Raw genomic sequence first — 69,239 nt, 5'->3', positions numbered from 1 at the left:
ATCTCCTGACACACCATGAGAGTTCACCCTGTGCTTCCTCTAGATGACTGCATAGGGACACACCCTCATCAGTGACAGTGTATTATCAAGATTCAGGTCATGAGTCCTGGCATCAGTGCTTTGAGTTGAATTAAGCCACAGAGAGGCTCTAAAACATCATGCATTTCACTGTCATTTGGGTAGGCTCGCCACCATCCCCTGAAGCTCACATAACCATGGCTATCTGCAGCTGCACCCTACCTGGACTATAGCTGAGGTACCATCGCCCATTCTTTGGCCGTGTAACTTAGTAACTGGTGGGGCAGCCAAACTGAAGCCCTGGATACTCTGTGTTTTCTGGGATCACCTGATAGCATTTTTCCTGAAGAATAAGGCTTTGGGTGCAGCAAGACCTTCTCAGATGACTCCTGTGTATGTGTTCACTGATGGGAAGCCATATTTACGCCTAGTGATGGGAACCAGTTGTACCTGAGGAAGAACCATATGAGTGCCCACTGAAGGGAATTACAATGTGCCAGATAAAGGAACCATGTTTGTGTCCACTGACAGGGAACTAATTACAAGTGCCCACCAAAACGGACTATGTGAGTGCCAACTAATAAGGAAGTACTTCCTTGCCAACCAAGATGAACAATGAGAGCAAATCCCGACAGCAGGTGGCTGGGCTAGGCAGATGCTCTGGGATTTCATATAACTACTTCACACTTTTCTTTTTCCTCAGCACTACCTCTGAGGCTTAGTCTTGTTGCTGCATTTACACCTAAGGATGTTTATAACGTTGGCATTTGTAAAGCCAGTTCTTCGTGTGCTGTTATTGGACACTCTGGATTGTCCATGTGCAGGTGCCACCTTATGCCTTTCCAGATGTTATGCTGCCAGTGTCCCCAAGACACTTGTGTTTCCAGACTCACCAGCTAGCATGGTGGGGACAGGGTGTGCTGATGGCTGCAGATGAAGAGCTATCCTGTAGCACATAACCAAAGAGAGCCAACTGCAGTGGATACTAGCCAAACTCTTTCCAGGTTCTTGCCCCAGTCCCCACAAGGTTTTCTAGTTGGTTCAGTGAAGGGTGTGGTATATGTAACAATACTGAAGCAAAGTACCTGACATGGAGAAAGAGACTCATCAGGCCCTGGAACCATACTAGGGTTCTCCAAGACTGTCATTTGGCCTGTCGCCCAGCTGCTACTCAGCTCTGCATGGCAGGTGGCTATTCCCAGAGGAAACATGCACAGCTTGGGCATACACTTTAGAAACTTCTATGGCTCAAACCTGTCCACAATTTTACACTAATTGAATCTAGTAAAGAAACTATGAGATAAGCAATTAGTAGAAAGAAACCGACCTGTACTTTGTATCTTAAAAGATTTCTTTGTTTACTGAAGTTTTCAACTATATTTTACCTAACATGTGTTTGTTAGAATGTAAACTGGTACACCCTCAGCTGGTAGATGGGTATTGCCTTGAAACTAATGGCATCAGAGCCCTGGGTATATTTCCTGTGAATCCTGAGGAGTGTTCTCACATGGTTAACACATGTGAGAATTCACCACATTAAAGTTGAAGCCCAGTAACTAGATAACTAGAGTAAAGAAACAGAATCATATTCCACTAGTCCCTTAAGAGTCCACTCTCATCCATGCATTTCTAAATGTTCTGCTTAGCAATAACAAACAAACAAACAAACAACAAAAAACCCCAAACATCAGCAGTGGAAGGAGCTGGAGCTTTGTGTTCACCAAAGGAAGACATTCCTGGAAACAACAACAACAACAACAACAACAACAAAACACACAAAAAACCCCATCAAACCAAAGAAACCAGGTCTTTGTCTAAAGTAGGCAAAGTCATAACACAAAGGCAAATTGTAGAAATGTTCCAGATTCAAACTCACCAAAGAGGTACTTTATATAGCACAAGTTCCAGACTAGACTTGATCAAGACATACCAGACTGAGCAAGCTAGAAACTAGTCTGTGGCCGAACCTAAGGTTGCCTGTAGGAAACATATAGTATTAAAACCTACAACTACCAAATAGTTCACAATAAAGTTGTGCGCATATGTAAATGTGGGCAGATGAGAGCAACTATATTTGAGTACATGTAGGAGTATGTGCAAATACATGCAGGAGTATATATATTGAACATCACATGTGTACATGTAAATGTATACTCTCTGGGGTATTAGAAGCTATATTGTAAAGTTTCCACCACTGTGAAATTAATCTCAAACTAAAAGATAATCATAGGCACACATGATGAAGGGATATGGGTAGGTGGGGCATGATGGCTTAGGAAGACTCAGGATAGTGATAAATGGCTTGTAGCGAGGTGTGTGTGTGTGTGTGTGTGTGTGTGTGTGTGGTACATTCTCTGTTCAGTTCCCCAGTGGACAGTGTAGGGTCTCTTTTTGGAGACTAATTTAAACTGATAGAAGAAAACCTGAAGTGGTGGTTGGTAGGAGTAATAAGGATGCTAGGGCAAGGTAGAATATCAGGTTGCTGGACATACTTACTCCCAGGTTCTCTTCCTCTGGTGTCATCTCTGCCCAACAAAATGTTCAGTACCAGTGAAGTTGGTGTGAAGGTTTGAATTTGTCATATAAGAATTTTAGGAATTTCCTTAGTTGAAAAGAAAACTTGTTCAAAACATCCCTTTGCATTTACAATTGCTTGGGTTTGAAAGGACTTTTGTCCTGTTCAGAGAGGCTAGCACTTTTTAAGTGTTTGTGAGGAACAGGCTTGACACTTCAGGCTGTCTAGTTGCACTCCACTCCATTTGGTGTTCAGGCTCGGTCAGTTAACATGGTACTGTCCTAGGAGGCTGGCTAGAAGCCTGGGGCACCTCTGGGCCTGGCCAGGAGGAATACTACTGCTTGGAAAGTCAACTAAGAGTAACTCAGGCTCAAGGGGGAGTGCCTTGTGGTAACCGGCCAGCAGAGGTGGCTGGAGCAGCAGGCTCTGGGTTATTTGGCTACAGTCTTCTCCTGCATATCGGTCCACTTCCTGAGCTTGGGTTCTGGGGCTTCCTGTCTCTTTTGGGGCTTCTGGATCATTCTTCTAATAAAGTTCTCTGCTTGTGGGTGGAAAGATATATGGGTCCCAACACTGTTATTCTTCATAGTCTGGTCTTATGATTTCTAGGTTCTCAATGATAGGCCTACACCAGGAACTGCCTGAGTGCTATGGTCAGGAAAGACGAGTTTAGCTGAGGATAAGCACCCTGATCTCTCCAGAAGTATGTCACTAGTAGTATATTCTGTGTGCTACTGGGAAACAGTGCTCAGATGTACCACTCATTTTGAAAGCATATTGTAAGGCAATACACAACTTTACAGTTTTTATCCACAGAAAATTTACAGCTAAAAATGCAATCTCTGCCAGATGGTAGGCAATTTTGACTCATACAGATGGAAAACCAAGAAAGTGGAGGTTGAGATTGAACTCAGGATCTGGTCAGCTCTGCAAGGGCACATGAGAAGGGCCAGTGCTGGCATCATTGGAGAACAGGAATTCTGATATGGGAATTCATGTCCAGAGAGAATATCTCTCTGAGCAGTGTCTAGGATGCCTTTGAGATATGTTTGGGGGGAAAATGGGAAAGGGCAGAGGAAATAAAGCATCCTGGAAGTTCAGAATTATTTACTACTCAGGGAAATGTAAAAGAAGCATAGTACTTGCTATTTGTAAGGGACATACTTGGATGCTGGTTGTGGCCAATGTGCATAAGTGCTGCATCCTTTCAAAAGCCTTCTATGGAGACAGATGGGATACAAACAGACAACTAGCAAAGATGGAAAAACAAACCAGAGAACAAGTTAGGCCCAGAGAGGGAGGGAGAAGTTAGAGGTCTTAGAAGTTTTTAGTAGGTAGATCTGACTTCAAAACCAAGCATGTGAATTGTAAGCAGACTTAGATGGAAAGACGGTCCTGAGTGCTACCTGCATGTTCAACTGGAGGTATGTCTACACAGGACTCCTACAAGAGTACCTAGAGTGCAAAGTGGATATTAACCTAGAAAACTGGAATACCCAAAACATAATCCACACATCAAATGAGGTACAAGAAGAAAGGAGGAGTGGCCCCTGGTTCTGGAAAGACTCAGTGAAACAGTATTCAGCAAAACCAGAACCGGGAAGTGGGAAGGGGTGGGTGGGAGGACAGGGGAAGAGAAGGGGGCTTACGGGACTTTTGGGGAGTGGGGGGGGCTAGAAAAGGGAAATCATTTGAAATGTAAATAAATTATATCGAATAAAAAAAAAAGAAAAAAAAAGAAAAAAAAAAAAAAGAGTACCTAGAGAAAGCTGCTGGTGTGGGAAGGGGACAAAGATGTGACCAGTCACCTACCCACTGGATCTGGCCCCTAATCTGACTTCTTAGTGTAGGTGTGGACTGTTTTGTAGTAGGGTTTTTCTTCACTAAGTCTGGCCATAGCTCTCAACAAGATGGTCTTCCCTACCATTAGAGAGGCCGGCAGACTGCCGTCATGTCACACTGCCCGCCAGCCTTCCCTCTGAGCCTTCCTTAGAATCATGTGCTCAGCCCACAGCTCTGAGCTACCCTTCCCCTCCTGAGCCATTCTCAGTTGGGTGTTCACGTTCCCCTTGGGGTTTCCGCCAACGTTTAGGGATGTTATCCATCAGAGCCAGCCAGCCTAGCGAGTGGCACTTAAATGGATTGCTGTTCCTCCTCCATACTCAGAACTTCTTTGGCCACTTATTGTTGGCTTTGTTCCCATTATGTAGAGGTGACAGAGACTTATATCTCTACTGAGCCCATAGCTGGGTCATCCTATCCTGTCCTATGTTAAAAGGGCATTGTGTGAGTCCCGATCACTCTCTCTCCTATATACCAGTGAAATACTTCCTATCTTCTGGGCCTGCTTCTTCCCTCCCTTCCTCCCTCCATGCCCCCCCCCCCTATGGGTGTGATAGGATCTTACTATGTAACCTAGACCTCCAAATCTCCCTGCCTCAGACTCCTGAGTATTGGGATTAAGGCATGTGCTACTGAGTTTGATTGGAACAGATTATAAAAAAGGTTTAATTATTTTTATTTTATGTATATAGTATTTTACCTTTATGTATGTAAAGTATGAACCACACACATGTAGTTCCAGTAGAGGCCAGAAGAAGAGGTAGGATTTCTTGGTACTGGAGTTAAAGACTGTTGTAATCCATCATATTGGTGCTGGGAACCAAACTTGGGCCCTCTGCAAGAGCAGCAAGTGCTTTTAACTGAGGCTCTATCTCTCCAGCATCTGTGGCAGATTCTTAATAGGACTATTGCTGCTTGAAACCTGCCATGGACAGACCCAGTCGGGTCTCCTTCCATGGGAGAAGCAGGGTCCCGGTACTCAGGTAGGTAAGGAGTCGGCTGAGTGACAGACAGACACAACACACCAAAAAGTGGCTTGAATCTGCTGCAGTTTTACTTCTGTAAACATATCAGATATATACAGGTGATTTTAGGAACTACTTTTTGATTTCATGCCAGGTTACATCAGGTGATGATCAGATGGGGGGGTTACATATTACAACTTAACTCTAAACTAAAAAGCACAGAGCAGGAAATATTTTTGGGGAAACTTTTGGTACCCAGACAGTGGTTAACTCAGACTTGAGGTCATCTATTCTTAGAATTCTGCCAAACTATAGTCTGAGCAAATTTGCTGTAGCTAGTAAATTTTATTAATATTTTATGGCCAGTCAGGCCAATGGAGAATTGTTATCCTGAGCCTTTGTGGAATTTCCCTATTTACTAAAGAAGCCCACCAACACCCTCTAAATAATGCTTCCTATCATATATTATAATTATTTGAATTTCCAGACTATTCTCCTTAATAGACACCATCCTGGTCTTTCCCTACCAGCTGTTAAACTTTTATCCTTTTACTATCCACTATATCTGGATTTTTCACAAACAACTCTTCCTGTTATAACTGATTTATTACATCTCCAAATATCTCATTCTCCTTCCACTTTACTCTCTGAGTAAAGCTTGGAAAAATGGGGGATCTTGTGTTGAACAGTTCATGATCTTCTCTGATCCACATCTGGTATTACCTGGTGCTGGTCATTAGGTTCATTGGCATTAGTCTTTGTAGGCCCTGGAATGATCACACTATCAGGAATGTTTCCTGGAACATCCCCTGGGCCCTTGATCTATCAAGATCTGGCCAGGTTGCATTATGTTAACTATTATCATAAAAATCAAGAAAGACAAGGCACAGAACCCAAATCCACAGAATTTGATCAATGCACTGGAACAGCTTGCAGAAGCAGGATGCCAGGGACCTCTGGGAGGCTAAGTTCCAAGGAACACACACCTCAGGTCTGAAAGCACGACTTTCGCCATGTCACATAGACTCCACCGGAGTTGGTGTGGCAGTAACCTGTGGGAGTTTAGCTATGCCTCCTGCACTCTTGGTAACTTGTTCTCATATGTGCAACGCTACTCAATGTGGTTATGGAAGACAGGCTATTAAGGTGCTATCTTGTAATAAAGGCTATATAAGGAGTCATGGTGGTACACACATCCTGGGCTACACAGCAAGATCCTGTTTCAAATAACAAACAAGGGGTGGGGATGTGGAGTGTGAACTCAAGGAGAAGGAGGACAATGAAGAAAAGAAGACAAGACAGTTATATTGGGTAAGGGTGAAATATTCACTGAATCAACTGAGTGTGCTAATGGTTAAGGAGATTAGATATGAGAAACAATGCCATTATAAGGCTGATTACCTAGTAAATAAGAATCCAGTGTAGAGTAATCTAAGGTTGTTGGGACTCTGTTCCATCTCTGAATGTTAAGTTACAGCCTTTAAGGCTCACTGTCCTGCTGTTGCACATAGAACACTCCTAAGATACCCTCTAGCTTTTAGGAACACACAGTTGCTCCCAGTGTGTCTCCCTGGTGTCATTAATAAACTTGGTTCAATTGGATTTTCAGGGTACAAACACTGGTGAGGAACTGGGGAACCTCTGCATATGACCTCATCATTTTCCTCTTTGTGAGTTTCTTCAGTTGCCTGAACCTTTTCCAGTTCTACACTGAATAGACCACTTGTTTTTCTGTAAAATGAATCCAACAGGGACTCAGGGCAGCTCCAGCTTGTGTGTCCCAGCGCCCTCTAGTGCTCATTTCACCACTGGCCTTTGACTTCCACACACCTTGCCTCTGAATAACCCACAGCTCTATGCTGCTATTGGGGATGAATGTGGGCTTCTAGTATTGACTAGTGACACCCAGGAGCCCCATCCTGGAGTTCCACAACTTGTGTAAGTAGTAGGGTATGAATAACTATTTACATGTTTACTTAAGTAAATATTACAAGAAAAAAAACAACTGGTGTTAATGATAAGTGCTGATGGAAGGACCAACAAGGGTAAACATCTCAACTTCACAGAATGTGCCCTGGAATTAAATGGCTCCCAAAAGCTCAATTGTGACGATATAAAAATAGTGTCAAATGCTAAAAACCATGGTATCAGAATTTATGTGTATAATGCAAAGCAATGGAAAAATTGTAAAATTTTAAATTGCATCTGAATAATCAGACCTTCTGACCAAGAGCTCCTCTGAGGGAAGAATGTGGTGGGGTGAGATGATGGTCTGGCTGCATCTGCTGGATACCTCAGCATGACTTTCAACACTGAGCAGCACTACAGCCAGGGGTGTGGTGCTCCATCTGCTGTGCCCTTTTGCACATGCCCACCTGCCCCAGGGGTTATGGTTAGGTTCAAGGTTCACACTGAAGTATCATAAACCCAGAAGTTTTACATTTCATTTTACATTTACATTTCACTTTTATCCAACATCTCAGCATTTAGTCAGTAGGTATTTATTATATGACAGAGAAATTTATGTCATAAATATTGGTTTTATAACATTTTATACATTTCTGGGAGGTATAGAAATGGCTTAGTGGTAAGAGTGCTTACTAGCTGGGCATAGTGGCCCATGCCTTTAATCCCAGCACTAGGAAGGAAGAGGCAGGAAGATCTCTGTGAGTTCCAGGCCAACCTGGTCTACATAGTGAGTTTCAGGATAGCCAGGGCTATGGGAGAGACCCTGTCTCAAAAAACAAACAAACAATTCCCTGCACCTCAACTATACCAAATAACAAGTAAAGAATGCGTTTTTGCTCAATCATGAGGGCTAGAGTTCAGATGCCAGCACCCACGTTAGGTGGCTCATAAATGCGTATAACTCCACCTCCAAGGAATCCAATGCCCTCTTCTAGATTTGGCAAAGCCGTACTTCTCATATCTACAGATACTCATACAGATATACATATAAGTAAAGTAACATAAATATTTTTAAAGGAGAAAAGTATGTGGTATGATCAAAATATATTGCATGAAGTTCACAAAGAATTTATAAAAATATTTTTACAATCAAATTCTCTGAATGGAAGCAACTTAGAACAGGTATGTTACAACACTTATCACATATTTCTGGGATCAAGTACACTCCTGGGGGACAACCATGCCTGGGTCATATATACCTTCTGGGTCAGCAGAGATGAGACTTATTCCTGCTCATCAGCCCAAGCATCATTTCCTGAGGGCTGCAAAGATGCAATACAGGCAACAGCATCCACAGAGGTGACATACCACTGGAATAGTCCAGTGTACAGCCTGCCTGAACCTCAGCCTAGCTGTAGAGTGGACAGTTACTTCTTTCTGCTGTTAATGTCTTCTACAGAACCAGACAAGTTCTCTGACAAACTATAGGTGAATAGAAAGTAAAGGAGTAGAGCAAGTACCACAACCCTCCCCCCCTTCTTAGTTCCTGTGGTGTTGAACTATGAGAGATGCAAGGAAGGACTAGGATTGAGGCACCTGCCACTTACCTATGAGTGCCCAATGCCTCCCACAGGAAGGGTCCATTCTCCAATAGAGCAACAGGCCCCACCTGCAACTTGACTTCAGGGCAGAACACAGCTCTGCAGAGATCTGTCCATGATACACAACACCACATAGTAGCTGGCACAAACTCTGAGTAACAAAACTATGTCATTGGAGACTCATACCACAAGGAAGCAATGGAGTCACCCTGAACAATTGGCTCTCTGTGTGGGATTTATGTGCACATACATTATGCTGTGGGCACAAGCCGGGCAGACATGAATCCCAGAGAGCTGCATCTGAGAATGAGCCCCAGGTGGCTGCTTCCTTTGGCTCCACACCCACATTTAGGAAAGAGCTACAGTATCAGGAAGGATACAACAGCCAAAAAACTCCACAAGGCTATCCAGATAGCTGCTTATCAGAAAGCTACTTTATTTGTTACATCATCTCTCTAGAATGAACTCTACAGTGATATTTACCGATGAGCACGCACATGCCAAGGGCTGGCTACATTGTGTAGATTTGCAGATGTGGAAGGCAAGAATGGGCTCATCTTCTCAGTGTCCATCAGCCCAGGGGATGCCAAACCTGTGGGAAGCATTAAGGGATGTAAAGAGATGTGAGCTTTGACATGATTTCTTAATTCAACACTGCTGAAGAAAACAAGAACGCAAATATCAAGTAAGAAAAATAAGTTGAAAAAAAAAGAATTCACTGACTTAAATATAGTTTTTTCAGAGTATCACTGACTAATGTAAAAACTTGTCATGAAGACAGGAGCCAGAACTGGCAGGAGTGTGAGGTTTCACATGTAAAGATCTCATATACACACTCTTCTGACATAAGTCTTGGGATTAAAAAAACTGGCCGAGCACTTGCCTGCACACTGTCTCTGCAGCAGGCTTGAGATACTGATGGGCTGCCGAGGTGGCCCTGTCCTTGAACTGCTAACACTGGGGGAAGGCCCTTGTGTTGCTCTGCTGGATAGCTGTGATCCTGGAGGTGGTGACAGTTCCTTGTAGGGCATCTGCAATGGCGGGACTCTAACAAATGAAACAAAAACAAAGTCATAAATGTTCTTTATATCTCTTATAACATGGTTATCCAAGCACTTACTACTGTGTAGCCTTTTTTTTTTTTTGGTTAGTCTTCCCATTTTTAGTTTCCTTGAGAATGTTTTCCAACATGTTAACAAACAATTTAATCCTGATGGTTGAAAGCAGGAAGAAATTATATTTATAGATGCCTTCATTTAAATACCCCTTGTTATGCCCTAAGAAAAAATTTCTGGCATCTTAATCAATTTGTGTATTTTCAAGCTTGTGAGAATTTTGTTTCCATGAATTACATCCTCAATATGAAGAAGAGGAAGTCTTGGTCAAGTGAGATCCTTATTTATAAGAAACTCCAGTCAAGACTGCATTGCTTTATGAAGCACATTTGACTCCCTATTACAACCATAATGTTATAATAGTTGTAAGCCTAGAAATTCTGAATATATGTTATGTTTACTAGATGAAAGCCCAAGTTATTATTACTGTCAATTTGTAGCTTTGAGAACTTTTATTTATTTTTTAATATATATTTTTATTTTGTATATTCTTTGTTTATAATCCAAAAGCTTTCCTCTTTCCCAGTTCCCCCCTCCCCATATATCCCATAAGTCCTCTTCTCTCCATCCATTCTCCTATCTTTCCCCCTCCCTTTTCTCTGTCCTGGTACTCCCCTACAATGCTGGATCAAGCCTTTCCAGGATTAGGGCTCTCTTCTTCCTTCTTCATGGGAATCATTTGATATGCTAATTGTATCTTCAGTATTCAGAGCTTCAGGGCTAATTAATATCCACTTATCAATGATTGCATTCCATGTGTATTCTTTTGTGATTGCGTTACCTCGCTTAGGATGATATTTTCCAGTCCCATCCATTTGCCTAAAAAATTCATGAATTTATTGTTTTTAATTGCTGAATAGTACTCCATTGTGTATATATACACCACATTTTCTGTATCCATTCCTCCATTGAGGGATATCTGGGTTCTTTCCAGCTTCTGGCTATTATAAATAAGGCTGCTATGAACATAGTGGAGCATGTGTCCTTATTGCATGCTGGGGAATCCTCTGGGTATATGCCTAGGAGAGGTATAGCAGGGTCCTCTGAAAGTGTCATGTCCAGTTTTCTTAGGAACTGCCAGACTGATTTCCATAGTGGTTGTACCATCTTACAATCCTACCAGCAATGAAGGAGTGTTCCTCTTTCTCCACATCCTCGCCAACACCTGCTCTCTCCTGAGTTTTTAACCTTAGCCATTCTGACTGGTGTGAGGTGAAATCTCAGGGTTGTTTTGATTTGCATTTCCCTAATGGCAATGATGTTGAGCATTTCTTAAGGTGCTTCTCGGCCATCCAAATTTCTTCAGGTGAAAATTCTTTGTTTAGGTGTGTACCCCATTTTTTAATAGGGTTATTTGGTTCCCTGGGGTCTAACTTCTTGAGTTCTTTGTATATATTGTATATTAGCCCTCTATATAGGATTGGTGAAGATCTTTTCCCAATTTGTTGGTTGCCGTTTTGTCCTTTTGACGGTGTCCTTTGCCTTACAGAAACTTTGTAATTTTATGAGATCCCATTTGTCAATTCTTGATCTTAGAGCATAAGCTATTGGTGTTCTGTTCAGGAACTTTTCCCCCGTGCTTATGTCCTCAAGGGTTTTCCCCAGTTTCTTTTTTATTAGTTTCAGTGTGACTGGTTTTATGTGGAGGTCCTTGATCCACTTGGAGTTGAGCTTAGTACACAGAGATAAGAATGGATCAATTCACATGCTCCTGCATGCTGAACTCCAGTTGAACCAGCACCATTTGTTGAAAAGGCTATCTTTTTTCCACTGGATGTTTTCAGCTCCTTTGTCGAAGATCAAGTGACCATAGGTGTGTGGATTCATTTCTGGGTCTTCAATTCTATTCCATTGGTCCACTTGCCTGTCACTGTGCCAATACCATGCAGTTTTTAACACTATTTCTCTGTAGTATTGCTTGAGGTCTGGGATACTAATTCCCCCAGAAGTTCTTTTACTGCGGAGAATAGTTTTAGCTATCCTGGGTTTTTTGTTATTCCAGATAAATTTGAGAATTGCTTTTTCTAACTCTGTTAAGAACTGAGTTGGGATTTTGATGGGGATTGCATTGAATCTATATATTGCTTTTGGCAAGATGGCCATTTTAACTATATCAATCCTGCGAATCCATGAGCATGGAAGATTTTTCCATTTTCTGAGGTCTTCTTCAATTTCCTTCTTCAGAGACCTGAAGTTCTTGTCGAATAGATCTTTCACTTGTTTGGTTAGAGTCACACCAAGATACTTCATATTGTTTATGACTATTGTGAAGGGTGTCATTTCCCTAACTTCATTCTCAACCTGCTTATCCTTTGAGTATAGGAAGGCAACTGATTTGCTTGAGTTGATTTTACAACCTGCCACTTTGCTGAAGTTGTTTATCAGCTGTAGGAGTTCTCTGGTGGAGTTTTTTGGGTCACTTAAGCATACTATCATGTCATCTGCAAAGAGTGATAGTTTGACTTCTTCCTTTCCAATTTGTATCCCTTTGACCTCCTTATGTTGTGTAATTGCTCTAGCTAGAACTTCAAGTACTATATTGAAAAGATATGGAGAGAGAGGGCAGCCCCGTCTAGTCCCTGATTTTAGTGGAATTGCTTCAAGTTTCAATTTAGTTTGATGTTGGCTACTGGTTTGCTGTATATTGCTTTAAGTATGTTTAGGTATGGGCCTTGAATTCCTGTTCTTTCCAAGACTTTTAGCATGAAAGGATGCTGGATTTTGTCAAATGCTTTTTCAGCATCTAATGAGATGGTCATATGGTTTTTTTCTTTGAGTTTGTTTATGTAGTGGATTGCATTGATGGATGTCCTTATATTGAACCCTTGCATCCCTGGGATGAAGCCCACTTGATCGTGGTGGATGATCGTTTTGATGTGTTCTTGGATTCGGTTGGCAAGAATTTTATTGAGTATTTTTGCATCGATATTCATAAGGGAAACTGGCCTGAAGTTCTCTTTCTTTGTTGGATCTTTGTGTGGTTTTGGTATCAATGTAATTGTGGCTTCGTAGAACGAGTTGGATAGTGTTCCTTCTGTTTCTATTTTGTGGAATAGTTTGAAGAATATTGGTGTTAGGTCTTCTTTGAAGGTCTGATAGAATTCTGCACTGAAGCCATCTGGTCCCGTGCTTTTTTTGGTTGGGAGATTTTCTATGAACCCTTTTATTTCTTTAGAGGTCATGGGCCTCTTTAGATGATCTATTTGATCCTGATTTAATTTTGGTGTTTGGTATCTGTCTAGGAAATTGTCCATTTCCTCCAGATTCTCCAGTTGTGTTGAGTATAGGCTTTGGTAGTAAGATCTGATGATTTTTTTGAATTTCCTCAGTTTCTGTTGTTATATCTCCCTTTTCATTTCTAATTTTGTTAATCTGGATACTGTCTCTGTGCCCTCTGGTTACTCTGGCTAAGGGTTTATCTATCTTGTTGATTTTCTCAAAGAACCAGCTCCTGGTTTTGTTGATTCTTTGTATGGTTCTCTTAGTTTCTAACTGATTGATTTCAGCCCTGAGTTTGATGATTTCCTGCCTTCTACTCCTCCTGGGTGAATTGGCTTCTTTTTGCTCCAGGGCTTTCAGGTGTGTCATTAAGCTGCTAGTGTATGCTCTCTCCATTTTCTTTTTGGAGGCACTCAGGGCTATGAGTTTTCCTCTTAGCACTGCTTTCATTGTGTCCCATAGATCTGGGTATGTTGTGTCTTCATTTTCATTAAATTCTAAAAAGTCTTTGATTTCTTTATTTCTTCCTCCCTTGACCAAGGTATCATTGAGTATTGTTCAGTTTCCATGTGTATGTGGGCTTTCTGTTGTTTTTGTTGCTATTGAAGACCACTTTTACTCTATAGTGATCTGATAGGAGGCATGGGATTATTTCAATTTTCTTATATTTGTTGAGGTCTGTCTTGTGACCAATTATATGGTCGATTTTGGAGAAGGTACCACGAGGTGCTGAGAAAAAGGTATATTATTTTGCTATAGGGTGAAATGTTCTATATATATCTGTTAAATATAATTGGCCCAAAGCTTCAATTAGTTTGACTGTGTCCCTGTTTAGTTTCTGTTTTCCTGATTGGTCCATTGAGGAAAGTGCACTGTTGAAGTCACCCACAGTTATTGTGTTAGGTGCAATGTGTGCTTTGAGCTTTAGTAAAGTTTCTTTTATGAATGAGGGTGCCTTTGCATTTGGAGCATAGATGTTCAGGACTGAGAGTTCTTGGTGTGTTTTTCCTTTGTCCAGCAAGAAGTGTCCCTCAGTGTCTCTTTTTATGACTTTAGGTTGAAAGTCAATTTTATCTGATATTAGAATGGCTACTCCGGCTTGTTTCCTGAGACTATTTGCTTGTAAAATTGTCATCCAGCCTTTTACTCTAAGGTAGTGTTTGCCTTTGACACTGAGGTGTGTTTCCTGTATGCAACAAAATGTAGGATCCTGTTTACGTATCCAGTCCATTAGTCTATGTCTTTTTATTGGGGAATTGAGTTCATTGATGTTAAGAGATATTAAGGAATAGTGATTATTACTTCCTGTCATTTTTGATGTTATCTTTTATATTTGATTGGTTATCTTCTTTTGGGATTGATGAAAGAAGGTTACTATCTTGCATTTTCCAGGGTGAAGTTTCCCTTCTTGTGTTGGTGTTTTCCTCCTATTATCCTTTGTAGGGCTAGGTTTGTGGTAAGATATTGGGTGAACTTGGTTTTGTCATGGAATATCTTGGTTTCTCCATCTATGGTGATTGAAAGTTTTGCTGGGTATAGTAGTTTTGGCTGGCATTTGTGTTCTCTTAGAGTGTGCATGAGATCTGCCCAGGATCTTCTAGCTTTCATAGTCTCAGGAGAGAAGTTTGGTGTGATTCTGATAGATCTTCCTTTATATGTTACTTGGCCTTTTTCTCTTACTGCCTTTAATATTCTTTCTTTGTTTAGTACATTTGGGGTTTTGATTATGATGTGATGGGAGGTATTTCTCTTCTGGTCCAGTCTGTTTGGAGTTCTGTAGGCTTCTTGTATATTCATGGGCATCTCTCTCTTTAGGTTAGGGAAGTTTTCTTCCATAATTTTATTGAAGATATTTGCTGGCCCTTTAAGTTGTAAATCTTCACTCTCATCTATGCCTATAATTCTTAGGTTTGGTCTTCTCATTGTGTCCTGGATTTCCTTGATGTTTTGGGTTAAAAGCTTTTTGCATTTTGCATTTTCTTTAACTGTTGAGTCCATGGTTTCTGTGGTATCTTCAGCATCTGAGATTCTTTCTTCTATCTCTTGTATTCTGTTGTTGATATTTGCATCTATGGCCCCTGATTTCTTCCCAAGGTTTTCTATCTCCAAAGTTGTCTCCCTTTGTGATTTCTTAGTTGTTTCTAACTTCTGATTTTAGATCCTGGATGATTTTGCTTAGCTCCTTCACTTGCTTGTTTGTGTTTTCCTGTAATTCTTTAAGAGATTTTTGTGTTTCCTCTTTCATGACCTCAGTCTGTTGACCAAAGTTCTTCTGTATTTCTTTCAGTGATTTTTTTGCGTTTCTTCTTATTGGCTTTTGAATTCTCCTGAATTTCTTTCAATGATTTTTGTGTTTCCCTTTAAGGGCTTCTAACTTTTGATCCATTTTCTCCTGAATTTCTTTCAGAGATTTATTTATGTCCTTCATGTGATCCTGTAACATCATCATGACCAGTGATTTTAAATCCATATCTTGTTTTTCTGGAGTGTTGGTGTATCCAGACCATGCTGGTAATGGAGAATTGGGTTCAGACGCTGCCATACTGCCTTGATTTCTGTTAGTAGCATTCCTGCGTTTGCCTTTTGCCATCTAGTTCTCACTGGTGTTAGTTGGTCTTGTTGTCAATGCTGGACTCACCAGTGCAAGCTTCCTCTTTGCAGCTGGTCTCTGGGTGCCCAGCTGACTTCCTGCACTGCCTGGAGACTGGGTGCAGTGGCCCAGGCTGTTCCTGATCCCGAAGCAGAGGCCTGAAGGCTCCTGCCAGAGGCCTCAGGGCTGGATCCTCTGCTCTGCAGGGCCTAACCCACCGGAGCATGTTGCTTGCTCCCAGCCGGCCTCCGGCTGTACCGCTGGCCTCTTGCACTTCCTGGAGACAGGGTGCCATGGCCCAGGCTGCTTGTGGCCCAGGCTGCTCATGGCCCAGGCTGCTCCCGATCCCGAAGCGGAGGCCTGAAACTACTGTGTAGCCTTAAAGGTCATCTGTTGATGAAATACATGTTCTGAGTACTCAGGATGAATGAGGCCTCTTCTAGGCTGAGATGGTGGTGAACATGAGAAGCCAGGAGGCTGCTTTTGTTCTGTCAGTGACCTTAGGACCTTGCTGTACAGATGTACTGAAGTCCTGCTCTGTCATCTCAGCGTGCTTCAGCTTACATCTACCTGCTTCTGGAAGCCGCCACCTCACTCCACCTTCCCCAATCGCTTCCAGCAATTCTAGGCAGCTCTAGCACCTTCTCACCATGTGGCACCATCCTGCTTCTTTAGGCTACCCTGTAGCTCCTCCTCATCATTTAGTCTCCAAGGGCTACTACAGGTTCCATTCTTAGTATTCTGAAGGTTCTGGAAACTTCTTTGGAAATCTTGTCCAGATAATGTTTTTGACTATGGTTTCCAGAAATATGAGTCTTGACTCATGTGTGCTGCTCAGACCTAGCTTACAGACTGTACTCAACATGATGTGATTTTCAGCTGACTGGATTCCTCTTCTATGCTTTTTATAGATTTTATGGTTTTTGGACATGCTATAACCTTGTAATTCCTGGGGACACCACTCATCCTGTATTTTACGAAATAATTTCTGTAATTTATGAAAAGCTTGCCTGTGGGCACACTTCTCACAGGCAAATCTACTTGCCTACATCCCTATTTTTCCTTTTCAAATTCAGACATACCAACTTTTCTATTGTCTTTGCATTCTGGATGAGCATGGACTGTCAGTAAGCCCAGAGTCCATAGAGTTATCCAGAATAAACCATCAATATTTCTTGCCTTCCACAGAAAACACAGCACAAGTCCATGCTTACTTTTCTCTGGCCTTTCTGTAACAATTTCTAGATAACCACCTTTGTTGCTATCTTACCACAGGCAATTCAAACGGAGCCTAGATACTCATCAACATACTTGTTCTGTGTGTATAACCACACAGTCCAGGAGAGCCAGAAACTAGGTAATGGGATTGCAGTAACAACACAATATACTACCAACCAGGGGATACAAAAGCCAGTAGAGAATGAGGTAAGGTTGGTGATTCAAGCTGAGCCAGCATCAAGGGAGGGAGAAAATACTCAGGGTAGGCAAAGACTTCTTATCGGATACGTCAAGCAACAGACAAATGCAAATGACTTCAGGACCCAAGGGGCATACATTGGCTACATGGACTAAGCAATGTGCTTACTGAGACTGGGGTCGTTGGAGGTGGGCAATAAACGTAGACTTAATCATGGCATTGTAGAATGTTCAAAGGCCCATGAAACTGCTGAAAGAAGAGGGCTTGCCTTAGGAAGACTGGCCTTTGATGCTCAAAATGTGTGTGAGAGACACTGTGAGTTTTCTACCTGTGCATGGAAAAAGGTATGGCTGAGTGAAAGATATGCCATTAGAATTGGTACAGCACAGCTATGGGTCAAACTAGTCTGTCTCTGCTTCTGTGAAGTATTTTATGGGGATACAGTTACATTAAAAATGCAAACTATGAAGTGCAACAGCCTTCTCCAAACATGGACATACAGGATTAAGAGACAACTTGTCAGTTTCAATATTGGCTATAGGTTTTGTTTGGCTTATGTTTTGCCCTAATGGGGACTTACCTGATAGCCTTTGTCATGCTTGCATGGCTGGGTGTCAAGCTGAGATGCTGGGGTCCCCGGCAGGAGATGCTGCCTGTGGAGGGGATAAAGCATACTGTATAGTATTAGTATGTCACAGTACCAGATCATACCTGCTGGTGCTTCTCTAAAGGCATGCCCATGTCTCCATTGTGAGACCAGTATCAAGTGGTACAAGCAACCACAGATCTTCTGACTCTAGGCAGTTTTCTGAGTGTGACTATGGTCCATTAAGTATCCCAAGTCCTTCTGAGTGCCACAGAAGGGACATGCGTCTTTTGTTCTATCTTTGTACTTATGCCCTTTCCAACTTGGGCATAATGTGAACAATTCAAATAAGTTGGAAGGTTGATATCAGTAGTTGAGACCAAAACCAGTCAGGCCAGCTGAGGTTTAGTCTCACAAAGTTGCCCCTGAGCCAGGGTGTCTGTTCTGCTGGCCAGTGGTTAGTCAGGGAGGGCCAGCATATAACACCTGTTATATGATATATCTGTATAATGAAATATTATTAAACACTACAAATGAGTTGTTAGGTTCTGAAAAAGACACAGGAGAACCATAGTGTATAATAGAAAGCCAAAGAAGTCTGTCTGAAAAGACTGCATTCTGGACAATTCTAACTGAACAGATTATGGAAAAGGCAAATCACACATACAGCAAAGTGTACTGGAAATATAGATGATTTACAGATATGCTGGTGGCAATACCTGGATTTTAAATGGGTGGTGGGGATCCAAACTGAGATTCTCATGCTTCTACCACATGGACACTTACTTGCTATGTTCATAACAGCTTTATTCATAGTAGCCAGAAACTGGAAACAAACTTGCCTCATGGAAGAATGGATAAAGAAAATGCGGTACATTTATAAAATGGAGCATTATTACTCAGCTGTTTAAAACAGTGACATCATGAAATTTGCAGTCAAAGGGATAGAATTAGAAAAAAAATCATTCTGAGTAAAGTAACCCAGACACAGAAGGATAAACATAATCTATACTCACTTGTAAGTGGACACTAGCTGTTAAATAAGGTTAATCATGCTGCAGTCTACAGACCCAGAGAGGGTAAGTAACAAGGAGGGCTCAATGGGGGATGCATGGATCTTCCTGGGAAGGGAAAAGAGAGTAGATTTTTGTGGCTGGTCTGGGGCAGGTGGGAATGGGAGCAGGAGGAATCAGGTAGGGTGAGTGGAAGGGATGGAGGGAGACAGCACTGGGAGAGACAACTGGAATTGGGGGGCACTTGGAGGGTGATATGAAAACCTATCAGAATGGAAACTTCCTGAGATCTATGAGTGATTCTAGAAAAGACTCCTAGTAATGTGGGATACAGAGCCTGACTGGCCATCCTCTAAAACCAGGTAAGGGTTTCAACAGTGGGATTGAGATGCCAACCTGGTCACAAAAACATTTGACCTACAATCTTGCTTGCAAGACATGCTGGGGTAATGGTGACTCAGAACTAGTGGGAGTGGCCAACCAATGACTGGTCCAACTTGAGGCCTGTGCATTAAGAGGGAGCTTACACCTGATACCGCCTGGATGACCAGGAATCAGAGGCTGGATATCCCAGAGGCCTAGGATAGAGCCAAATATAACTGGCTAAAATGAATGAATGAGTGAGATAATTCCTAATGATATTCTGCTATATTCATAGATTAGTGCCTAGCCCAATTATCTATCACCAGAGAGGCATCATCCACCAATTGATGGGAGCAGATGCAAAGACTCATGGCCAAACAGTTGTGGATCCAGAGGGAACAAGGATACCATGAGAAAACTGCCCACAGAATCAACTAAAGCAGGGCTCATAGAGGGTCACCGACACTGAAGCAACAATCATGGATTCTGTGTAGGTCTGAGCTAGGTACTTATGGACTCCTAACAATAGAATAAGATATAGTGAGAGTTTTGGTTTCTTTAAAAACTTAGTTATCCTATATTAATGTTTTTGTTTTAATCCCAGGTGTGGGATATGAGGCTGCTTCAGTTTATCCACAGTTATTAACTATGAATGTCTCAAGCTCTGGGAGAACCATGATTTTTGCCAGCTGCAGATAGTTCTGGGTACACTGGAGAGGACATAAATGCCAGGGACTCCAGAGGTGTAAGAGGCACTTTGAAGAACAAGGAGATGCTGGTGGTCCTTGATGCTCCTGGTTGCTGTTGTTGGAGTCTGATGAGAAGTTGGAGATAAATTGATGACAAAGATTGCACTGGCCCCAAGAAATACAATGCCCCTAATCAGCAGGAAGGAGTCAAAAGAGATCTACATCTCCTTTCTCCTCTAACTTTCTCTCTTACCTAGTGTAGAGGTTCGGAAGGGATTAGGGTGAAATAAAGGTTGGAAGGGAAGTAAAAATATAATAACCTAATAAAATAGCTAAAAAGCCACACTGACAGTAGAAGGTGTTTGACTCCTTTGCCTGCTTTTGGGAGTCTTTTCTTCCTACTGGGTTGCCTTGTCCAGCCTTGAAATGAAGGTGTGTGCCTAGTCCTACTGTAACTTATTACACTGTGTTTGATTGATATCCCTAGCTGAAGGAAAATGGAAGAAGAGTAGAACTGAATAATTGGGGATGGAGGGCTGAGCAGAGTGGAAACTATGGTCAGGATGTAATGTATGAGAGAAGAATTAAAAAAAAGTAAAACCCACACACCTATGGCTACTTGATCCTCGACAAAGGGGCTGAAAACATCCAATGGAAAAAAGATAGCCTTTTCAACAAATGGTGCTGGTTCAACTGGAGGTCAGCATGCAGAAGAATGCGAATTGATCCATCTTTGTCTCCTTGTACTAAGCTCAACTCCAAATGGATCAAGGACCTCCACATAAAGCCAGACACTCTGAAGCTAATAGAAAAGAAACTGGGGAAGACCCTTGAGGACATCGGTACAGGGGGAAAGTTCCTGAACAGAACACCAATAGCTTATGCTCTAAGATCAAGAATTGACAAATGGGACCTCATAAAATTACAAAGTTTCTGTAAAGCAAAGGACACCATCAAAAGGACAAATAGGCAACCAACAAATTGGGAAAAGATCTTCACCAACCCTACATCAGATAGAGGGCTAATATCCAATATATACAAAGAACTCAAGAAGTTAGACCCCAGAAAACCAAATAACCCTATTAAAAATGGGGTACAGAGTTAAACAAAGAATTCTCACCTGAAGAGCTTCGGATGGCGGAGAAACATCTTAAAAAATGCTCAACTTCACTAGTCATCAGGGAAATGCAAATCAAAACAACCCTGAGATTTTACCTTACACCAGTCAGAATGGCTAAGATTAAAAACTCAGGAGACAGCAGGTGTTGGCGAGGATGTGGAGAAAGAGGAACACTCCTCCACTGCTGGTGGGGTGGCAAATTAGTACAACCACTCTGGAAATCAGTCTGGCGGTTCCTCAGAAAACTGGGCACGTCACTTCCGAAAGATCCTGTTATACCACTCCTGGGCATATACCCAGAGGATTCCCCAGCATGTAATAAGGATATATGCTCCACTATGTTCATAGCAGCCCTATTTATAATAGCCAGAAGCTGGAAAGAACCCAGGTATCCCTCAACAGAAGACTGGATGCAAAAAATGTGGTATATATACACAATGGATTACTATTCAGCCATTAGAAACAATGAATTCATGAAATTCTTAGGCAAATGGATGGAGCTGGAGAACATCATACTAAGTGAGGTAACCCAGTCTCAAAAGATCAATCATGGTATGCACTCACTAATAAGTGGATATTAGCCTGGAAATATTGGGAATACCCAAAACATAATCCACACATCAAATCAGGTACAAGAAGAATGGAGGAGTGGCCCCTAGTTCTGGAAAGACTCAGTGTAGCAGAATAAGACAAAACCAGAACAGGGAAGTGGGAAGGGATGGCTGGGAGAACAGAGGGAGGGAAGGGGGCTTATATGACTTTCGGTGAGTGGGGGACCAGGAAAGAGGAAATCATTTGAAATGTAAATAAAAAATATATTGAATAAAATTAAAAAAAATAAAAAATAAAATAAAATAAAATTATGAAGTTGATCAATAAACAAACAAACAAACAAAAAGTAAAAGACTCCTCCCTGGCATCACAGCTTCCTTGAATGAAGAACTTCCAGTCAAGCAGCCAGTTGTATAACCCTTATGTCAGCACTGATTGTTCTAAACACTTCATAGATGCCTTGTGGAAACTATATGGAAACTATAGCCGCTTGCTGCTGAGGCACAGATCCAGCTCTTGAATGCATATCATTGCCACGATGATTTCAAATAGCTGTACTAGAGTATGCTATCACAAATTTCAGTTAAGTTTTCACCCAAGCCAGAATGAAGCATATTCCCTGGTGATTTAATGGAGGGACTGTGACTATATAAAATGGTCAATGCTGAATGCGTTGGTGAATGCAGCAGTCCATTTACATGACAATGGTTGTTATTATTGCAAACCCCTTTGTTACTGTATAAGCAGGTTGTTCAACTCACTTTGGAGTCAGACTAGAGACATATTCTTATGCTGTATTTGGGTGTAGAAATATTAGGCCCAATTAGTTTTCCCTCAAGTATTCTTCTTGCCTACTTTAGATCTCCGTAATTAATACAGCAAAATAAACTGGTTAACACTAAGAAGGAAGAGACAGCAGTGGAATAGTAAAGAATAATAACCCAATAAAATAGCTAAAAAACTACACTAACAGTATAAGCAGGATAGAAGAGAACAGTAATTGTGGAAGCAATTTCAGCAGGAGCCATAGGAGAAACTCTACCCAACTCGTTCTATGAAGCCACAAATACACTGACACCAAAACCACACAAAGATCCAACAAAGAAAGAGAACTTCAGGCCAATTTCTCTTATGAATATTGATGCAAAAATACTTAATAAAATTCTTGCCAACCGAATCCAAGAACACATCAAAATGATCATCCACCATGATCAAGTAGGCTTCATCCCAGGGATGCAGGGATGGTTTAATATAAGGAAATCCATCAATGCTATCCACTACATAAACAAACTCAAAGAAAAAAAAACCATATGATCATCTCATTAGATGCAGAAAAAGCATTTGACAAAATTCAGCATCCTTTCATGCTAAAAGTCTTGGAAAGAACAGGAATTCAAGGCCCATACCTAAACATCGTTAAAACAATATACAGCAAACCAGTAGCCAACATCAAACTAAACAGAGTGAAACTTGAAGCAATCCCACTAAAATCAGGGACTAGACAAGGCTGTCCTCTCTCTCCATATCTTTTCAATATAGTACTTGAAGTTCTAGCTAGAGCAATTACACAACATAAGGAGGTCAAGGGGATACAAATTGGGAAGGAAGAAGTCAAATTATCACTATTTGCAGATGACATGATAGTCTACTTAAGTGACCCGAAAACCTCCACCAGAGAACTCCTACAGCTGATAATCAACTTCAGCAAAGTGGCTGGTTATAAAATCAACTCAAGCAAATCAGTTGCCTTCCTATACTCAAAGGATAAGCAGGCTGAGAAAGAAGTTAGGGAAATGACACCCTTCACAATAGCCACAAGCAATATAAAGTATCTTGGTGTGACTCTAATCAAACAAGTGAAAGATCTATATGACAAGAACTTCAGGTCTCTGAATAAGGAAATGGAAGAAGACCTCAGAAAATGGAAAAATCTGCCATGCTCGTGGATCAGCAGGATTAATATAGTTAAAATGGCCATCTTGCCAAAAGCAACCTACAGATTCAATGCAATCCCCATCAAAATCCCAACTCAGTTCTTCACAGAGTTAGAAAAAGCAATTCTCAAATTCATCTGGAATAACAAAAAACCCAGGATAGCTAAAACTATTCTCAACAACAAAAGTAATTCTGGGGGAATCAGTATCCCTGACTTCAAGCAATACTACAGAGCAATAGTATTAAAAACTGCATGGTATTGGCACAGTGACAGACAAGTGGACCAATGGAATAGAATTGAAGATCCAGAAATGAACCCACACACCTATGGTCACTTGATCTTCGACAAAGGAGCCAAAAAACATCCAGTGGAAAAAAGATAGCCTTTTCAACAAATGGTGTTGGTTCAATTGGAGGTTAGCATGCAGAAGAATGCAAATTGATCCATTCTTATCTCCATGTACTAAACTTCACTCCAAGTGGATCAAGGACCTCCATGTAAAACCAGACACACTGAAACTAATAGAAAAGAAACTGGGGAAGACCCTAGAGGACATGGGCATGGGAGAAAAGTTCCTGAACAGATCACCAATAGCTTATGCTCTAAGATCAAGAATTGACAAATGGGACCTCATAAAATTACAAAGTTTCTGTAAGGCAAAGGACATTGTTAAAAGGACAAAATGGCAACCATCAAATTGGGAAATGATATTCACCAACCCTACATCTGATAGAGGGCTAATATCCAATATATACAAGGAACTCAAGAAGTTAGACCCCAGGGAACCAAATAACTCTATTAAAAAATGGGGCACAGATCTAAACAAAGAATTTTCACCTGAAGAAATTCGGATGGCCGAGAGGCACCTTAAGAACTGCTCAACATCATTAATCATTAGGGAAATGCAAATCAAAACAACCCTGAGATTTCACCTTACACCAGTCAGAATGGCTAAGGTCAAAAACTCAGGAGACAGCAGGTGTTGGCGAGGATGTGGAGAAAGAGGAACACTCCTCCACTGCTGGTGGGGCTGCAAGATGGTACAACCACTTTGGAAATCAGTCTGGTGGTTCCTCAGAAAACTGGATATGACACTTCTGGAGGACCCTGCTATACCTCTCCTGGGCATATACCCAAAGGATTCCCCGGCATGCAATAAAGACACATGCTCCATTATATTCATAGCAGCCTTATTTATAATAGCCAGAAGCTGGAAAGAACCCAGATGCCCCTCAAAGGAGGAATGGATACAGAAAATGTGGTATATTTACACAATGGAATACTACTCAGCAATTAGAAGCAATGAATTCACAAAATTTTTAGGCAAATGGTTTGATCTGGAAAATATCATCCTAAGTGAGGTAACCCAGTCACAAAAGAATACACATGGAATGAAATCTCTGATAAGTGGATATTAATTAGCCCAGAAGCCCTGAATACTGTGTGCCTTGTTTATGTGGGTACCTGGGGACTGGAACTTAGGTATTTATGCTTCTACAGCAAGTACTTTATTCACTGAGATTTCTCTCTACTCATATAAATTATTTCTATATTGTTCTATCTACACAATGATAGAGCAGGGGAGGACTGTGAGGAAAGACAGTTTGTTTTGAACTTTGACCCATTATGTAATGAGAGCTCCCACACCCAGACAGGAAGAGGGCTGGGTATATTAGAGGACCTATATGAGGAGAATTAGGGTCTGAAAAGATCACTACACAAGACCCATCAGGGCAATGGACCAGCAATCTAAGTCAATTACCAGCAAATAAAGAGGCAAAACAACTTTTGCCTAAACCACAAGGAAACAGGAAAACATAATCAGTTTTTGTACCCCATGGTGCATTATCTTAAGAGTTTCTCTCCTAAAATGGTTCACAGTATTTCTGCTGAGGTGACCCAAACTCTCAGCCAACTAGTTGTTGTGGACTGCCCTGGTGTTGTTTGTATTTTGATGCAAATTCCACTTTCCCAAGAGGGTCTGCCTAAGACAAGGAGTGAGGAGTGAATCATGTACTCAGGTGAATCACACACTCAGGTGACTTCTTGTGAACATTTTCCCTATTTTAACTTGTAAAATAAAGACTAGAGCCAGTGATTGGGCAATGGAAGGGAAGGTGGAGCTGAAAAGTTTTAGAGAAAAGGAGGAGAGAACAAGAGAAGAGGATGACAGAGAAGGAGGAGGTGGAAAGAAAATGGAGCAGAACAATGTGACCTGGAAAAACCTGCAAGTTATAAGGGATCTCATAGCTGGGGAATATAGTAGTACAGTGGTAGATCTGCCCAATCTAGGCACACAGCTCGTATTCATATTTCATGTTCATACTAATCACATTGTGTTTTCTTTTTTTAAAATTTTTTTCTTTATTGATATATTTTTTATTTACATTTCAAATGATTTCCCCTTTTCTGGGTCCCCACTCCCCGCAAGTCCCATAAGCTCTCTTCCCTTCCGCTGTTCCTCCATCTACCCCTTCCCACTTCCCTGTTCTGGTATTCCCCTATACTCTTGCACTGAGTCTTTCCAGAACCAGGGGCCACTCCTCCATTCTTTTTGGACCTCATTTAATATATGGATTATGTCTTGGGTATTCAAAGTTTCTAGGCTAATATCCACTTATCAGTGAGTGCATACCATGATTGATCTTTTGAGACTGTGTTACCTCACTTAGTATGATGTTCTCCAGCTCCATCCATTTGTCTAAGAATTTCATGAATTCATTGTTTCTAATGGCTGAATAGTACTCCATTGCGTATATATACCACATTTTTTTGTATCCATTCCTCCGTTGAGGGACACCTGGGTTCTTTCCAGCTTCTGGCTACTACAAATAGGGCTGCTATGAACATAATGGAGCATGTGTCCTTATTGCATGCTGAAGAATCCTCTGGGTATATGCCCAGGAGTGGTATAGCAGGGTCCTCAGGAAGTGTCATGCCCAGTTTTCTGAGGAACCGCCAGACTAATTTCCAAAGTGGTTGCACCATTTTGCAATCCTACCAGCAGTGGAGGAGTGTTCCCCTTTCTCCACATCCTCGCCAACACCTGCTGTCTCTTGAGTTTTTGACCTTAGCCATTCTGACTGGTGTGAAGTGAAATCTCAGGATTGTTTTGATTTGCATTTCCCTAATGATCAATGATGTTGAACATTTCTTAAGGTGTTTCTCAGCCCTCCAAAGTTCTTCATGTGAAAATTCTTTGTTTAGCTCCGTACCCCATTTTTTAATGGGGTTATTTGGTTCTCTAGGTTCTACTTTCTTGAGTTCTTTGTATATATTAGATATTATCCCTCTGTCGGATTTAGGGTTGGTGAAGATCCTTTCCCAATCCGTTGGTTGACGTTTTGTCCTTTTGACAGTGTCCTTTGCCTTACAGAAACTTTGTAGTTTTATGAGGTCCCATTTGTCAATTCTTGATCTTAGAGCATAAGCTATTGGTGTTCTATTCAGGAACTTTTCCCCTGTGCCTATGTCCTCAAGGGTCTTCCCCAGTTTCTTTTCTATTAGTTTCAGTGTGTCAGGTTTTATGTGGAGGTCCTTGATCCATTTGGAGTTGAGCTTAGTACAAGGAGATAAGAATGGATCGATTCACCTTCTTCTGCATGCTGACCTCCACATTGTGTTTTCTTCCAGGGGCTTATTTGTGTTGGGAATTTACCACAACAACTAGTGGAGGACAGCCCTTCAGTAGGTAAGTAATGACAGCTTTGATGAAATTTGGCAGGGAACATATCTGAATTTGTGCATAAATGTGAAATAGGCACATTTTACTTACCCATTCGTCCATCCTGAGGTGGACTAATCAGAGAGATTCTTGAAGGGCCTGCTGCCGTGTCAGGCTATATATGCAAAGGAAAACAACTGATGAAATTTCCAAACCTCTGTAAGAGTCCAGTTCTATTCATAAGGACCCATGTCCTGGAGCTCTAGTTCTGCAATCCTGTCACCTCTAATAAAATCACCTGCTTACTGGATGAGCCCTACAGGCCAAGGTGGAACAGGGCAGGGCAGGCAGGGCAGGCAGGGCAGGGCAGGCAGGGCAAGCAGAGCAGGGCAGGGCAGGCAGGGCAGGCAGGGCAGGCAGGGCAAGCAGAGCAGGGCAGGGCAGGCAGGGCAGGCAGGGCAGAGGATCACCTCTGCTTTCCCAGGCCCTGAAATAGTAAATGACTTGAGGCGCCACTAAATTGTGTTAGAATTATCAGCAGAGGAAAGAACAAGTAATCTCCTGAATGATCTTGGTTGGAGCTGCCTGGCTGAATCCTGCTTAGGTCCCCCTTTTCCCAGAGACACTATGAGTACAGGTAATATCACCATCTTTGCATGGCCTAGAGAAGACCTTCTGCCTTGCAAAGTTTAAAATGTTTATCTGCCCCCTTTTCAGATGTCTGCCAATATGTAGCCTGACACTAGATTTGATGGTTCACTCACTGAATTATGATTTTTCCAGCTGTAAGGTATCAACTGTGACTGTTATCTTCAATATCTCTATCTTACCCCAACAGTCAGTTGCTAAGGAAGACTGAAACTGAATGACCTGACAGACAAAGAGTCCTTCTTCACCATTAATATGTGAATCTGGAGAGCCACAAGTACATGTAAAACAATGAAACAAGACCTCAGGTAGAGAGGTAGAAGCAAGTGTCTAGTCTCCAAGGAACTGATATATGTGGCAGGGATCTGTGAACTTCAGGGAGGCCTGAGGTAAGGAGTAGGGGATTAGTGTGGTGCCCAGTGCAGAGTGGGTAGACACTGGAGAAAGTAAACATATACAAGAGGTAAGCTGAACAGAGCTGCAGTTTGTCTTTGTGCCAATGTCCAAGGCACTGAAGGCATGTCCAAGGCATCTCCTCCTCAAGGCATGAATAATTCTTCATTCCCTATTAAACTCCTATTTACTCTGGAATCTATATTCCATAATAAGCAGTCTCAAGAGACTCCCTTAGAAATGAACATAACTCCCGATTAACAAGTGTACACATTGGTACACCTTGGATGACTATTAGGGGAATGGTCCTCATTTACAAAGCTCTTAGAACAATGCTAGTTTGGAATCAGATCTATTAAAGGTCCTTGAAGCAACACACAACTCACACCAAAAAAAAGTGCCATCGTAGTGCATGTGGTCTCCAACCTTTGCTCCATCCTACTGTTTACAGTCCACTTGGTAATGACCCAGGCTTGTGAAACAGCTCTGAGGGCCTCGTGTTTGAACAATATAGAATGCACAGAATCAAGTTCTGCTTCAATTGGGAAGGTGACCCTTATGGTGCATTCCTAGGTTTTGGTTTCATTTCCTCTCTTCTTGTTTCTCTCCAATTTATAATTATGGCTTTTTTGGGGGGGGGCTCCCATTTCTGGCCCACTTATTTTTATGGGATGATAGGGTTCAGTTTATAGTAAGCAGTTATTTCTTTTTAGATTTCTTTTTGTTGTCAAGGGCAGGTTAAGCATAGGGCTAAGAGCCCTTCCACTTTTGCTTAACAATGCATGAGACCCTATTGCCCTTTCCATAGGCTTGGCTATGAGGATAGAAAGGAATGTTCTTATTTCTAACCACAACCCTTGGGTTACTCACTCTTGGGTCAACACAGTAAAGAGCTTTGCTAGAGACTACCATGTGCCTTGAGAAATGCGATAGCCCAGGCATACATACCTTTCTTGCTGGAGAAGTCAGGTCAATATCCATTGACTCTATCCTGTAAACAGTGAAACATAATGATGAGATTGAAAAATTTACTATAATTTAAAAACATCAGTTCAAACACGCCCGCATGTATAACTCAAAGAGTGAATTTGCCAGCCCTTTCATGGGGTTGTTAGGGTGTGGTTAGTTATAGGTCACCTACTTCTTGTGTACTCTACTGGCTGCTCACTAACTGTAAATTAGGCATAACTTCTCCAGAGCAGAGCTACAGTTCTACAGTCCTACTTTCAGTTTGTCTCTTAGTTCTTCAACTCCTTCCTAGTCTCACTGACTAGATGCCTATGAACAGGAACATTCACTTACTGATGTTAACATATATTACTAGCCCACACATTTATTAATCAAAAAGCAGACAGGGAAACACCAGGTGGATTTATTTTTTAATATGGCCCTCCCCTAGCCTGGCTACCTGATGGTAGTGAACTCAGAGGGAAGAAACACCCTTTTTGAGTTGTTCCCATTTAAATTTGGTTTTCCTGGACAGGGATGCTACCTCAACAGTTTCCAGATTCTTTCTTTTCTCTTGGTCTTCAGTGTCTTCAATACAGATATCTACTCTACATAATATTCTCTTAGTGGTAACCCCTTATGGGGCAGCTAGAGACATACTGGCTTGATGACTCTACACCCAACAAGAAAGCATGGATGTGCTATAGTGAACATTTCCCAATCATAAGATGGAATCCTGAAACCCACACCAGCTTACTGCAGACCCATAAATTAAACTCACAGAAAAAAAATCTGTTCAGAGAACAACCTGAGCCCATTAAAGGCACAGACCCATGATGATTTCCTCCTTATTTCTGACTCATGAGGACTAAGGATAGAGACTGCTTTCCAAAATCAGGTCTTAGGACTAAAATGGTATGATGAATGTACACTTTCTAAGGAACTGCCAGAGCTTCCCAAGGCTGAGTTGTCCCAAAGGTACCCAGTGACACAAGTTAGCACTCTCAGAGTAGAATGGTATATGAGGTAGAAGAACCATACCATTACAAACACAGACACTAGCCTTCACTTTTGGGCAGGGCAGGACTTTCTGGGTGGTTCACAGATACATGATCATACTCAACTAATTGTTATGGCTGCAAACCATATCATGGAGTACTATGACTGTCCAGTGAGGATCTAAGTCCTGACTCTGGGACCCAAGCTTCACACTAATGTAAGATAAGTATCCGGGGTAGCTGGACATGCAATGAACTACCTGGGTACTTAGTAGGTGTGGTTTGGTGATTTGGAAGGAGAACCCATAGGAGGAGAAATGTACACGTGTCCATAGAGAGAAGTAAGGGCTACTCAATTTTCACAAATTTGTACACCATCCCACCAGGCCCACATACCTGTCAGGGAGTGAAGAGTTGGGTGGCAGAAAGAGATATCCATTTGGCTTTGCTAAAGGAAAAAATGATTAAAAATTCATGTTAGTGCCTACTTTTTGTGGATTACCATCACACTTTTTGTAGTCTTCTTTATTACTTCACTTACTTGAAACTGAATTTTTGACTGTGCTGAAAGTTGGTTGTTGTGATGATCTCATACTAAATAGATGGGAGTAAATGTAGTAGATTAATTAATGAAATTGATTTCTCCCTCATTCATCCAGAAGTATATAAAGGCTTGGAAATAGGTAACTGCATGAATTTCTACATGTTCTCTTAGACTACTGCTTTATTAATTCCCAACTGGAAAGCAAAGTAATAAAAACGCTGGCCACCATGTACATAACTGACACTTCTGTTTGCAATGATAATAATAATGGGCCATTGGCAAGTTATGTTTTAATTGTATGAAATTCAAATATGACAGTGAGGGATATTAACTCATTCAGTTTTAACAGATAACAGGAGAAATGGAAACAAGTAAATGAGGGTTGTATTTTTTCTCCCAGCAAAATAAGCCCTGGAACTCTATGACAGAGGCAACAGAGACAACCTTGCCTGAGGTCTTATGCCTAATAACCCTGGTTCAGTATCTGTTGCATGTTAAGATGTCTGTTCACAATAGGATGCACCCTGGCTGTTCCTGCTTCCTTGACCTAGTCTGGTTAATATGGAACGTTTATGTGAATTTAGAACAAAGCATGTCTGTTTCCATAGTCTTGCAAGACATGTATGAACAATGCACATAAGATACTGCAGCCTACACACTGGTTTGAACGTTAAGATAGTCTGTGCTTGCAACCAGTCCAGTCAGACCAAATAAGCTAAGAATAAACATTAATCAACAACTGTGACTTGGACTTCTGTTCTAAAGTCATTTCCTGGAGCCCGCAATAGTGTTCATTTCTCTCTCTCACCTTGTACCATTTATTATAACAGCATATGTCCCTGTCTGATATATAACTTTATTTACTGCCTGTCCTCAAACAGAAGCTTCTGAGCACAGTTAATATGTTTGACTCACATGAACTTCTGATGTCAAGAATGGTGACTATTTTTCCTTATTTTTTCTTGGATATTTTCTTTATTTACATTTCAAATGTTATCCTCTTTCCTGGTCCCACCCCAGAACCCTCCTATTCCAAACCCTTTCCCCGTACTTCTATGAGGGTGTTCCACCACCCACCTACCCACTCCTGCCTCCCTGCAATTGAATTCCCTTACACTGGGACATCGAGCCTTCACAGGACCAAGGGCTTCTCCCCACAGTGATGCTCGACAAGGCCATGCTCTGCTACATATGTGGCTGGAGCCATGGGGGCTCCTCCGTGTGTATTCCTTGGTTGGTGGTTTAGTCCCTGGGGGCTCTGGTTGGTTGATATTGTTGTTCTTCCTATGGTGTTGCAAACCCATCAGCTCCCTCAGTCCTTTCTCTAACTTGTCCATTGGGGAACCACTTGTCCTGCACTCAGTCCAATGGTTGGCTGCAAGTAACTGCCTCTGTATTTGTCAGGTTCTGGCAGAGCCTCTCAGGAGCTGTCTCAGAGCTACCCTTCAGCCAGCACTTCTTGGGAACCACAATAATGTCTGGGTTTGGTGAATGTATATGGGATGGATCCTCAGGCAGAATAGTCTCTGGATGGCCTTTCTTTCAGTCTCTGCTCTACACTTTGTATCTGTATTTGCTCCCGTGAGTATTTTGTTCCCTCCCCCTTTTTTGTTTTTTGCATTTTGGGTTTTTTTTTTTCTGAGACAGGGTTTCTCTGTATAGCCCTGGTTGTCCTGGAACTCACCCTGTAGACAAGGCTGGCCGCAAACTCAGAAATCCGGCTGCCTCTGCCTCCCAGAGTGCTGGGATTACAGGCATGCTCCACCACCGCCTGGCTTGTTCCCTTTTCTAAGAAGGACCCAAGCACCTACACTTTGGTCTTTCTTATTTTTTAGCTTCATGTGGTCTGTGAATTGTATCTTGGGTATTTTGAGCTTTGGGGCTAATATCCACTTATCAGCAAGTGCATACCATGTGTATTCTTTTGTGATTGGGTTACCTTACTCAGGATGATATTTTCTAGTTCCATCTACTTGCCTAAGAATTTCATGAATTCATTGTTTTTAATAGCTGAGTAGTACCCCATTGTGCAAATATACCAAAATTTCTGGATCTATCCTCAGTTGAAGGACATCTGGGTTCTTTCCAGCTTCTGGCTATTAGAAATAAGGCTGCTATGAACATAGTGGAACACGTGTCCTTGTTATGTGTTGGAGCATCTTTTGGGTATATGCCCAGGAGTGGTATAGCTGTGTCCTCAGGTAATACTATGTCCAATATTCTGAGGAACTGCGAGACTTATTTTCAGAGTGGTTGTACCAGCTTGCAATCCCACCAACAATGGAAGAATGTTCCTCTTTCTCCACATGCTAGCCAGGATCTGCTGTCACCTGAGTTTTTGATCTTAGCCATTCTGAGTGGGTGAGGTGGAATCTCAGGGTTGTTTTGATTTGCATTTCCCTGATGACTAAGGATGTTGAACATTTCTATAGGTGCTTCTTGGCTATTCAATACTCCTCAGTTGAAAATTCTTTGTTTAGTTCTGTACCTCATTTTTTGATAGGGTTCTTTGATTCTCTGGAGTCTAACTTCTTGAGTTCTTTGTAGATGTTGGATATTAGCCCTCTATTGGATGTAGGATTGACAAAGATCATTTCCCAATCTATTTTGTCCTATTGACAGTGTCCTTTGCCTTACAGAAGCTTTTCAATTTTATGAGGTCCTGTTTGTCAATTGTTGATCTAGAGCATAAAACACTGGTGGTCTGTTCGGGAAATTTTCCCCTGTGCCCATGTGTTCGAGGTTCTTTCCCACTTTCTCTTCTATTAGTTTCCATGTATCTGGTTTTATGTGGAGGTCCTTGATTCACTTGGTGTTGAACTTTGTACAAAGAGATAAGAATGGGCCCATTTGCATTCTTCAACATGCTGACCTCCAGTTGAGCCAGCACCATTTGTTGAAAACACTGTTGTTTTTTCCACTGGATGGTTTAGCTCCTTTGTCAAAGATCAAATGACTATAGGCATGTGGGTTTATTTCTGGGTCTTCAATTCTATTCCATTGATCTATTTGGTTGTCACTGTACCAATACCATGCAGTTTTCTTCACTATTGCTTTGTAGTACAGCTTGAGGTCAGGGATGGTGATTCTCTGAGAAGTTCTTTTATTGTTGAGAATAGTTTGTGCTATCCTGGGTTTTTTGTTATTCCAAATGAATTTGCAAATTGCTCTTTCAAATTCTATGAAGAATTTAGTTGGAATTTTGATGGGGATTACATTGAATCTGTAGATTGCTTTAGGCAAGATGGCCATTTTTACTATATTAATCTTGCCAATCCATGAGCAGGGAAGATCTTTCCATCTTCTGAGATCTTCTTTGATTTATTTCTTCAGAGTCTCTATGTTCTTGTCATACAGATCTTTCACTTGCTTGGTTAGAGTCACACCAAAGTATTTTATATTATTTGCGAAGGGTGTCACTTCCCTAATTTCTTTCTCATCCTGTTTACCCTTTGAGTAGAGGAAGGCTACTGATTTGTTTGAGTTAATTTCATATCCAGCCACTTCACTGAACTTGTTTATCAGGCTTAAGAGTTCTCTGGTGGAATTTTTGGGGTCACTTAAGTATACTATCATATCATATGAAAATAGTGATATTTTGACTTCTTCCTTTCCAATTTGTATCCCTTTGTTGTTCAATTTGTACCTCCTTTTGTTGTCTAATTGCTCTAGCTAGAACTTCTTCAAGTAGTATATTGAACAGATAAGTTAGAGAGTGGGCAGCCTTGTCTAGTCTCTTATTCCAGTGGAATTACTTTAAGTTTCTCTCCGTTTAGTTTGATGTTGGCAACTGGTTTATTGTATATTGCTTTTACTATGTTCAGGTATGGGCCTTGAATTCCTGATCTTTTTAATATGAAAGGATGTTGAATTTTGTCAAATGCCTTTTCAGCATCTAATGAAATGATCATGTGGTTTTTTGAGTTTATGTAGTAGATTACATTGATGGATTTCTGTATATTGCACCATCCTTGCATCCCTGAGATGAAGCCCAGTGGATCGTAGTGAATGATCATTTTGATGTGTTCTTGGTGTGAGAATTTTATTGAGTATTTTTGCATTGATATTCATAAGGGAAATTGGTCTGAAGTTCTATTTCTTTGTTGGGTCTTTATGTGATTTAGGTATAAGCATAATTGTGGCTTCATAGAACAAATTGGGTAGTGTTCCTTCTGTTTCTATTTTGTGGAATAGTTTGAACAGTATTGGCAATAGATCTTCTTTGAAAGTCTAATAGAATTCTGCACTAAACCTATCTGGCCCTGAGCTTTTTTTGGTTGGGAGACTTTTAATGACTGCTGCTATTTATATAGGGGTTATGGGATAATTTAGATGGTATATTTAGTCCTGATTTAACTTTGGCACCTGGTATCTGTCTAGAAAATTGTCCATTTCATCCATATTTTCCAATTTTGTTGAGTATAGGCTTTTTGTAGTAGGATCTGATTTTTTTTTTTTAATTTCCTCAGTGTCAGCTGTTATGTTTTCCTTTTTCATTTCTGATTTTATCAGTTTGGATACTGTCTCTGTGCCCTCTGGTTAGTCTGACTGAAAGGAAAAAGCAAGCTGGTTGTACTGGCTAGTTTTGTGTGTCAACTTGACACAGGTTGTAGTTATCGCAGAGAAAGGAGCTTCAGTTGGGGAAGTGCCTCCATGAGATCCAGCTGTGGGGCATTTTCTCAATTAGTGACCAAGTGGGGAGGGTCCCTTATGGGTGGTACCACCTTTGGGCTGGTGCTCTTGGGTTCTATAAGAGAGCAGGCTGAGCAAGCCAGGGGAAGCAAGCCAGTAAGAAACATCCCTCCATGGCCTCTGCATCAGCTCCTGCTTCCTGACCTGTTTGAGTTCCAGTCCTGACTTCCTTTAGTGATGAACTGCAATGTGGAAGTGTAAGCTCAACCTTTCCTCCCCAACTTGCTTCTTGGTCATGATGTTTGTGCAGGAATAGAAACCCTGACTAAAACAAATTGGTACCAGCGTAGTGGGGTATTCCTGTGACAACCTGACCATGTTTTGGGGAGGACTGTGGAAGGACTTTGGAACTTTAAATTAGAAAAGCTATTAGAATATTAAGAGCTCCGTGGAAAGTTCTGTAGGAGCTTGGAAGACAATGTTAAGAACAATGCAAAAAATGGAGGCCTGGCTTGTAAAATTTCAGAGGGAAGATTAAAGACTCTTACAGTGGCCATGTTTTGATTGTGAAGATTCTGTGGCTTTGGTTAGCTGGGGCTGAAGAATCAGCTGTGAGTAACAAGATACCAGAACCACTAAAGCAAACCTTTGTGTTACTGGGACTATTGATGCTGGTTAGCTGGAGCTAAGAAATTAGCGGTGATTAAGAAGAGACCAGCATCACTGAGATGAAATCTTCTTGGAAGTGTTTTCTGAGAGCACAGAGAGTGTGTTCCAGAGATAGCCACAGTTGTATTTTGTTCTGTGGCTGGACTTGGTACTGTGTAAGAGTTACCCAGATGGTTCTGGTTTTGAAGGCATGAAGGGGTCATGAAGAGCAGCTGAGGCACAGTGAGAGGCCACAAAAGGCCATTGGTGAAGGTGCAGCCTCAGTTGCAACTGGTGGCCCAGGACTTGAAGGGATCATGCATAGGAGCAGAGGCTTGTCACCATGAAGAGAGCCTATGAGAGGCTATTGGTGAAGCCTAATTACAGTAGAAGTCAGCAGTGTTTTGGAGATGCCAGTGCCATGAGATGACCACCAAGAACAGCAGCAGCAGTGGAGTACAGGCAACTGGAGCCTAGAAGACAAGCTGTGTGCTACAAAGGGCAGAGCTGGAGAAGTGACCCACGCCCTTGGAGGAACCCGGAAGATTGTTAGTTGGATCCCAGACATTGAACCATTGGAGTTTGAGTTTTGCTTTTGCTTGTGACTGTGCCCTGATATGTTTCCCTCTTGAAGGAAGAAAGTATTTTAGTGGAGCCCACAGTTAAAAGACTTTGAATTTTAAAGATATTGGACATTTTAAGGTGATTGAACTTTTTTTTTATATTCTTCATTCACCTTTCTTTTTTTTTAATTCGATATATTTTTTATTTACATTTAAAATGATTGAACTTTTAATATGTAAAGACTGTGGGACTTTTAAAGTAATTTAGATCTTGGGGATGAATAAGAAAGTAAGGGTTGAAGCTTAATAGTGATGTGTTTGTGTGTCAAGTTGACAAGGGGTCAATTGTACTGGCTAGTTTTGTGTGTCAACTTGACACAGGCTGGAGTTATCACTAAAAAAGGAGCTTCAGTTGGGGAAGTGCCTCCATGAGATCCAGCTGTGGGGCATTTTCTCAATTAGTGATCAAGTGGGGAGGGCCCCTTATGGGTGGTACCACCTTTGGGCTGGTGCTCTTGGGTTCTATAAGAGAGCAGGCTGAGCAAGTCAGGGGAAGCAAGCCAGTAAGAAACATCCCTCCATGGCCTCTGCATCAGCTCCTGCTTCCTGACCTGCTTGAGTTCCAGTCCTGACTTCCTTTAGTGATTAATTGCAACGTGGAAGTGTAAGCTCAATAAACCCTTTCCTCCTCAACTTGCTTGTTGGTCATGATGTTTGTGCAGGAATAGAAACCCTGACTAAGACACTGGTAACCAGGATTTACCTGACTGCAGAAGCAATATGACCAGTTACTACTAGCTTTATTCTTTCCTACCATGAAGGACTTCCATGTCATAATGTGGGTAAAAATAAACACATCCATGAGAAAAATAATTAATATAGAAAATTGGTACTGAGAAGTAGAACTGTTGCTGTGATAAAGCTGATCCTGTGGCTCTTAGGCCTTTGAAACCTGTTTGCAGGCAGAATGTGGAAGAGTCTGGAATTTAGAGTTAGAATTTTCTTAGATTATCACAAGCAGAGATTAATGTGCTAGTCTTAATGGTCCCCAATAGTGGTGAAGTGGAAGAGAAAAATACTGACAGAAATGTAGATGGTAGAGGTGCAGCTCATGGTTCGGAGCAGAAGGGCTAGAGGTTATTTGTGCTATGTTCTGGCAAAAAATGGCTATATTCTATTCATGTTCTAAGAATGTCATTGATGCTGAATTAAAAAGAAATAGACTAATTTGTTTGTGGAGGAAATTCCAAGACAGAATAGTACCCGGGCTGTGCCATGGTTACTGCTCACTGCTCTTTTCTTTTACCCAGGTCTACAGGAAAAAAAGAACAAAAGTAAAACCAATATATAAATAAATTGCCCCTTAGCAGGAAAAAGAAGTAGTTTAAAGTTAAAGGTAGACAAGGTGTGAGTGTTGAGAAAGTAGCTGTAATTGTTAAAGAGATTAACATCATTAAAGAGAAAAACTTAAGCTTTGCACTGGGAAAATAGGACAAGAACTCTGAGGCAAGACTACCACCATCAAAGGCTCCATCTTGTGAAAGCCAACTATAAACTAAAGAAGAGTTTCTTTAGGATCATCCTGTAAGGTACATAGAGGCTGAGGCAACTATGGTCCAAGGCTCAAGCTGGCAGTATAATATGGCAGCTCGTTCATGTGGTGTTGTTGGTTGTAAGGAATGAACAATGCATCAATAAGGAAACTATTGAGGCTTATGTTAAGATTACAGAAAGCCACTGAGACCAAGCAATGTGTGATACAGTTGGGTTCTGTTCAAGGAGGCTATGAGGGGTTACTGTATGAAGATGTGAAGCTGAAGCACAATGGAGACCCCAGAATGTTGGAGGTGCCAGGATCATGGTACATCAGCAAGGAAAGCTGTAGGCATGGAGTGGAGCCATCCTGAAAGAAGAGCGTTGTGCATTGGCATGGTGGGTTACCAAAGTCCTTTGGAGCTCAGACAATTCTGACAGGATAATTCTAACCCTGCACAGAGGACATGGACCAATACAATTTTCATGTCTTCCTTTCTGGGTATTAGTCTTATTTTCCTTTGTTTGCCCTCATTATTTTCTTCTGGAAAACAAATGTTTAATTTGTACACTGTATATAGAAGTATTTAACTTGGTTTATTCTGTAGAATTTCACAGTTAAGACATGAACTATGTCTCATAAGAGACTCTACACTGATACTTTTGAATAGTGTTGGAACCATTAAAAATTATGAGGACTTTTAAAACTGGATAGCCTTTTGCATTATCAGATGGTTGTGGTAGAAAGTTTTGGCTTTAAAATGGTATGTTTAGTTATGAAATTGACAAAAGGTAGACTAGTCATGTCTAATATTATCAACTTTACAGAATCTATGATCTCATAGGAAATAAAACCTCTGACATACCTCTGAGAGAATTTTCAGGTTAAATTAAATGAGGTAGAAAGACTCACGTTAAATTTGGGTAGCACTATTCCATGTGCTGAGGTTTTAGATTTAATAAAAGGAAAAAAGTGGGCTGACCATTAGCACTCATCTTTCTCTGCTTTGTGAATGTAGATATGATATGATCAGCTGCCTCAAACTATTGTCATGTCTCTCCTACCATGATGTACTGCTGTACTCTTAAATTGGAAGACAAAAATAAACCCTTCCTTTCTCAAGTTGCTTTTGTTACAAAAATGAAAAAAAAAAGCCTAATACAATGGACTCATTCAATGGAAATGACTTGAAAGAACACAAGCCGTGTCAAGCTCATCATTCCTAACTGGCTGCCCTGTCATGCACAAAAGAGAATGTGGGCAGCCACCACATCATTATGGCCACTGTTATTACTGGTCCCTTACTACCTCAGGAATCATTTGGAAGCCTCCATAGGAACCCTTCATCTCTGATGACTGTTCCTATGATGCACTCTTACCTTTGTAGTTGCTTGATTTGTAGAACTGACTTTCTGAGGGATTCCTCCAACTGAGAAATCTGAATACAAATATGACTGCATTATTAGACAACTATTCCAAAAAGGCAGTTCAGACATCATACTTGGTTTGTTTACATTTATGAAATGTGCCATTGCAGTAAGCCTTGCTCATCAGGGCCTTGGTATAGAGCTGAGTCATGTTAGATCTCTAGAGAAACCAAGCTCTGTCTTCACAAGGTAGTAGATCTATGCTAGCCAGTAGGAGCCTAGAGCATGTAAGCTCTGCTCTATGCTCTTTAGAGATTCTGATGTCAAGTCTGAGACAAGTTCTCCTCCAGGACATAAAATATCTACAAAGATTTCAGAATGCACTCTACAGCATATCAGGGTTTAGATCTGGTCTTGTCACAAGGAACTAGGAAACCTCCAAGGGTAGGTTTAAAGTGTCCAATTTTAGAGTAGTGTATGTAAAACCTCTCATTTGCTGAGAGGTTTAAGAAGATAATACATACCACATATGTAACCAAGACTTGACTGGAGGGAAGAAACCTCTAGGCTGGGTTCTGGGTAGCTGTTACGGTAATGTAGGAGTACTATGGATAGAGCACTGGATAACAGAGTGAGGTCAGAGAATGATGAGTGCACAGAACCTGGGGACTCTGCCTGCCTGTCCCATCTATGTACCAAGGCAGTGGACTGGGAAATGCTTTCTAAACTTGATGACAGGTTCACAGATCACTATGGCTTTATAAATAGGCTCCTCACCTCATTTATTAGATAACCATTGGAGTTTTTAAAAGGACTTTTGTGCCTCTGCACTGCTCTCATGCTCCTGTGGCCCTAGTATGGGCCAGTCTAGCTGAGGGAGCCCAAGTGGCCAGAGTAGGTTGCTCCATGTAGGAGAGCAGAGGAGCTCCTCGGTAGTCCAGGCCAACAGACTGATGGTCATAAGAAGAAACCATCCCCTTAACTGGAAATGTAAAGGAAAACAAACCTCCCAGGTGCTAGTAAACCCTATTTAGCCTGAACTTATAGTCATAGTGGTATATGCTTTTAATCTCAGTACTCAGGAGGCAGAGGCAGGTAAATACCTATGAGTTTGAGGCCACCCTGATCTACACAGTGAGACCTTGTTGAGAGGGGGAGGGTGAGGAACTGAACTATAACACTGAAATTATAAGATCAAACAATTAAAAAACCGAGAGTTTGATTTCATTTACCTTTTGTCGATAGAAAGCCACCAACCTCTTCCTGTGTTTTTCTTGAAATTCTGAAATCTGAGAAGACAACACATTTCAGCCGTTGAGGACACAGGGTCATGGCACATCTCTTGTGGAAATAAAAGGCTGCAAGGAACTGTAAGTGTGGGTTGTAGCATGTTCTATTTTACATGTACTCTAGTAGACCTGCATCTCCTCCCACAGGGACAGTCACAGATTTCCTGGACTTGCTGTTGGTTAATGTCTGACCAGAGTGAAAAATAGCCTAGATGTTCCAGGAAGGACAGAATGCCAGAAGGCTGTCAAATGCAAGTGCTGGTGGGCTTATCCAATATGAATTCTAAACAATAAGGCTCTTTGCCTTCATAGCAGCCTTTCTGTTTAAGATGCTTCAGTGGTAGGTTTACTCTTGAGAACACATAGTCTCATTCTGATGGTAGTGATTACCTGAGGAAAGCCTCCTGCCCAGTGAGTGACCCTAATACTTGAACTAGGGCAGAGTAAAGAGGTGGAAAGAATTGAAACAAGGAAACCCACCATGGTGGATAAAGCTGGCAGATACCAAGGCAGTCTTGTACAGATTGCTAGAGCCAGCGATTTTTGAAGCCAGTACCATCCCCACCTTCACACTCACAGGGAACCTTGTGTTCCTTATGTAATTTGAATTGGGCGTCTGAGAATGGCAATGTGAACAAGTGAGTAGTGATCTGAGGCTCACACAAAGAGAGCTGGTAGATGGTTTGAAAAAATAGTGTCGACTTGGCTGAGAGACCAAACTGTCACTCCCTCATCTAGTTCTTCCATCACTAAGTGCTAGTTCCACAAGTACAGGGTGATTGTAGGTGTACTCGCTGGTTTTATGTCAACTTGATGCAAGTTGGAGTTATCATAGAGAAAGCAGCTTCAGTTGAGAGAGATCCATCTGTAAGGCATTTTCTCAAGTAGTGATCAAGGGGGGCGGGCCCCTTGTGGGTAGTGCCATCCCTGGGCTGGTTGTCTTGGGTTCTATAAGAAAGCAAGCTGAGCAAGCCAGGAGAAACAAGCCAGTAAGTAATATCCCTCCATGGTCTCCTGCTTCTTGACCTGCTTAGTTCCAGACCTGACTTCCTTTCGTGATGAACAGCAATGTGGAAGTAAGTATAAGCTGAATAAACCCTTTCCTCCCCAACTTGCTTCTTGGTCATGATGTTTGTGCAGGAATAGAAACCCTGACTAAGATAGTAGGTAAGTGATATTTTAAGGTTCTATATATCCCTCTAGGTAACAGCACAGACAAAAAAGTGTGGTCTTCACTCACCAAACAACTCTCCTTGAACCATAGCTGCATCACACCCTATACCTTCCCCTACTGTTCTGTTGTGGAAAGCAATAACTTACCACAGAGTATGCATTTCATTTACTATGAGAGGATACTTAAGAAATAGTACTAGCTGAGTGGTGGTGGCGGCGGCGGAGCACATCTGTAATCCCAGCACTTGGGAGGCAGAGGCAGGTGGATTTCTGAGTTAAAGGCCAGCCTGGTCTACAGAGTGAGTTCCAGGACAGCCAGGGCTACACAGAGAAACCCTGTCTCAAAAGACCAAAAAAAAAAAAAAAAAAGAAAAAAAAAAGAAAGAAAGAAAGAAAGAAAGAAAAGAAAAGAAATAGTACTATGTATGGCATAACTCTTCAGGTTAGCAGAGACAATACCTTTCCTAGACCTGAGCTCAGCTCTGGCTCTACATTTTTCATGTGGCTCAAATCTTTGAGTCTCCAAAAAGAACGTCAGCCTTTTGAGACAAGACAGGGACCACAGAATGACTGCTGCTCACATAGACAAGTATAGACTTTTGAGACCATCCTTGCAGGAATCTTCATTGAAGAATCTTCCAGCTCCTAACATTTATGGGAGAGATTTAGTGATAAACCCTCCTTCTGTGACTTTGGAAACCTGCAGGCATCATGTTGGAATGGGACAAGGCTATGTCTGGGGGATTTGCTTTCTTTCAATTTCTCTTTCATATATTTGTAAGGTACATTGTATTATCCATGTTCTAGATTTGACCTAGGGGATGGGTGGAGCTGGGAATTTTGGCAGTAGACTGATGTTCCCAGTTGCTGTTGGCAACTAGAAACCTACTATCTGCCTGCTCCTGCCTTCTTCAGTGTACCCTGCACTGGTTTCTTGTACTAAGCCGCTCCCTCAGAGGCCCAGATTTCTGTAGTATGTGTCAACACCAATCAGGGTTTGGGCTTCCAGTGGAGTAGACACTGGAGCCTAGCAAGGCCTGTTGATGGGGAATACTATCCTTGCTAAGACATGGTGACTTTTATATAAGGGCTTTGGTATGAGCATCTTGCAGGCCCACGAATGGCTGTCCAGTCTCCATAGTTGCTGATTTGGCAGACACAATTGTCCCAAGGATAGAGTCAAATGGAAAGTAGCACTATAATCCAGATTTTTGTCATAGTAATGGGCTGCTTCTTAGAGAGACAGACTGGCACTGTAGATGAGACTGGACCTATCCAGAGAGCCTCTTGTGAGAATGGGAACAAGCTGGACTCCAAGCATCTGTGTCATTGGATCTTCTGTCTGTCTGGACTTTCCCTGTCTAGGAGTTTTCCCCGGCTTATGCTCTAGGTGTTACATTCTAGAGACTAGAGTTCTGCAGTGGATTCACAAGGGAGATTTCATTAGTAAAACAAAGTAAAAAGAACTGTGAAAACTGGAAATGGTGACATATAACTGTACCCCAGCACCTGGAAGGACAAGGTAGCAGAGTTATGAGTTTAAAACAAGCCTGGGTTGTACTGCAATTTCTATGCTAACTTACAATAAATCACACACACACACACACACACACACACACACACACACACACACACACAGAGAGAGAGAGAGAGAGAGAGAGAGAGAGAGAGAGAGAGAGAGAGAGAACACATAGAGGGAGAGATATAGAAAGAGAACACAAAGGAATCATAAATCTTTATCTTGCATTGAGACAGCAGAAAAGGCCAACACCAAGAACAAGAAAGCCCTATGCTAGACTAGGCCTGTACAGAGCCAAGAGCAGCACAGCTAACAGAGAGAGAACAGGAGAATGGGATGAGGGCAGGGAAGGCAGCTTCCCTTCACATTGAGTATACTGCAGGTAATCCAGGGAATCAAGTCAAATGACATGAAACTTTGGGCTTAGCACAGGGGACACTGAACATGATGTTAGGGACAGAAGTCAAGTGAACATGTCACTGACTTTAGGCAGTAACATATAGTAAGAGTGTCAATAGGGAGAAGAGTAGGAAGAAACAGAAGGGCAAGTGTCATAAGAACACAAACAACAACACAGATAAGACAGATAAAGTCAGCACTGAAACCTTTATGTTTAAATATTTTATAAGTAAGATAGTAAAAAAAAAAAAAGCTTGGAGAGGCAGAAGATATTTTCATACTCACCTCTGCAAGACACTGGCCACCAGAGCACTTACATCACAGGGTCTCTGAACTCATGTGCTCTGAGCACCACCAACTCAAGCCTCAAGCTTCAAACTCACCTGAGAGGTCTCCTGGGAATACTTCTTACATAGGCCATCTATGCCCAGAAAGAATGTCTGGATATTGGAGTTAGTCTGAAGAGGAAGCAAACGACTATGTAGAAACTTCTTTTAATATCTACAATTAACTATACATAACACAAGAAAACCACAATTCACCCCTGTGAAGGTGACCACACCTCTAGGGAGCATGCAGGGCAATGGCACACACTGGCGGCTACTGAGCAACTCTGGACCACAAACTCCTCTACATCCAGTGAAAATATGCTTCAAAATGAAGGTGGAAGGGTGACTTTTTTCCCCAGACAAATAAAATCCAAAGTAATTCCTTGGATAGGAAATGATCATTGACAGACAACAGAGTTTCTGTGGCAGCAAAGAGCAAGAGAAGAGGAAGTGTGGAGAAATCCCACCAAGCATTAGCCACTTGTGGTAGTTTGGTGCTGTCAATTTAGTATGAAGTAAGAGCCATTATTCCATCTGAGAAGGGAAAGGATGCTGAAAGGTCAATGGACTGAAACCACCTGATGTCTTTCCATTGCCAGAAAAATCTAACTTAGATGAATCTTTTTAAAAAGAGATTTTATTTTAATTTTAATTATGCATATAATGTTTGTGTGTAGGTATGTCCATCAACAGAGCCAAACATTAGTTTTCTGAAAATGCTTGTTCATATTCCTCAATACACATTTGGCAAGGTTATTCAATAAAAAAGAACTCACAATAGCCACTTTTAAAATTAGGGAGAGAAAAAACAGTGGTTGTGGTGGCATATGTAGACAGAGGTAGGCAGATCTCTGTGACTTTGAAGCCAGCTGGGTCTAAATACTGAGTTCCAGAACAGTCAGAACTATATAGAAACACTGACTCAAAAATCCTAAATAAATAAATAAATAAATATCAAATACCATTAGAGATATTATAAATGGTTTTGTGGTAAGTACATAAAAATGTAGCTGATACTGAAAATGTAAAACTCTAAGAAAAGCTCTATGGTTTCAGAATTTTAACTACAGAAGATTCATTGAGATGGTTGTTAATTAGTCGTACTAGTAGAAACATGGAAGAGAATCATGGAAAATAATTCTGAGAGTCATTTGAACTGGGGGTTGGGGAGGTGCCTCAAGAGTCCCACAGAGTTTGGGACTGGGCAAGTGTTTGAATGAATATGTTAAACTATGTAGGGTGCTTATATTTGTGAATTCATTACAATACACACACACACACACACACACACACACACACACACACACACACACACACGCAGGCTGGTCTGGACCTTGCTACATAGACCAGACTGGCCTAGAATTCTAGCCTCTACCTCCCAAGTGCTGAGATTAAAGGCATGGGCTCCTACTCTCTAAGACCTTTTATGAAGCTATTAACTATGATTTATTATTATATATTAACTATGGAAAGAAACTTTCAACTTCAGCTTATATATGAACATGGGTGCAAAAAAATCCCAAGAGAAACAATAGCAAATTGAATCTATTTGAAAAATCTGTAGTATGTCATTACAACTTGATATTATTCCTGGAATCTTATGTGGATGTTTAGTTTTAAAAGTAAATGAAGGGGTCAGAGAGTTGGGCAGTTCACAACTACCTCTAACTCCTACTCCAGGGAATCCAATGATCTATGACCTCTGTCCAGACACACAACTTTTAAAAAAAGCAAATGTATTCTCCATTACACAAACAGAATATGGTAAAACAGAGTATTATCAATAATTAAAGTAATCAATATAGTTATATTGTTTGTATACCATTCATGATTTTAAAAATACCTTTAGCAAACTAGTATATGCAAAGTTGGTGAAAGACTAAAATCCTCTCTTTCCAGGCAGCACGGAGCAATGAGTATCTCTCAGGACAACTGGCACAAGCCCTGTGAGAGCGGGGGAAAAGCCCTACCACAAGAAGCAGAGCTATGAGCTGGGGCAGCCTGCTACCAACACTAAGATTGGCATAAACAGAGTCCGAGTTAGAGGAGGCAATAAGAAGTAGTGTGCCCTGAGATTGGATGTGGGGAACTTTTCTTGGGGCTCTGAGTGTTATACTCACAAAGCAAGGATCATTGATGTTGTCTACAATGCATCCAATAATGAGCTTGTCTGCACCAAGACTGGTGAATAACTGCATTGTGCTTATTGACAGCACACCCTACAGGCAAATAAACCATCATTCATAACTTGTGTTAAAAAAAGACTAAAACTCTGACCATGAAGTTAAGAGGTGTTTGCTGTAGTTGGCATTTTTAAACAGCACTACACAGGAGTTCCTGCCAATGACTGCAGACACTACTTGTGGTGGTTTGAATAGGTTTGGGCTCCATAGATTCATATGTTTGAATGCTTAGCCCATAGGAAGGGCACTATTAGGAAGTATAGTCTTATTGGAGTAGGTGTGGCTTTGTTGGAGGAAGAATGTCATTGTGGGGGTAGGATTTGAGATCTCCTATACGCAAGCTCCAGCCAGTGTAGAATTCAGTCTCCTCCTGGCTACCTTCAGATCAAGATATAGAATTGTCAGCTGCTTCTCCAATACCATGTCCGTCAGCATGCTGCTATGCTTCCTGTAATGATGATAATAGACTAAACCTCTAAAACTGTAAGCCAGTCCAATCAAAGTTTATAAGAGTTGCCTTGGTCATGGTGTCTCCACACAGCATTAAAACCCAACTAAGAATATACTGCATAAGCAAATTTCTAGAAGAATAGGACCTTTAGCAAAGTCAAAGATATAACATATTTTTACATACTAGTAATGAATGTTTAGGAGATGATGTTCCAATGTTGATGTGGTAGTTCTCTAAAGCAGCCAGCACCAAACAGAGCTACCACAGATTGCAGACCTCCATGGAGAAGCACTTGCAATTTACTGACAGGTGAAAGAGCACTTGAACAAAACACACCCTACATTCAATGGGCTAAATGAGTCAATACTGGGTAGATGTCACCTGTCCCTTAATTTTTATTTATTTTTATTTTTATTTGGTAATAAGTACAACTAAAACTGCTAATGAGGGAGGGGAATGGAAAGACATTTTCATAATCAGATTATTTGAAGTAGGAAAACCTACCCTAAATCTTGGCTATATCTTCTAATGGCAGCACACATAAAAGAACACAGAAGAAGGAAGCTGTTTTTTGCTTCCTGGAAAGTTCATCTGTCTTGTTGCTGAGGCATTTCTTCATCAGTATTAGAAGCAGGTTTTTCAGGATTCCTACATAGACTGATGATCAGCGGCTCCTCAGGAATTGACCAGGACTACAGAACCAGATTTGGACTGCTGAGAAATCCAGCCTTGTAGACTGAACAACTATCAGATTCTAAGCCTTTCCATTGTGAGACAGCCATTGTTGGAGGCTACTTTGGACCCCAGCTTTCACAGCAAAGCATTCTTGCAGTAGAACACTCTGAATGCCACCGTTACTGCCCATGTCACTGCACAGGTTCCCAGGCAACATCTGGTCCTTTTTTCAGGTCTTGGTATGATCTGAAACCTATGAACTTGGAACATAAGGAACATTTTTGGGCCCTTATCATGATCTAATATACAATGGGACCTTGGTAAGACACTGAAGAAATGTTCAATTGCATAGATAAAGAACAATACAAGCCTCAGGGGCTCATCTTCAGAAGATCTCTGCTAGACCCTCACTGATATTTGAGGTACTTTTGCCTCTTTATTTCCAGCCATAGTTCTGTCTGTTCTAGAGTTCTGTGAGGTGAAGGAGCACAAGGAGTTTGCCTTTATCATTACAGACATGACTATATTACCTGGAGTCTAAAAGCCAGAGATTTTCCAATATCATTAAACATCTACCTCCTTAGAGTTAGTCATTCCTTTCTACCTCTGCTTGAAAGCCAGTTACACTTCACTTGAACTTATTATTCCTTGTGGAGCTGCAGGGAGGCAAATTTCAAGCAGCACATATCCTTCTGCTTTGATTTGAGGTCACCAGAGGGTTTCCTCCTAGAGGCCCAGTTATTGTCCACTCCCTGCATCTTGCAAGCTTCTAATACTGCACTGGTATTGTATTTTATATGTGAACTAGTAATGGCCCATTTTAATGACAAACAAATCAATACATGAATATATATCTGCTATAAGAGTATCCACGGGGACCTCTTGAATAGTCTGGGATATTGCTGGTCTGAGAAAAACTGCTTATATAACAGACTTGAAGAAACAGACTAAAATAGACACTATTGGAGGGTACTTCCCTGAAGCTTACTTCCTAGACTTAAGTATAGGTAGAAATGATACACACTGAGTGCATTACAGAGGCCTTCCCATGCATTTCTTGCATTTGTTGAGCATAGGTACACCAAAAAGGAATTTTGGTGGTTGAGTGAAAAGCAGTCTGAAGTGAGAACAATAGAGGTGACAGTTACAGAGAGTTAACCTGAATGCTGTGGGTGAGAGACTATGGCCACCTGAAAAAAATATTTCAGGCAAAAGAAACAGAAAGACCAGGCATGAGATGGAGTTATCTTGCTACAGAAGTAGCACCAGGTCAGAGTTGCTGACCTGGAGGTCCCAGAGGTATAGCCACAAGAGCCCTTCAACTTATTCCCAAATAGTGAGACTTATAAAGGTGAGATATCTCCTAGACACAAGTAGATCCAGTGGCTAGAGAATGGAAAGCAGGAACGATTAGCATCTGTGATGGCATACAGCCATGGGAAAATTCATGAGTTCATGAAGACTGCTGAAGTAGGAGCCCACATTTATGGCTTAGGATGTAATGTGGAAGAAGGAGCAGAAGGAATTCCTCAGTGGTTTTAGCAGCTTCACTGGTTCATTTGCTTGTTCTCTCCTTCATAGAACAAAGAAGATACTTTTTTTTATAAACACCCACAGAACAGTCATAATTACCATGTATTAAAACATAATGAAAGGGGCTGAAGAGATGGCTTGGTGGTTAAGAGGACTGGGTGCTCTTCCAGAGGACCTAGGTTCAATTCCTGGTAACTCCATTGTGGCTTACAACCCACTATAATTCCAGTTTTAAGAGATCTGACACCATCATCTGGCCTCTGTGGGTAACAGTCACATATGTGGTACACAGACATACATGTAAGGCTAACAACCATACACATAAAATAAAAAGTCAATAAAAAATAAATCACAATGAAAATCCTGATTAACTTAAGAAAATATCCCAACATCAAAGACTCTGGTCACAGTGCTATAACATAAAATTTAAGCATAAAGGTGATGGTGGAGCTAAAGTCTAATCACTTAAGAAATTAAAAATATTCCTATCTTACTTCCTTTACCTCTTCTCCCTGTTACTTCTTTTATTTCACTGTAGCCCAAGCTGATTTTGAACCTACAGCAATCCTCCTGCCTCAGCCTGGTGTTGATAACATGCCCAACTCCAAAACTATTCTTTGCAACAATTTTTGAGTTAAAACAGAAATAAAGAAAGGCCAGGAAAGGTGAGGTTAACTGCTTTTTTTTTTTTTTTTTTTTTTTTTTTTTTGGGCATCTTTCTATATGGCTCCCTTCTGGTTCCCTCATCACACAGTCTTTACCCCTCTTCCTCCCCTTTTCCTCTGAGAGGGTGGAGCCCCCTGGAGCATCAAGTTTATGCAGGGTTAGGTGCATCCTTTCCCACTAAGACCAGACAAGGCAGTCCAGTTAGGAAAATGGATTCAACAGACAAGCAATAGCTTTAGGGACAGCCCACACTCCAGTTCCTGGGGGACCCACATGAAAACTGAGCTGCATATCTGCTGCATGTATGCTGGGGGCCTGGGTCTAGCCTCTGAATACTCTGGTTAGTAGCTTAGTCTTTTTTTAAATTTGATATATTTTTTATTTACATTTCAAATGATTTCCCCTTTTCTGGTTCCTACTCCCCGAAAGTCACATAAGCCTCCTTCCCTCTCTCTGTTCTCCCACCCACCCCTTCCCACGTCCCTGTTCTGGTTTTGTCTCATACTGCTACACTGAATCTTTCCAGAACTAGGGGCCACTCCTCCGTTCTTCTTGTACCTCATTTGATGTGTGGATTATGTTTTGGGTATTCCAGTTTTCCAGGCTAATATCCACTTATTAGTGAGTGCATACCATGATTGATCTTTTGAGACTGGGTTACCTCACTTAGTATGATGTTCTCCAGCTCCATCCATTTGCCTAAGAATTTCATGAATTCATTGTTTCTAATGGCTGAATAGTACTCCATTGTGTATATATATCACATTTTTTTGCATCCATTCTTCTGTTGAGGGATACCTGGGTTCTTTCCAGCTTCTGGCTATTATAAATAGGGCTGCTATGAACATAGTGGAGCATATATCCTTATTACATGCTGGGGAATCCTCTGGGTATATGCCCAGGAGTGGTATAGCAGGATCTTTCAGAAGTGAGGTGCCCAGTTTTCTGAGGAACCGCCAGACTGATTTCCAGAGTGGTTGTACTAATTTGCAAACCCACCAGCAGTGGAGGAGTGTTCCTCTTTCTCCACATCCTCACCAACACCTGCTGTCTCCTGAGTTTTTAATCTTAGCCATTCTGACTGGTGTAAGGTGAAATCTCAGGGTTGTTTTGATTTGCATTTCCCTGATGACTAGTGAAGTTGAGCATTTTTTAAGATGTTTCTCTGCCATCCGAAGCTCTTCAGGTGAGAATTCTTTGTTTAACTCTGTACCCCATTTTTTAATAGGGTTATTTGGTTTTCTGGGGTCTAACTTCTTGAGTTCTTTGTATATATTGGATATTAGCCCTCTATCTGATGTAGGATTGGTGAAGATCTTTTCCCAACTTGTTGGTTGCCTATTTGTCCTTTTGATGGTGTCCTTTGCTTTACAGAAACTTTGTAATTTTATGAGGTCCCATTTGTCAATTCTTGATCTTAGAGCATAAGCTATTGGTGTTCTGTTCAGGAACTTTCCCCCTGTACCGATGTCCTCAAGGGTCTTCCCCAGTTTCTCTTCTATTAGCTTCAGAGTGTCTGGCTTTATGTGGAGGTCCTTGATCCATTTGGAGTTGAGCTTAGTACAAGGAGACAAAGATGGATCAATTCGAATTCTTCTGCATGCTGACCTCCAGTTAAGCCAGCACCATTTGTTGAAAAGGCTATCTTTTTTCCATTGGATGTTTTCAGTCCCTTTGTCGAGGATTAAGTGGCCATAGGTGTGTGAGTTCATTTCTGGATCTTCAATCCTGTTCCATTGATTCGCCTGCCTGTCACTGTACCAGTACCATGCAGTTTTTTTTTTTTTAACACTATTGCTCGGTAATATTGCTTGAGGTCAGGGATACTGATTCCCCCAGAATTTCTTTTGTTGTTGAGAATAGTTTTAGCTATCCTGTGTTTTTTGTTATTCCAGATGAATTTGAGAATTGCTCTTTCTAACTCAATGAAGAATTGAGTTGGGATTTTGATGGGTATTGTGTTGAATCTGTAGACTGCTTTTGGCAAGATGGCCATTTTAACTATATTAATCCTGCTGATCCATGAGCATGGGAGGTTTTTCCATTTTTTGAGGTCTTCCTCTATTTCCTTCTTCAGAGTCTTGAAGTTCTTGTCATACAGATCTTTCACATGTTTGGTAAGAGTTACCCCAAGGTACTTTATACTGTTTGTGGCTATTGTGAAGGGGGTCATTTCCCTAATTTCTTTCTCAGTCTGCTTATCCTTTGAGTATAGGAAGGCTACTGATTTGCTTGAGTTGATTTTATAACCTGCCACTTTGCTGAAGTTGTTTATCAGTTCTAGGAGTTCTCTAGTGGAGTTTTTCGGGACACTTAGGTAGACTATCATATCATCTGCAAATAATGATAGTTTGACTTCTTCGTTTCCAATTTATATCCCTTTGACCTCCTTATGTTGTCTAATTGCCTGAGCTAGTACCTCAAGTACAATATTGAAAAGATAAGGAGAAAGGGGGCAGCCCTGTCTACTCCCTGATTTTAGTGGGATTGCTTCAAGTTTCTCTCCATTTAGTTTGATGCTGGCTACCGGTTTGCTGTATATTGCTTTTACTATGTTTAGGTATGGGCCTTGAATTCCTGTTCTTTCCAAGACTTTAAGCATGAAAGGATGCTGAATTTTGTCAAATGCTTTTTCAGCATCCAATGAAATGACCATGTGGTTTTTTTCTTTGAGTTTGTTTATGTAGTAGATTGCATTGATGGATTTCCGTATATTGAACCAACCCTGCATCCCTGGAATAAAGCCTACTTGATCATGGTGGATGATCGTTTTTATGTGTTCTTGGATTCGGTTGGCAATAATTTTATTGAGTATTTTTGCATCGATGTTCATAAGGGAAATTGGTCTGAAGTTCTCTTTCTTTGTTGGATCTTTGTGTGGTTTTGGTATCAGTGTAATTGTGGCTTTGTAGAAGGAATTGGGTAGTGTTCCTTCTGTTTCTATTTTGTGGAATAGTTTGAATAGTATTGGTGTTAGGTCTTCTTTGAAGGTCTGATAGAATTCTGCACTGAAGCCATCTGGTCCTGTGCTTTTTTTGTTGGAAGGCTTTCTATGACCCCTTCTATTTCTTTTTAAAGTATTTTTTTAAAGATTAAATGCTCTGGAGGCAGAAGCAGGCAGATATCTGTGAGCTCAAGGCCAGCCTGTTTTATCCAGAGATTCTGTGTCAAACACAGAAATGTAACAAGGGCACATTACATTCAAGAATCATGAATATTTGACATGAGTGACATCCAAGCAGATCCACTTTAATTCTACTTAAAAAATATCTCAGGTTAACTTATTCTTTGATATAAACTTTCCAATGATTCCAGGACAGCAGTCCTCAAGACATTAAAGAGTATAGTGCACAGAAGGAACAAACAGCTTAAATACATTTGCTAATGTCCTAGTCAGGATTACTACTGCTGTGGTGAATGTCCATAACCAAAACACAATTTAGGGAGGAAAGGGGTTATTTTTCTTACACTTCCAGGTAACAGTCCATCACTGAGGGAAGTTAGGGCAGTAACTCAAATAGGCAGGACTCTGGAGACAGGAACTGATGTAGAGGCCATGGCAGGATGGTACTTTCTGAAATGCTTATCATGGCTCACTCAGCCTGCTTTCTTAGAGCCCAGGACCACTATCCCAGGAGCTGTGCCCTCCCCAACAATTGGTAATCAAGAAAACACAAGACAGGTCTTTCCACAGCCTGATCTCATGAAGGTCTTTTCTCAATTGAGGTTCCCTCTTCTCTGAAGACTCTAACTTGTGTCAAGTTGATATAAAACTAGCCAGCACAACTAAGAAACAGAATACAAATGGCCTACACATTCAACCCAGAAAGGTTCAGTGGTTGTCTTCCCAGCTTGACCCTGGCTTATGGCAGGGAAGGGTGCTGCAGAGGTGTGTAAACCACAAGTTATGACATTTAGCAAACAGTATGTAAGCAGTAGACTACAAAACTGATGTGTTTGGGGGAAATAAGGTTCTCTCTATTAAAATTTTAAATAGTTAAATATTTCCCCTTACTTTTCTACCTTTAGGAATTTATGCCTATAAAAACTCTTGTAATTGTGAACAGAAATTGGTAAAAATAATGCTATGTCATTTGGTAAAAAATAATGCTGTGGGTGAGAGACTATGGCCACCTGAAAAAAATATTTCAGGCAAAAGAAACAGAAAGACCAGACATGAGATGGAGTTATCTTGCTACAGAAGTAGCAAGCAAACAAACAAATAAATGAACATACAAACAAACAAACAAAAAAAAAAAAACAGAAGAAAAAACCCACCACAGGCTCTTGAAAAGAAAACAGTAAGAGTCCTCATGCTTTATCCACTATTATATTAAGTAAGAGTCCTCAGGCTCTATCCACTATTATATTAAGCTGTGGGTCTCTGCATCCACCTGAGTCAGCTGCTGGGTGGAGCCTCTCAGAGGACAGTCATTCTAGACTCCTGTCTACAAGCATAACAGAGTATCATTAATAGTGTCAGGAATTGGTGCTTGTCCATGGGATGGGTTTCAGTTGGGGGAAGGACTGTGGGCCCTGAAGGAGATAAGAATTCCACAAGAAGATGGACAGTCAACTAGTGTGGACAACTTGGGGCTCTCAGAGACTGAACTACCAACCAAAGAGCATACACAGGGTGGACCTAGGACTTTTCTCCCAACACACACATATGTAGCAGATATTCAGCTTGGTCTTCATGTGGGTCCTGAACAACTGGAGTGAGAGGTTATTCCAAAAGCTGTTGCCTGTCAGTGGGATATGTTCTTCTAGCTGGGCTGCCTTATCTGGCCTCAGTGGGAGAGGATGTGCCTAGCACTGCAGAGACTTGATGTGCCAGGGTAGGGGGATACCCAGGTGGAAGGCCTCCATCCTCTCAGAAGAGGAGATGAGGGAGAAGAGGTGGGGGTAGGATTTTGGGAGGAGATGACTGGGAAGAGGGGCAGTGAGCAGTGTGTAAAGTATATAAAAAGCAAAACAAAACAAAAAAACAGTAAGATATTATGTGTTAGTGTAAAAATATGTACCACAAACAAGATATTACTTGGAAAAAATCTGTAAAAAGAAAATAAGAGACATAAATATAAACTAGGTGCCAACTCACAGATGTTGTCATCTTTGGGACAGGATGTGGGAATTGGCACATTGTCTGTTATGACTTTCTATATTTTCTGAGTTGTTGGGTAACTCTGTTGTATTTTTTAAATATAAATAGTGATGTTAAAAAAACAGCAGTTCAGAGCTGGGCAGTGGTGGCGCACGCCTGTAATCCCAGCACTCTGGGAGGCAGAGGCAGGCGGATTTCTGAGTTCGAGGCCAGCCTGCTCTACAGAGTGAGTTCCAGGACAGCCAGAGCTATACAGAGAAACCCTCTCTAGGAAAAAGCCAAATCCAAAAAATAAAAAACAAAAACAAAAACAAAAAACAAAACAAAAAAAACCCCAGCAGTTCAAAAACACATCTGGAAAACAGGCATAGAAGAGACAAATCACTTGATAAGAAGTTTATACCAAAGAATAAATTAATGTGACATATTTTATAGAAAGAACTAAAGGTACTGGTTTAAGCCCTTGGAGCAAATAACTGACTTTAACTTATATTATGAACAACCCTTTTAACTATTTACTATGACTTTTATGAAAAACCAAATTTGCCTGACTAGGATGTCAGTGTTGTACTAAGTAAATCTAACCTATTTTCGTTTCTAAGAACATAGCACAATCCAATAAACTGTGCATAATGTCAACCTATGGCTAAGAAGGAAAGTATGAGGGTTTAAAAGCAAATACTGATTGGTAGGAGGCTCATGCCTGTAATGGCAGCACTCAATAGGCTAAGGTAGAAGGGTATTGTATTTATGTTCATTCTGGATAACACAATAGTAAACACATTTTGCTTAGCAAAACTAAAGAAAAACAAGAAAAATTACAAACAGTAATCAACCAAAACCAATCAACAATAAAACCAAATCAGAACAGCAAAGCTAAATCCTATTACGCCTTATTACTCACAAGTGTTAATTGAGCAAAAATGAAGAAAAATTTTAAATACTAGTTACTAAGAATTTAAACCCAAATTAAAAGGAAATACTATTATAACCAATATTCAAATTCTAAAGATTACAACTTACATTTTTTGAGAGTAAAACTGTTTGACAAGGAACACCACAGATCATGCATTCATTCTTTTTACCTATCAGAGAGAAGCAAATGTTTAATTACATTATACTGACCAGTGTTTTGAAATATACATGAACATAGACTTTGTGTTACAATGCAGGATTACACAGTGCCTAAATGTTTTCATGTTCTTAAATGATGAAGCTGTGGATTCATGAAACAATTTATACAATAATTTATTTTCCTGCTTTGTAAATGTGCCCCCAAAGAATGTTACACAAGTGTCAACAATACTTAGTTTTTACAATGGAGTCCTTTCTTTCTTGCTACATATCCAGGGTATTCAGGTATGAGTATGTGTGTGTGTTTTCTTCTTGCAGGTACAAACATACACTGTGGCCTACTATTAAATATTAGCACCAATCTTTAAAAAATTTCTTTTTGAGGCTGGGCATGGTGGCACATATTTTTAATCCCAGCACTTGAGAGGCAGAGGCAGAGGCAGAAGGAGTTCTTTGAGATCCTGGTCTACACAGTGAGCTCTAGAACAGCCAAGACTATATAGATACTTTGTCTCAAAAACAAGAAAACAAACAAACAGACAACAACAAAACAAAACAAAAACTTTCTGAGACGGGCTTATTTAGTTGCTCAGGAGGGCTTTGAACTTGCAATCCTCTTATTTCTGCCTCTCAACTAGTACAAAGCACACAGTACCATCTGGTTTTGTGACATATTAATTTAAAACTTTTAACAATTTAAAATGAAAATAACTCTTTCAAGCCTCCACAATACCACTCAAGATTGCCTATACATCACCAATGAGTTCCTGTTACCTAGAACCAATCTTAGCTAAAGCATGAAATGTTTATAAACCTGTCTACCTGCTAGCGTATAACTAATTTACCTGCTCGCACTCTAGTTTTTTGCTGATGATCTAGAAGGAGTCTGTCCATATTTCACTCCCTTTTCCCCTCATGAAACTTATCACCATCTTAGCTTGAATCTCTGAACTCATTGGCTGGCTCTCAGCACCAGCCTTGTTATCCCATCAGTCTTGTGGACCACATCTTGGGTCCCTTGTCAGCATTTCTGTTGCTACCAAGCCTTGGACCTCCTTAGTACCCTATGCAAAAATGCAGAATCGCCACAGGATTTCTTACAATTAAACCTCCTCTTTCTCCTCCCTCCCTCTCTCCTTCTTTTCCTCCCTCCCTCCCTCTCCCTCTTTCTCTGTCTCTCTCTGTCTCTCTCTCTCACACACACAGCAGGGGGTGTTGAGGGTGAACAAATGTAAGCATGTCAAGGTCAGAGGGCAACTTCCAAGTTCACTACCAAAATGGCTCATATTTAATATATACCTGCTCAAACATCAACTAAAAATAAATACTACACTGAAAGAGATGACCTGAATGAACTATCAGCAAAAAGAGCAAAATAAATGTCTTTCAGTAGGGAATGAAATAATTTATGGCATAATAACTAAAGGATATTTACAACATTAGAAAGAAAAGATTTTTTGTGTGTATTTGTTTGTGTTTTTGTTGTTGGCTCATTTATTGAGACATGGTTTCTCTGTGTAGTCCTGGCTGTCCTGTAATTCAATCTGTAAACCAGTCTGGCTTAGAACTCAAGAGATCTACTTGTGTATGGGTCCCAAGAGCTGGGATTAACAGTGAAGGCTGTCTGTGCCCAAGTAAGCAATAAAAACAGTTTACTAAATAGTGTACATACTATATCATTTTTTGTTTTTAAAATCTGTACTACCATAGGCCAGCAACTCAACTTTGGTAAAGACACTTGCTACTAAGTATGATGACATGGGTTCAATCTATGTAACCCATATGGTAGAGGGAGAGAAACAACTCCTACAGACAGTCCTTAGACAACCCCCACAGTGTGTGTGTGTGTATGTGTGTGTGTGTGTGTGTGTGTGTGTGTGTGTGAAATTGCCATCAAGGGCTAGAGAGATGATTCAGCAGTTAAGAACTAGTTGTTCTTTTAGAGGACCTGACTTCAATTCCCAGGATCCACATGGTAGATCACAATCTTCTGTATCTCTAGTCCTAGGAGAGTCGATGACCTTGCAGATAGATACCTGGCACAAACATGGTGCACAAACATACATGCAGGAAAAACACCCATACATATAAAAATAAGTAAAAATTTAAGAAATTTGTGTTGCCTGAAAAAAGTCTGGAAGCCTATACCAGAGTTTAACAAGACTGTATGAACATGGGTCATGAGAATGAGCTAAGTTAAGATTCTGTCTAGAGCTCCCTATCCTTTTCCTCCAGCTTCTTTTGTATGTCTCTGGGGTTGATATACTTTAAACGTGTAGTACCTATGGTTTTGGAAGAATAACTTCAGGGTCCTAGAAACTATGTTGGCTTCATGATTCAAGGACCAGACCACCTAGATGTGTACCACCCAAGGCCTTAAACCAGTCACACACAGCAGTGTTGGGGCTTTGTAATTTACATCATGAAGGTATATATCTTTACTGTTCTAACTAGGTTATTTTAAGTCATTGGTGACTTCTACTACTGACACAGTAGATATTTTCAAACACTTATTCTTTGATCTTAGGGGAAAATCTAGGTCATCAAGACCTTTACTTCCTTCTTTACCCAACATCTTTCTTCTACTTGGCACCTATAAAATACATTTCCCAAGGTGGCAGTATTTTCCAATTGCCTAATCCTTTGGCATTTACTTACATGTTACTGACTCACCATTAACATTCCTGACTCCTTTGAATTCCAGATCCCCACTCAGGACTACCTCCTCCTGTTTCCTCCCTAGACAGCTCCCACAAGACAGAGTCTAAGGTATCAGTTCTCAACCTGTGGATAGTGACCCTTCTGGGGAGTACATAAGACTGTATGAAAACACAGATATTTACATTATGATTCATAACAGGATTCTAGCCCTGAAGTAGCAACTAAAATAATTTTAGAGTTGGGGATCAGAACATGAGGAACTGTATTATAGGGCTGCAGCACTAGGAAGACTGAGAACTACTGGTCTAAAATGAGTTTACCAGCTTACTCTGGCTGTTCTCTGTCCAGCATCCACCAGCAAAAGAGTTCAGCTCTTTGCTTCCTTGAATTAAGCCTGTTTAATCTACCTCATCTTTCCCAAACCCATCTGGTACTAGGGCTACATCTTGTTCCCATTGCTTCTCACAAGCTTCACTACACAGCTTCTGAATTTCTCTCATTCCAGGTTACTTTTTACACCAGACTTCTTCTTAGAGTATACACCAGAAACCCAGACATTCTACTCCTGGTTGCACATGTGTAGCTATGCTCAACAAATACATAGCCAGAGTTTTCATAGTCGAAGCATTTGTCACTTACAAATCTGGAAACCACTTATGTTAGTTCAACTAATGAATAAATAAGCTGGAGTGTGACCACATAGCCGAGTTCCATATAAATGTGACACCTACGTGTACAATGTTCATACTAAATACTGTGTGTAAATTCCCAGAGAATTAAGATAAGGCTGGACAACAAAATGAAACCGAAGGCTACAAGAAATTTCAGAGGGCTGGTGGTGTACCTGTCCCTTGACTCACCAAGTTAAATAGGTCGGTCACTTCCCACTGTTTCTGTACACATCCATTCCCCCCCCCCGACCCCCGCCAGCTTTACTTCAACAACAAAAATATTCATATCTGATCAACTGACTGCTGCAAACTAGCTTCCCACCAGATGCCAAGTATGCAGCAGGCTTTCTGGAGTTCCTGCTTTGTCTCCCTGCAGGGGTTCGGTGGTTATGGAGTTGCACAGACCCACTGAAGTTCCTTGCCTCTGTCCCACCCACGGGAGTGAACCCACGCTGTGAGCCCGGGCCACCCTTGGCCCATTTCGCCCGCCGAGCCTGCGCCGACCTTTGAGGAGGCAGGCGTTGCAGTACACGTGCCCGCAGCTGGTCAGGCTGAAGGACGACTTCCTGTGCGGCGGCTGGAAACAGCGATTACAGAACACCCAGCTGGCCATGACCGGGCACCCACGTGAGACTCGCGCGAGGCCAGCGAGGACACTGAGGTACGAACCCACTTCTCAGTGCGCAGCCGAGAAAGGCAGCTCTGCGCCTGCGCTCATTCCGGCGCATGCGTGCAAGGTCGCGGCTTCCCGCTCAAACTGACGCAGAGCCAACCCTGGGGGAAGCCAGGGCCAAAGTACTGAGGCAAAGAAGGGCTGCCTTCTTGGCCGCGGAGGAAAGCTTGACGAAGTGGGGCAGGGACAGTGGCTTTTTGCGCATCATGAGGAAGATCTTTGCTAAAGAAGCAGGGTGAAACTAGGCTAGGGTAGTGGATATTGAGGGAGTCAGGGTGGATCAGGCCTCAGGGTAGAGATAGGCCCAGGGACATTTGTACACACCATAATGGGGAGGAGAGAAAACCTGGGAACCATTGAAACCAAGAAGAACCAGCAGGTTCGGAGGAAAGGACTGCCAGGAGGATGGGGGTGGGCTGGAGTTAGGGACCAGGCTAGGGGACTAGAAGTACCCAGTGAACAGTGAATGGTTGGGAGGGATTGCATTTGGACCTGGGACAGAAGTTTATCAGGGCAGGACAGAGATCCCTAGATACTACTATGTTCACAAGAAAGGGTTTAATTTAGGGAAGATCATTCCCCATTTAAGACAACAGAGAGTGAAAGCAGCTAGTTTTTGGTGATATTAAAATTATTTCAAAATTAAAATTTAAGATTACTTTTAATAGTTGTGTTTCTTACATAATTCTGGATATCTTTCCTCCCCACTTCATAAGTGTGCATGGATTGGTAGAGGCTGTGTGAGAAAATTCCTGAGCTATTGTACGGAGAAAAGTTTACTGTCTTTCAAGGAATTAGAAAAAAAAAGATTCAGGTGGCTGTTTCTTAGTGAAATAATTTGGGAAATGGATGTATTTGATCTGTGCAGTACTGCAGTTGTGAGTTTCATCTGGCCTTTAAAAAAATTACTAGTCCAAATTATGCTGTGAGCATATCATAGAACCTAGGTTTACAAACTCAGTATGAATAATGAGATATAAAATATCTAATTTTTATTGAGTGTACATTAAAATTAAAGTAGTTTTGTTTTTTTGTGTTGTACTGTCCTGTTTATGAGAAAGGGTCTCTGAAGTGGTTTGAGTAAGAATAGCCCCCATAGGCTCATATATTTGACTGCTGAGTCACTAGGGATTTGGATGCTTAGGCAGTAGAGAGTGGCACTATTTGAAAGGATTATAAGGATTAGGAGGTGCGGTCTTGTTGGAGGAAGTATTACAGTAGGGCTTTGAGGTTTCAAAAGCCCATGTCATATCCAGTCCCCCCATCCCCTCTGAACCTGTGGATCAGGATATAACTCTCAGCTACTGCTCCATCACCTGCCTGCATGCCGCCATGCTCCCCAACATGGTAGTAATATATTAAACCTGTGCAACTGCACACAAACTCCCAATTAAATGTGTTCTTTTATAAGAGTTGCCTTGGTTGTGGTGTCTCTTCACATCAGTAGAACAGTGACTGAGAGAGTCTGCTGTCAGTCTACTCTCTACTTGGGGGCTCTAGGGATCCTCCTGCTTCAGCCTTCTTAGAAGTAGCAGTAGAGGCCCATGCCACATGCTCTGTCTGATAGTATTTTAATATGTTACATTAAATATATGCCATAAGGTTCCCTGTTTCCCTCCCCCTTTTCGGAGAAAGAGCTTCCTTGTGTAGTCCTGGCAGTTCTGAAACTTACTCTGTGGACTCAACTGGCTTTGAACTCAGAGATTCATCTTTATCTGCCTCCCAAGTGATGGGATTAAAGGTCTTGCCACCACCACCTGGCTACACAAGGGTTAAAATAGTACTTTTTTTTTTAATATTAAAGGCAGGTTTATTGGGAAGCTGTTCACTGGCCCCAAAAAGTGAGACCAGGGAAATCATCATGGGGATAAGGGAGCGAGGGGAAGAGAAAAAAAAAAAAGAAAGGGCATGCTTGCAGAGAGAGAGAGAGAGAGAGAGAGAGAGAGAGAGAGAGAGAGAGAGAGAGAGAATGTAAAATTCTTTTTTTAATATGTGTTGTGACCAAATAAAATCGCATCTGTAGCTTATTGGTAGTTGCTTATTTATACCAAGTTTAAATTAAAATGATATGTTTATTTTTAACTCATTTAGAAGCTAATTTATTAAAGTAACATTTTTTTAAAAGCAGGAATGCCATTCTATGTTAACTTCAATATCTATAATTTTAAATAAGAAAATAACACATTTATGCATGTATTTTGGTTTATTAACTCAAACATTGTACAAATGATTTGCTTTCACTTACAGTATTTTAAACAAGCTTCTTAGCTATGAAGAAATCTTTAAGGTGCTTCATTTGAAACGTTCCAACTGAGATAAAGATTAATATTTGTGCAAAAGCCCACCATAAAACATTTGTATTGGTATCTTCGCTGGTTATACGGAAATTTTCCTCACGGTCCTATTCAGAAAAGGAATAAAAAGTCTCAGTTTCTTAAAGTACTTTGTGTGTTATTTTTGAGGCAAAGTTTCCTGAATGTGTTCTTGGTATTTAATTTTATCCATTTGATATAACAGGTAGAATATGATTTTCTAAGATGCGATTTATTATTTAGCCAACTGTCAGACAGCAATTTAACAAAATACATTTATTTTACTTTGGTGTCCATTGCAGGAATTTGATCTATTACTTTATACAGTTTTTACCATCAAGGAAAATGGGATCTATGCCACACACTTGCTGTATTGAAATACTGCACCTCATCCTTATTTTTCAGATAAAGGAACTGAGACTTGGTTATGGCAAAGTAAGTGAGTAGACTTGTGTCCATGTCTGGCCAGCATCCAGTGAGCACAGTGACTCAGAAAACCTTTGGTGTCATAAGATTAAAACTGTGACACTGAATGCCCACATACTTGGGTCTCTACAAGTGTATGGAACATGTCTGGAAGCATTCCTTGGATGAGCTCACATCCTTTGTTACTCGGTGAACACTTGGCTAGTAACTTTGGAGGATGAAGGGGTCAATGAGCCTCACTTTCCTTTTCTGAAGGAACTCATGGGCCATCAGAGCGAATGAAGAAAGGTTACTCTCTCCCTACTCCCTTCACACCCACACAGCTCTAGCTTAGAAAGACTGAGGGGCAGGCAGTTTGTTCTTTCCTTGGTTCAAAGGTTTTGCGTTGAGAAATGAACTTTTGACAAGAAGAGATAAACTAAGATGAAAAGACAGACTGACCCTTTGATACTCTTGTTCTTTGAGTATTTGCTCCACTTGTTCAATGAGATGTTGAAGCTTGAAGGTTACTTCATTAACTTTGTCCTTTGCTTTAACAATAGCTGCATCAAGGTCATGTTCTCCAACTCGAATGTCTAAGTGGATCCGCTGTACAAACAGTAAAAAGGGAGAAACAAACCCTTGTATGGAAGTTTCTCTTTACATAGAGCTGAATTTTGTTTACTGACATACAAATAATGTTTCAGCTGTTCTTAACACATTTAGAAAATAGTGAACCACACTTGGACCATGTAAGAGTTTTTGTTATTAGAATTCTATTCTTTATTTGCTCTTCAACCCTCACTTGTTTTCAAGCCTGAGTAATCACAGCCCTTTTAACCTTTCTCCACAACAATTATTTTTCAAACTGTTTAATCAACTTCATGGTTCCCTTTGAACACCTTCCAATCTCTCCAACTCCCTCTTTGGTTGTCATACCAAGATCTGTGCACATAACTTTAATAAGTTCCCAGTCAGTCTGTGGGTGATTGACTCTGCAAACCAATGCCATGCTTGAATAGTGATGTGTTCAACAACAGGATACATAGGCATATACTCACCAGCTTACTCCCTCCAAATGACACAAACTGTAGAATTAGATTCTAGGCAAATGATGTGTTTACCAGATGAATGCAAAGTAAAATAGAATGTCCCTTGTGCACCATATAACTTGGATAATAATACCTCGGGGTTAAGACTGTCAACAGTTTATTCTCTCTTTTTCATCTTTATTTTTAATAGTTTATTAAAATTATACACTCCTAAGGAAAAAACAAAATGGTTAATAAACATGAAAAATACTCAGACTTACAAGTAACAAAAATTCAAATTATAGCAAAACTTCCCTTGTTTATCCTGAGGTTTGTAAGGATTTTAAAATTCTTGGGTGGTATGGAGAAATAAATAGTCTCCAGATAGTGTTGGAAGGACTGAGCAACTAAACTGTTTTGGGTAGCAGTTAAGCAATGTGTGTTAAAACTTACAAAATATATACTCATTGACTCAGCAACCCTACCTATAGAAGAGTATTTTATTAACATGTAGAAGTTACAAAGTTACTCAGAAGATAATATTTACTGTGCTACTTGTGATAGAAAGATTGTTACTTTTAAATAAGGAAAAGTCAGCTAAGGAACAGTATGTAACAGTAAAGGAAACTTAAAAAAAAAAAACAAAAAACAAAAATAGGGATCTATCCTAAAGATATTCATGGACTAATGCAGGGTGTATGTGTGTCCCTTACTAGCCTAGGATGTCTTCAAACTCTTTACCTACCTCTATCTCTGGAGTATTGGGATTACAGATGCACCACCATGTCTGACTCTTTACGCTAATTTATAGAAGTAATCTTAGATATTATTTTTATAAAAAGCATTGTTTGTGAAAGTATCTCTCTGTCTCTCTGTCTCTCTTTCTGTGTGTCTGTGTGTGGTGTGTTTGTGCTATCTATTATAACAAGCAAAATTTTAACAAACTGAAAACCTCAGTTCTTAGATGGATTAGATAATTGAATTCACATGATAAACTTCTCCACAAAACTGGAGAGACAGATAGATACAAAGAATCACAACTCGCTAGAGCAAAAATGCACAAGTAAAAAAAAATCCATGAGACCTGGTTCTAGGTTCCTTGTACTATGTACATCATATCTATATGTATATATCTATATCTCTCTCTATCTCTATATCACAATGAAAGGTGGAAATCATACATGAAGAGAGTACAGTGTATATGCAAGGATTTTAGAATTAAGGCTATTAGAATTGCCAGATCAATAATTTTTATGCTATAGGATTACCAGGCCAGGAATTTTTGTAAAATCTGTGCCAAAGAAGATAATGGGAAAAGTGGACAACCTGAACGAAAATGTAGGTCATATGAATAGAGAAATTCTAGGAAAATAAATGATGAGACAGAATACATTATAAAAAGTAATAAAGGCTGTTTTTAGAGTATTTATTAGTGGTTGGCTATTGCTGCAAATAGATTCTTTGAATCTGAGAATAGACTGACTTCCAAAAACAAAAAAACAAAATAAAAGTAAGTGGGACAGAATATCCAAGAACTGTGGAGGCAACTACAAAAACTTAGCATTTGTACTGGTGGTATCAGCAAGAGACAGAGAAAAGAAACTAAGAAATATTTAAAGTAGCACAGACAAAAGCTGAAGCACATTTTGGAGAGTATTTTAAATAAAAATAAAAATTTCAAGTTAATGTCAGATAGATACCAGATATGGATGTAAAGAATTCAGGATACACCATGCAGGGTTAATGCCAAAGCAAAACAGTCACAACAAAACTCCACCTATGTATATCATATTACATAAAAGGAGATATTTACCTATAGAACAATAAAGATGCCTGACTTTTTGGAAACTGTAGAAGAGGAGAATGGAGGTAATATTTAGTGTGTCAGAAGGGAAGAACCCACTAACTTAGGTCTTTCAAAATTGTTCTTAAGAGTTGACCAGAGTTACTGTATTGGAAAAATGAGAATTGGGAGAATGTGTCAGCAGAACTGCCTTCTCTGAAATGTTAAAGGATATTCTTCAATAAAAATGATAGTGACATAGACCAGAAGATAAAATCTGCATAAAGAAAAGTGAGTATTAGAGAATGGATCAGTGGAGGTAAAAGTAAAGTAGATTGTTCTTAATTTATTTAACATAATAGTTTGTCCAAATATTAGCAACAATTTACCTAATGATACTTATGTATAAGTGAAATTATATAAAATCAGGATAATTAGGAATTCTCAGCTTATAAGCATTTCCACATGATCTGTAAAGTAACAATATGTGAAGTAGACTTTTGTTTTTCTTATTGCCAATTCTAGGGCAACTTGGGAAAAATGAAAAAAGTTCTCTTATTGCTCAGCTTCAGAAAGGAGAGGAAGGATTAGAGTTGGCTTCTCTGTTAAGAGCACTAATGGCTGTTTCAGAGGATCCAGATTCCTTTCCCAGCACCCACAATGTAGCTCACAACCATCTATAACGCCAATTTCAAGGGATTTGATACCCTCTTCTTGCCTCCAAAGGCCTGATGCATACAAGCAGATAAAATACCCATGCTCATTAGTAAGCTAAAATTAAACAAGAGAGGGCTGACAATTGGTCAGAAAGCAGGGAATAAATGTGAGTGGAGTGCTCAGCCACAAATAGGGTAACCCTCCCCTCAAGATTTAGCAACCCTCAGCCAAAGAGTGGATAAAGGAAATGTGGTGCATCTGCACAGTGGAGTATTAGTCAGCTGTTAGGAAAAATGACGATATGGAATTTTCAGCCAAATGGTGGCACTAGAAAATCATCCTGAGGCAGGCAACTCAGACCTAGAAAGAGAAACATGGTAGATACTCACAAGTGGATATTAGCTGTTAAGTAAAGGATAATCATACTACAATCCACAGACCCAGAGAGGCTAAGTATCAAGGAGGGCTCAAGGGGGAGACACATGATCCCCCCTGGGAAGGGGAAATAGGAGTCTGAACTGGCCATCTTCTGTAACCATGTAAAGTGGTCCCCAGTGGTCAGACTGGGACCCCAACATAGTCACAAAACCTTTGACCCACACATGTCCTGCCTGCAAGATGTGCTGGGGCAATGGTAGTTCAGATCTCAATGGGAACAGATTCAGAGATCCACACCCAGACATTAGGTGGAGCTTGGGGAACCCCATAGAAGAGTGGGAGGAAGGATTATAGGAGCCAGAAAGGTTGAGGACAACAGGAGACAAGGCACACAGAATCAACTAAGCAGAGTTCATAGGGTCTTACAGAAACTGAAATGGCAATCACAGAACCTGCCTGGATCTACATTAGGTTCTCTTCATACTCTGGTTGTTTAGCTTGGTTTTTTTATTTTTGTTTATTTATTTTTTTGTGGGCTCCTAACAGTGGGAGTAGGGGTGTCTCTGACTCTTTTGCCTGTTTCCAGGACTGGTTCCTCTTACTGAGTTGTCTTTGCAGCCTTGATAAGAGGGTTAGGGCATAATCTTATTTCTGCTTGTTTGGCCATGGTTGGTTGATATCTCTGAGAGGCATGCTCTTTTCTGAAGAGGAATAGAGTTGCAGCACATCTGGGGGAGAGGGGAGGTGGTGGTGAGGACTGAGGGGAGGCTGCAGTTGGGGTGTATTGTATGAGAGAAGAATAAGTAAAAAGAAAAATGAAAAAATTACCGCACACAAAATTCCCCAAACAAAAGTAAATGCCACCACCACCACCATCATCAGCCCCCCAGCCCCCAGGGACCATCATGGAAGAGGAGGTAGAAGTCAGGGATAAAAATAAGAAAATGATGTTGTCTTGATATGGTAGAACTGTTTATTCATGAACTCACAGCAGCTATGATTGCATACATAAGATCAGCATGATATCAAGCCAATTGACATTCTAGCATGGAGTGTGGCTATTAATGACTTTTGGGGTGAGTCAGTTTTCTTTATTGATGTTAATAATCCTAAACCCATGAGTATTTGGGTAGCACAAATTGTATTCACTGGGTTATAAAAGAAAGAAGGAGGAGGAGGGAAGGGTGGGGAGATGGTGAGGGGAGGAGGAGGGAGAAAGGGAGAGGGAAAGAGAGGGAGAGAGAGGGAAAGAGAGGGATAGAGGGATAGAGAGGGAGATAAGGAGAGAGAGGGAGGGAGGGAAAAGGAGGGAGAGGAAGAGGGAAGGAAGTAGGGAGGGAAAGAAAGAGAGAGAGATAGATAGATAGATAGATAGATAGATAGATAGATAGAATAATTTTTATTTCCTGTCAATAAAAAGCTTATGGCCAATGAGCTGAACCAGGAAATAGGAGTTAGGAAATCCAGCAGGGCCCAGGGAGCTGGGAGATTCCACAGCCTTCTGTGCATAGCCAGCAAGGAGGGATTGATTTCCTAGCAGGCTTTCACTTTTGAGCACAGAGGTGAGATGTCCACCTTCTCTCTGGAGGGGACCCAGCTAGGATCACACAGGGTCTAAGATCTGTGGGGCAGCTGGGACAGAAGTCTTCCTGTAGCCATTTGCCTCGGGGAGCCAGGAAACTCTTCTATGCATAGCCTTCTATGCATAGCCTGCCAGGAGAGAGAGACCTCTCAGCAGTGCTTTCACTTTTGAGCTCAGAGGAGTAAGGACACAGGGTTACAGGCCCACAGGAGAAACAAACTCCAGCCAGAGACAAGATTACAAACTAGCACCAGATGGCGAAAGGCAAGCACAAGAACCCTACCAACAGAAACCAAAGCTACATGGCAACAACAGAACCCAGTTCTCCCACCACAGCAAGTCCCGGATACCCCAACACAACGGAAAAGCAAGAGTTGGATTTAAAGTCATATCTCATGATGCTGATAGAGGGCTTCAAGAAAGACTTAAATAACTCCCTTAAATAAATACAGGAGAACATTGGTCAACAGGTAAAGGCCCTTAAAGAAGAAACAGAAAAATCTTTTAAAGAATTACAGGAAAACACAAATAATCAAGTGAAGGAACTGAACAAAACCACCCAGGTTCTAAAAGTGGATGTAGAAACAGTAAAGAAATCACAAAGTGAGACATCTCTGGAGATAGAAAACCTTGGAAAGAATTCAGGAGTCATAGATGCAAGCATCAACAACAGAATACAAGATATAGAAGAAAGAACCTCAGTTGCTGAAGATACCATAGAAAACATTGACTCACCAGTCAAAGAAAATGCAAAATGCATAAAACTGGTAACTCAAAACATCCAGGAACTTCAGGACACAATGAGAAGACCAAACCTAAGGATTATAGGTATAGACGAGTTGTTTCTATTTCTGTTTTTAGATCCTGGATGTTTTTGTTCAGTTCCTTCACTTGCTTGTTTGTGTTTTCCTATAATTCTTTGAGAGATTTTTGTGTTTCCTCTTTCATGACTTCTGCCTATTGATCAAAATTCTCCTGTGTTTCTTTAAGTGATTTTTGCATTTCCTCCTTATTAGCTACTATCTTTTGACTCATATTCTCCTGAATTTCTTTAAGTGATTTTTGTGTTTCCCTTGTAAGGGCTTCTAGCTTTCGATCATTTTTCTCCTGAATTTCTTTAAGAGATTTATTTATGTCCTTCATTTGTTCCTCTAACAGCATCATGCCAGTGATTTTAAATCCAACTCTTGTTTTTCGGGTGTGTTGGGGTATCCAGGACTTGCTGTTGTTGGAGAATCGAGTTCAGATGCTGCCATAATGCCTTGGTTTCTGTTAGTAACGTTCCTACATTTGCCTTTAGCCA

General features: G+C 40.9%; 1 protein-coding gene across 1 annotated transcript; it reads right to left on the bottom strand.

Annotated features, from left to right (window-relative positions):
* Positions 1–9,328: 9,328 nt before the first annotated feature.
* Positions 9,329–59,728, bottom strand: Rnf212 (ring finger protein 212). Its single transcript, XM_052198924.1, has 12 exons — positions 59,620–59,728; positions 55,733–55,794; positions 44,152–44,226; positions 40,621–40,677; positions 39,401–39,459; positions 30,642–30,694; positions 30,497–30,548; positions 29,103–29,145; positions 27,225–27,288; positions 17,771–17,843; positions 9,733–9,896; positions 9,329–9,441 (listed from the first exon to the last, which is right to left on the bottom strand). The coding sequence occupies exons 1-12, from the start codon at positions 59,726–59,728 to the stop codon at positions 9,329–9,331; spliced, it is 924 nt and encodes a 307-aa protein (XP_052054884.1).
* Positions 59,729–69,239: the final 9,511 nt, after the last annotated feature.

This window comes from Apodemus sylvaticus, chromosome 11, assembly GCF_947179515.1.
Source record: "Apodemus sylvaticus chromosome 11, mApoSyl1.1, whole genome shotgun sequence".
NCBI classification, from domain to species: domain Eukaryota; kingdom Metazoa; phylum Chordata; class Mammalia; order Rodentia; family Muridae; genus Apodemus; species Apodemus sylvaticus.
This window is presented reverse-complemented; position numbering and strand designations above follow the sequence as displayed.

Coding starts and splice junctions, on each gene's coding strand:
- Rnf212 (XM_052198924.1), bottom strand. CDS start 59,728: ATGGCCAGCTGGGTGTTCTGTAATCGCTGTTTCCAGCCGCCGCACAGG. Junction 30,549..30,641: donor AGTCAAAAATTCAGTTTCAA/GTAAGTGAAGTA, acceptor TTTTTCCTTTAG/CAAAGCCAAATGGATATCTC. Junction 29,146..30,496: donor AACTCTTCACTCCCTGACAG/GTATGTGGGCCT, acceptor CACTGTTTACAG/GATAGAGTCAATGGATATTG.